The 69,613-nt window shown below is 43.3% G+C and overlaps 4 protein-coding genes and 1 long non-coding RNA gene across 7 annotated transcripts; all 5 read left to right on the forward strand.

Annotated features, from left to right (window-relative positions):
• Positions 1 to 4,794: 4,794 nt before the first annotated feature.
• LOC121534976 lies at positions 4,795 to 30,625 on the forward strand. 3 transcript variants are annotated; one of them, XM_045216092.1, is made up of 6 exons: positions 4,795 to 5,253; positions 26,638 to 26,768; positions 26,943 to 27,107; positions 28,718 to 28,882; positions 29,283 to 29,394; positions 29,609 to 30,625. In XM_045216092.1, exons 1-6 carry the CDS (start codon positions 5,001 to 5,003, stop codon positions 30,568 to 30,570), a joined length of 1,788 nt encoding a protein of 595 aa, XP_045072027.1. In that variant the 5' UTR covers positions 4,795 to 5,000; the 3' UTR covers positions 30,571 to 30,625. The 3 variants fall into 3 exon arrangements, with proteins under 3 accessions (XP_045072027.1, XP_041697555.2, XP_045072026.1); XM_041841621.2 differs by lacking the exon at positions 4,795 to 5,253 and adding an exon at positions 25,671 to 26,247; XM_045216091.1 differs by lacking the exon at positions 4,795 to 5,253 and adding an exon at positions 25,671 to 26,247 and having other exon boundaries at positions 28,721 to 28,882.
• Positions 6,308 to 8,221, forward strand: LOC121534992 (zinc finger protein 383-like). Its single transcript, XM_041841640.2, has 2 exons — positions 6,308 to 6,317; positions 6,503 to 8,221. The coding sequence occupies exon 2, from the start codon at positions 6,620 to 6,622 to the stop codon at positions 7,685 to 7,687; it is 1,068 nt and encodes a 355-aa protein (XP_041697574.1). The 5' UTR covers positions 6,308 to 6,317; positions 6,503 to 6,619; the 3' UTR covers positions 7,688 to 8,221.
• Positions 30,626 to 37,173: 6,548 nt separating the features above from the next.
• Positions 37,174 to 40,162, forward strand: LOC121534996. Its single transcript, XR_005994705.2, has 3 exons — positions 37,174 to 37,263; positions 37,461 to 37,637; positions 40,127 to 40,162. It is a non-coding gene; the product is annotated as an uncharacterized LOC121534996 (long non-coding RNA).
• A 93-nt stretch (positions 40,163 to 40,255) lies between these two features.
• Positions 40,256 to 42,494, forward strand: LOC121534985 (zinc finger and SCAN domain-containing protein 21-like). The gene is made up of 3 exons (XM_041841634.2): positions 40,256 to 40,291; positions 40,639 to 40,750; positions 41,097 to 42,494. Exons 2-3 carry the CDS (start codon positions 40,648 to 40,650, stop codon positions 42,050 to 42,052), a joined length of 1,059 nt encoding a protein of 352 aa, XP_041697568.1. The 5' UTR covers positions 40,256 to 40,291; positions 40,639 to 40,647; the 3' UTR covers positions 42,053 to 42,494.
• A 1,502-nt stretch (positions 42,495 to 43,996) lies between these two features.
• On the forward strand, positions 43,997 to 50,048 carry LOC121562461 (zinc finger protein with KRAB and SCAN domains 8-like). The gene is made up of 3 exons (XM_041841625.2): positions 43,997 to 44,124; positions 47,839 to 47,969; positions 48,608 to 50,048. Exons 1-3 carry the CDS (start codon positions 44,115 to 44,117, stop codon positions 49,790 to 49,792), a joined length of 1,326 nt encoding a protein of 441 aa, XP_041697559.2. The 5' UTR covers positions 43,997 to 44,114; the 3' UTR covers positions 49,793 to 50,048.
• Positions 50,049 to 69,613: the final 19,565 nt, after the last annotated feature.

Here is a 69,613-nt window from a genome sequence, read left to right on the forward strand (position 1 = left end):
ATGGGCAGAAAGCTTAAATTATTGTTAATCTAACTGCACTGTCCAATTTACAGTAGCTATTACAGTGAAAAAATACCATGCTATTGTTTGAGGAGAGTGCACAACAACAAAAAAACATATCACGGCAACTGGTTTGATACATTCACCTCTGACGGTAAATAATGTACTTACATTAAGTAATCTTGCTCTGATTTGTCATCCTAAGGGTCCCAGAGATAAAATGTAGCATAGTTTTGTTTGATTAAAATCAATTTCTATGTTCAAATGTAGGAACTGGGTTCTACAACTTGAACCCCTGCTGTCTCTGGCTCCACACCCACCCCGACCCGGCCATCTAGATGTGTTAAAGTTAGTGTATAAGCTAATGATCCATCATGTACGACATTCCTGGGAGTGTGTAAACTTAGATTTTCTATTACCATATCATTTTTGTATGTTCTCTAAAGTTATGTACTTGAAAATGTATCAATTGACCAATTTGGCACATTTGGGCAGACTTGATACAAAATAGTCCAGTATTGCAACGCTACACTGGATCAATCTGAAACTTTGCACACATCTAAATTGCGCCTAAACTGCAATATTATATTGTGGCCTTTCTCTTTCATTTCAAAGATGATGGAACAAAACAAAAAAATAGAAAACGCATGTTTTTTTGTTTGTATTATCTTTTACCAGATCTAATGTGTTATATTATCCTACATTAATTTCACATTTCTACAAACTTCAAAGTGTTTCCTTTAAAACGGTATCAAGAATATGCATGTCCTTGCTTCAGGTCCTGAGTTACAGGCAGTTCGATTTGGGTATGTCATTTTAGGCGAAAATTGAAAAAAGGGGTCCCATCCTTAAGAGGTTAATTACCATTTTTTGGAAGGAAAACTATTTCACTGATATTGTAATTATATGTCATATTTCATAAAAATCTGGAAACACTGGACAGTTAGGGACATATCAAAATGTACTGGGGGGGAGTGGCTGGTCCAACTCAAGGTGTCATTAAAAAAACTATGATCAGCTAGAGGAAAATCTGATTTTCAACATTTTGATGCCATATTTATAATTATATAAAATATATGCAACGCATTTTCCATCAACATGTTTCTGTGCCAATGCACCACACAACCAATAACAAAGCATACCGACTGCAGGCACTAAAATATCATGATTTGTGTTTTCAACACCACAATAAATACACTGTCAATCTCGACAAACAGAAAAGACATCCCTCCCTACCTTGTAGGCTTACCCAGTATTGAAGGCTTGGCTTGACAATCTCTGAATGTCATTCAACTTTTTGGTGTTTTGTAACCGATGTCTCTTTCCATTGATCAATTGGCCACTGCACAGTTTGGATTGATCGATTTTATTTGTCAGTTATAAACAAGGGTGGCTACTTTGAAGAATCTCAAATATAAAATGTATTTTGATTTGTTTAACACTTTTTTGGTTACTACATGATTCCATATGTGTTATTTCATAGTTTATATATTCACTATTATTCTACAATGTAGAAAATATTAAAAATAAAGAAAAACCCTTGAATGAGTAGGTGTGTCCAAACTTTTGACTGGTACTGTATATACACACTGAACAAAAATATAAATGCAACATGCGACAATTTCAACAATTTCCCTGAGTTACAGTTCATATAAGGAAATCAGTCAATTGAAATAAATTCATTAGGCCCTAATCTATGGATTTCACATGACTGGGCAGGAGCGCAGCCATGGGTGGGTCTGGGAGGGCATAGGCCCACCCTCTTGAGAGCCAGGCCCACCCACTGGGGAGCCAGGCCCAGCCAATCAGAATGTGTTTTTCCCTACAAAAAGGGCTTTATTACAGACAGAAATATTCCTCAGTTTCATCAGCTGTCCGGGTGGCTGATCTCAGATGATCCCGCAAGGTGAAGAAGCCGGATGTGGAGGTCCTGGGCTGGCGTGGTTACACGTGGTCTGTGGTTGTGAGGCCGTTTGGACCTACTGCCAAATGACTGTGGTAGAGAAATGAACATTCAATTCTCTGGCAACAGCTCTGGTGGACATTCCTGCAGTGAGCATGCCAATTGTATGCTCCCTCAAAACTTGAGACATCTGTGGCATTGTGTTGTGTGACAAAACTGCACATTTTAGAGTGGCCTTTTATTGTCCCCAGCACCATGTGCACCTGTGTAATGATCGTGCTGTTTAATCAGCTTCTTGATATACCACACCTGTCAGGTAGATGGATTACCTTGGCAAAGGAGAAATGCTCAGTAACAGGGATGTAAACAAATTTGTGCACAAAATTTGAGAGAAATACGCTTTTCTGAGATCTTTTATTTCAGCTCATGAAACATGGGACCAACACTTTACATGTTGCGTTTATATATTTGTTCAGTATATATACAGTGGGGAGAACAAGTATTTGATACACTGCCGATTTTGCAGGTTTTCCTACTTACAAAGCATGTAGAGGTCTGTAATTTTTATCATAGGTACACTTCAACTGTGAGAGACGTAATCTAAAACAAAAATCCAGAAAATCACATTGTATGATTTTTAAGTAATTAATTTGCATTTTATTGCTTGACATAAGTATTTGATACATCAGAAAAGCAGAACTTAATATTTAGTACAGAAACCTTTGTTTGCAATTACAGAGATCATACGTTTCCTGTAGGTCTTGACCAGGTTTGCACACACTGCAGCAGGGATTTTGGCCCACTCCTCCATACATACCTTCTCCAGATCCTTCAGGTTTCAGGGCTGTCGCTGGGCAATACGGACTTTCAGCTCCCTCCAAAGATTTTCTATTGGGTTCAGGTCTGGAGACTGGCTAGGCCACTCCAGGACCTTGAGATGCTTCTTACGGAGCCACTCCTTAGTTGCCCTGGCTGTGTGTTTCGGGTTGTTGTCATGCTGGAAGACCCAGCCACGACCCATCTTCAATGCTCTTACTGAGGGAAGGAGGTTGTTGGCCAAGATCTCGCAATACATGGCCCCATCCATCCTCCCCTCAATACGGTGCAGTCGTCCTGTCCCCTTTGCATAAAAGCATGCCCAAAGAATGATGTTTCCACCTCCATGCTTCACGGTTGGGATGGTGTTCTTGGGGTTGTACTCATCCTTCTTCTTCCTCCAAACACGGCGAGTGGAGTTTAGACCAAAAAGCTATATTTTTGTCTCATCAGACCACATGACCTTCTCCCATTCCTCCTCTGGATCATCCAGATGGTCATTGGCAAACTTCAGACGGGCCTGGACATGCGCTGGCTTGAGCAGGGTGACCTTGTGTGCGCTGCAGGATTTTAATCCATGACGGCGTAGTGTGTTACTAATGGTTTCCTTTGAGACTGTGGTCCCAGCTCTCTTCAGGTCATTGACCAGGTCCTGCCGTGTAGTTCTGGGCTGATCCCTCACCTTCCTCATGATCATTGATGCCCCACGAGGTGAGATCTTGCATGGAGCCCCAGACCGAGAGTGATTGACCGTCATCTTGAACTTCTTCAATTTTCTAATAATTGCGCCAACAGTTGTTGCCTTCTCACCAAGCTGCTTGCCTATTGTCCTGTAGCCCATCCCAGCCTTGTGCAGGTCTACAATTTTATCCCTGATGTTCTTACACAGCTCTCTGGTCTTGGCCATTGTGGAGAGGTTGGAGTCTGTTTGATTGAGTGTGTTATTAAATTAATTACTTAAAAATCATAATTAAAAAATTATACAATGTGACCTCTACATGCTTTGTAAGTAGGAAAACCTGCAAAATCGGCAGTGTATCAAATACTTGTTCTCCCCACTGTATATATATATATATATATATATATATATATATATATATATATATATATATATATATATATATATATATAAAGGAAGAGAAGCTAATGCCTAACCCAAGAGATATGCCGGTGGCATGCTATGACACCGACATGCATTTCTTTATGTCAGATGGCTACTGCGTCTGCTATACAGATATAGATGTACAGAAGGAGAGTAATTCGTTAATTTTCTATCCAAATATTTTGTATAAAGATAAGCGTAATATTGTTTGATTATAGGAGTAACTCTGGTAGGCCTGAAATAGTCTTCCTCACCTAAAGTTCAACTGTCTGAGTCAGTTGGAGCGCCGGGGTGCATTGCTTTATTTCATAGGCCTGCAGTAGCTAAAGTTGAATAACCATACCAAACCTTCACAAACATTTATAAAATTATTAGGGTAATATCAAAAGTAAGTCAAGACATTGTTTATAGGGAAAATATGAGCAGAAGAGCGAATGTAAACCAGGGGGGAAAAACACACTACCCTCCCCTGTGCCCAATAAAAAAACATACAACCCTCACCAATTTTGGACCACCCCTCCCCCCAGTAATTTTCGATCTGTCCCTTACTTTAAAAGTAAACTTTGGCCAAAAAACGCTAAAATAACTGCTTTAAACTGTATAACTGATCATACCAGGTCATTTAATGCTTAAAAACAAAAACAAAATGGATGAATAAGATATTTGGAAATCGACCGATTCTGAATATTGGGAGGGACATGTCCCCCCCCCCATCCCCCTTGGCAATTTCGCCTATGTTTCACAGAGTACTGGCTTGAGCAGTTCTATCGTTTCTAAATGTATTTTCAATGACTTAGGGTTACTTTTTTGTTTTATATTTCGTTTTTTTCTGGGATTTGAGAGGATTACAATTTGTAGTTTTTTCCGTTTTGGATTTCCCTCGGTTTTTCCCCCAATCCAGTAGTAGGCGGCAATACACATTTTCGGTCGGATGTGGTATGCCTTAAGACCCCACCAAAGAAGAAGTAAACGGACGTAAACAATGACCAATAAAAATGTAGACGTTTAGCGTTTTTATTGTTGTTATTTAGACGTTTATTAACACCCTGGAACTCAAAATATGACTAACTGCACGGCATCACATACTTTCCCCAGGTAGTGTTTAATTCGCTTTGGAGACAGGACTTGGTTGATAGATGTTTGTTATCTAGGTAACGCTTTGCCAACTAGCTGCTAAAAATGGCTAATTTTAACGGTATGGTTTTTCACACTCAAATAGCCTCCATCATGGAGGTGCTAGCGAATGCAGCCGTGGCAGAGATCTGTAAACTCGTAGACGACGACTATGCAGTGTTTCGTTTGGAAATTTCTCAAAGCCAGAAAGAAAACAGCGCATTGCGGAGGAAACTGCAGCTACTGGAACGGGAGCGCGTCCTCTCTAGTCGTCCCAATAGCGTCAAGATAATCGACGGATACAGAGGAATGGCAAGAGGTACATTTAGCAGAAGGCCTAGGCTGCAGAGTCTGTTACCCCGTTCCCCTCTGTGCATGTGAGACTTTAGATGCATTAACCCAGCCTGGTTTCATAGACTAGACGTAACATAGTAAACGTAAATCCGATACACTCAAATTAGTATGATATGTTACATTTGGTATAGTTACATAAGACAGATGGTTACTGAAGGCAAAAATGAAAGTAGGGTGGATGGTATAAAACAAACCGAAAGGTTGCGAGTTATAATTTCATAATGGACAACTTTAGCATTTTACCTAATTAGTAACTTTTCAACTACTTACTACTTTTTAGAAACTTTCCAACTACTTAGCATGTTAGCTAACCCTAACCTTACCCCATTAACCTAACTCCTAACCTTAACCCCTAGCCTAGTTAACGTTAGGCACCTAGCTAGAATTCAGAACATGTCATACATTTAGGAAATTTGTAACATATAATACGAATTGTAATTCGTAACATGTCATACGAAATGGGTGATGGACAGCCACAAATGAATACATACCATACGAAACGTAACATATCATACTAAATGGAGTGTCTCGGATTTACGGACAGAATATTACAAAATAATCTGATACCAGGTTGGTTAACCAGAATTGGGTCTTTGATCAGTTTTTGGATAGTATGCAGTAATTCCCCTGATTACGTAGCTATCTTGCACAAAGACACAATATCATATTCTAACCAGATTCTTGATTTAGTGCATTTCCTATTATTTACTTAAAAAATTTGATGCATGGAATATAATCAATTGATCTATACATAGTATATCAAGAAGTTATGAGAAGTGTTAACTTACATCCTTGCCAATTCTAGACAGTGTCAAAACTGTAAATAGTGTAAAATGTACCATTTGAGCATTGACAGTACCTAACCTATCCACCACTTTTCCCCCAACCACTCTCTCAGGTAAAGGACATCTCACTGGAGGCTACAGGAGCTTTGTGAAGCCAGCGGGACACAATACATGGAGAGATGACCAACCAATCACTGTTGATGAGGGGAGTGGAACCTCAACCCAGCACGTTATTGTGATAGAGGTTAGTGTAATAGTATTACAACAAAATTACAGTACATCAAATGTGGCCAGTTTATTTCAGAAAGGCTCCCCTCAGCTATTCATGTACATCCTTATTTATCTGCCATAGAGGAGCTTGTGAGACTACGATATTGTTATCCAATTCAACTCATATACCGGTAGTAACCTCCTCTCTTCTTGTGTCAGTCTGCAGACGCAGAGGCTGCAGGTCCTGGGGTCAAGCTGGAGAGGTCTGAAGGAGAGGAGGACCCACGGCACAGCAGAGACACCCAGACTGGAGAGGCAGTAGAGCCCCCTGTAGCCATGAAGGACCCCACCACTACCCCAGCGCCGCCCAGCACCCAACGCACCATCACGGAGGTCAGTGGAACGCTGAACGTCGTCCTCAAGTCGGAGACCGACACAGAGACTTTAACTGTAACACACAGGCTTTTACACACAGGATCCGACCACAGATCAGACTCAGAGAGACTGGGGCGGGGTCCACTTGGCTGTCCTGCTGCTCCTGTCTCAGAGTATTTACCAGGACAGAAGACTGTTCATTCCTGTGGATATGGTGATGGTGACACGTTAGACACTGACGTTAATGTTGCGTCATGTTCTTATGCCACAGAGAAGGACTCTGGCAACATATCCTTGGGTTTAGAGACACAGACTGATCTGTCTAGAGGGGACTGGAACCGGTACAGTAGTAGTGTATACTCTGAAGGGTGCCTAGATAAGAAAGGGGAGGTTATAGTGGTAGATGAGGTGAAAGTGGAGGGCGACGCTCCTCCAACATGGAATGCAGATAGTCACCTAGGAGATGGACACTCACAGGGCAGAGAATTCTTAGATTACAGGGGAAGGTTAGAGACAAATCTAAATGTCGCAACCCACTCCTCTTTACATGCGTTCAGGGATCGTGACCCAGTGTTCACGTCGATGGCACCTTCCGATTCACACGGCCACGTCCTTTTCGATCAGGTATTGAACTCAAACGACAGGGCTAGAGCCCAGGCTCAGGGAGCGGGAGCCACATCAGGCAATAGTAAAAGGAAACGGTTCCTGTGCATGTTCTGTAACAAAGGCTTCAGCTGTCCCCAGAAGGTGGAGATCCACAAACGGGTCCACACAGGGGAGAAACCCTTCAGCTGTACCAAGTGTCACATGCGCTTCACTGAGGCTGGCAACTTGAAGAGGCACCAGAGGGTTCACACAGGGGAAAAACCTTTCAGCTGTACCCAGTGTCACAAGCGCTTCGCCCAGGCTGGTGACCTGAAGAGGCACCAAAGGGTCCACACAGGGGAGAAGCCATACAGCTGCAACCAGTGTGAGAAGAGTTTCTCCCAACAAACGCAGCTGAAGATGCACCTGAAGGTCCACGCGTGAGAGAGGTCGTTTGCCTGTACGCACTACGAGAAGAGGTTCTCAGAGAGCAGCTACCTCAGGATACACCAGCAGAAAAACCATTCCACTCTATAACATAGAAAGTAACCATTCCACTCAATAGCTTTTGATGTTTAGATCAAACCCTACATCAGACTCAGTGAGATCATGTAGATGCACAAAGTAAACCGCAGGAGTCGGTCAATTTCTAAAACAACTAAGTTCGTTGAAGTGCGGGTTCCAGACATTGTGGAATATATAAGGCATATACTGTATAAGCCTAAAAGGTCTGTTACATATCGTGTTTGTACTGTGTAGGCTATAATGATGTTCACAAATGCCTGTTTCATACTACTTTAATGAGAAAATGAATGCAATTTATCAAGTTCATGCAGATGTGTATGTGTGGTTTTCATATGGTGTATTTAAAACGTGTTTATGTTCAATAGACACAAAATGGAACTTTTCATTCCAAGGCTTTCATTGAGACTCTCTTTAGTATATAGTACCAGTCAAAAGTTTGGACACACCTACTCATTCCAGGGTTTTTCTTTCTTTTTACTATTTTCTACATTGTAGAATAATAGTGAAGACATCAAAACTATGAAATAACACATATGGAATCATGTAGTAACCCAAAAAGTGTTAAACAAATCAAAATATATTTTATATTTGAGATTCTTCAAAGTAGCCACCATTTGCCTTGATGACAGTTTTGCACACTCTTGGTATTAACTCAACCAGCTTCATGAGGTAGTCACCTGGAATGCATTTCAATTAACAGATGTGCCTTGTTAAAAGTTAATTTGTGGAATTTCTTTCATTAATGCATTTGAGCCAATCAGTTGTGTTGTGACAAGGTAGGGCTGGTATACAGAAGATAGCCCTATTTGGTAAAAGACCAAGTCCATATTATGGCAAGAACAGCTCAAATAAGTAAAGAGAAACGACAGTCCGTCATTACTTTAAGACATGAAGGTCAGTCAATATGGAACATTTCAAGAAATTTGAAAGTTTCTTCAAGTGTAGTTGCAAAAACCATTAAGCGATATGATGAAACTGGCTCTCATGAGGACCGCCACAGGAATGGAAGACCCAGAGTTACCTCTGCTGCAGAGGATAAGTTCATTAGAGTTACAAGCCTCAGAAATTGCAGCCCAAATAAATGCTTCACAGAGTTCAAGTAACAGACACATCTCAACATCAACTGTTCAGAGTAGACTGTGTGAATCAGGCCTTCATGGTCGATTGCTGCAAAGAAACCACTACTAAAGGACACCAATAAGAAGAAGAGACCTGCTTGGGCCAAGAAACACAAGCAATGGACATTAGACCAGTGGAAATGTGTACTTTGGTCTGGAGTCCAAATTGGAGATTTTTGGTTCCATCCGCTGTGTCTTTGTGAGACGCGGTGTGGGTGAACAGATGATCTCCGCATGTGTATTTCCCACCGTAAAGCATGGAGGAGGTGTTATGGTGTGGGGGTGCTTTGCTGGTGACACTGTCTGTGATTTATTTAGAATTCAATGCACACTTAACCAGCACGGTATTCTACAGCGATACAACATCCCATCTGGTTTGGGCTTAGTGGGACTATCATTTGTTTTTCAACAGGACAATGACCCAACACACATCCAGGCTGTGTAAGAGCTATTTTACCAAGAAGGAGAGAGATGGAGTGCTGCATCAGATGACCTGGCCTCCACAATCCCCAGACCTCAACCCAATTGAGATGGTTGGGGATGAGTCGGACCGCAGAGTGAAGGAAAAGCAGCTCAGCATATGTAGGAACTCTTTCAAGACTGTTGGAAAAGCATTCCAGATGTGCAAAGCTGTCATCAAGGCAAAGGGTGTCTATTTGAAGAATCTCAAATATAAAATATATTTTGATTTGTTTACACATTTATGTTTACGACATGATTCCATATGTGTTATTTCATAGTTTTGATGTCTTCACTATTATTCTACAATGTAGAAAATAGTACAAATAAAGAAAAACCCTTGAATGAGTAGGTGCGTCCAAACTTTTGACTAGTAGTGTATATCACATCTGATCTCACCTTATTCTGCATACACCCGACAGCTCTTTATAACCGATATACACTTACTAAATATACCTACACATACCCACATATTATAGCTGGGCGTTATGGACAAAGATCCATATCGCGATAAATTGCCTGAATTGTTGTGATTCTTATAAATAGAACGATACATTTATAACAATGTGCACCACAGTTTAAAAAAAGTATCCTTTAAACTACTACTACTAGTTTGATGGTTTTAGCCATCAGTTGTCCCATTAACCATCACCCATTAGCAAACTTGTTTCATTTCAAACTTCACATTTCTCTAGTATAGGCTACATATTTTAATGAACGTTAGGCCTATCAGCAAAATGCCTGTGATAAGCGATAGGTGGTGTTGTTGGTGTCTGCATTTTCGGTTTAGCATCCCAGCTCTACCACACACTAACAAAAACCTACTGTATACGTCAAAATAGTTTAGCCAGGTTTGTCTGATGATTTACATTTAAGTCATTTAGCAGACGCTCTTATCCAGAGCGACTTACAGGAGCAATTAGGGTTAAGTGCCTTACTCAAGGGCACATCGACAGATTTTTCACCTAGTCGGCTCGGGGATTAGAACCAGCGACCTTTCGGTTACTGGCACTACGCTCTTAACCACTAAGCTACCTGCCGCCCCTATGATGACTTATCATAGCTGACTCATATTTACATTTTAGTCATTTAGCAGACGCTCTTATCCAGAGCGACTTACAGTAGTGAGTGCATACATTTTCGTCAGTTATCAGTTGCAGCCTTCATCCGCCTTTCCAGCTGTTTGGGAGATGGGACGGCTGTATATGCCTGGTCAGCCGTTGAGGACTTGTGGCTTTGAAATTGGAATTATTCATCTCCTAGACTGGCTGCTAGCCAGGGTTTGAGAGCCCAGTCTACCCAACATTTTCCTGTAACCATGATTTACCCACATCATCATATTTATGTCCACCATGATGGGATTAACAATGATGAAATCATTCTGTAACTACAGTATAGGTCTCAAACGTAGTTGGGATGGGTAAACACTCCATGTTGAAAGTGTGTTTATCTGTGTGTGCGTACCTGAGGGAGTGTAAGTCTGTAATCTGTATCACCTCACTCTTCCAGGAAGAGGAGGGTCCAGAGGTTCTGCTGGTGAAGGAGGAGGGGTGTGAGGAGGGTCTGGGGAACACTGAGGGGACCATGGTCATGGAGGACATCCAGACTACACCTCATCCTGAAGGTGTGGGACCATGCCTTTTGAATGATCAAACCATTAAAGAGTGTCAAGTAATCAAATCAACTAACATGTTTGCATAGTACTCATAGCAATTCCTCATTGCACAATCAGAAGATACTCCATAGCTGGGTGCTCATATCAGATTTCTTGATCCAACATCCTCTCACTCTGTATCTCTTACAGTCAGTAGACATGGAGGATGGGAAGCCTGATCTGCTGCTGGTCAAAGAGGAGACAATAGAAGATGGACCAGAGAGCATTGACCTGCTGAGTGGACTAAAGATGGGGGAGCAAGGTAAGGGAGAAATAGATATAGCCTACATACAGTAATAGATCTTCAATGGGAATAGTGATGCGCCTGGCTTCATTTTCTTCATTCATAAAATGAAATCAATACAACTTATGTTTACATACAAAAACACAATGTATGAACTTGACCAGGTAATTGACTCAAACTCCATATGTAGAGTTCTTGCTGCCATGTTTGTAAAGTTGATTTTGTAACCTCTTCCTGCAGGTGGTTGGCTGGAAGCTAACGGAGGAGACTGGGTGGCCATCTTGGATTCCCAGAACCTGACTGGTGCAGCCAATGTCCCAGGGGACGACATCACCGAGCAGGCCAGGACCAGAGGTGACATAAAATAAATAAATAACATAAAATAAATAAATAAATAAAAAACATAGTGGAGGTCACTGGATGGGATGGCGTCCTGAACTCTGGGCTGGGGAACAACACTGTTAACCACAACCAGAAACACAGTCGAACACAAAACAACAACTGAACTTACTCTTCATGACAACAGAGGTGTCGGTATGCAGCGGGAGAGAACCGACAGACTCGGCTAGCGATGCTCCGTCCTGCTCCTATAGTTGTGATTCAGAGAGACTGATGGCGCCTCAGGTTAACCCCCTAACAGGTGCTGCCTTCAGCCTGCCTTCTATAGGATCTATCAACTGGAACATGGACGCTGCGACAACACAGACACTCCCTGGCCTTCGTCCTCCTCACACTCTCCTTATGTTAAATCAGACCTCAGACAATGCCCACAGCCCATTAATAGTGTATTAATAGGTGTAGTTAATTCTGTCGGTTTTGGATGTAGTAGGGAACTGGATGAGGTGAACTGAGGAAAGAATGAGTATGATGAGGCAGAGTAGATGATATGGTGATGGTTGGTGTGATGGTGTCTGTAGAAATGCTTCACTGATGAAGTGGCAACTTTGTCCAGTTGTTTGATGCTGGTGTTTTATAATGCGTTAATGATAGTGTCTTAATTCATGTTTACTTGACATTAAGTAGTGAAGCTGTGTGTAATGTAATGTTGAACCTTTTCCAAAGTATTCTAACATTAATTTTATCAAAGGGAGACTACCAGATTTACAGGAAATGTAAAGTGTTAACATAGTAAGAGAAGTTATTCTACTTGTCAAATGTATCGTTTTGTGCAATAAAAGTAATGTACTTCACATTACGTGAATGTATGACCATTTTGGGTTAAATTAAATACAAAATTAACTGTGTTGACTGACTTGGCTATTTCCGTATCATTGCAGGGACTGGTTTCCCTGAGCTGAACCGATTTGTTAACAGCATTACGAGTTTTAATCCCTTAAAACCTCAAATGTAACTAAATATAATCGAAAATGTAATCTCCGTAGTCCCCAAAAGTAATTATTTACCATGAGAGGGCCATAAACAATAACTAGTAATGCTGCATACTCCAAGAAATACCTTTCTGATAAAAGTAGTTATAAATTGCTGAAGTGTAGTCACTTTTGAGGACACAAGCTCAAGTACACAGTACAAATGATGAAAATGAAATATTTTATATTATGTATTTTCTATTCAACATAATTGTATGAATAAGGCTTGAAATGACATTTTTTTCTAAATATAGTATCATCAATTTATAAAACGACTAACTATAAGATTTCACCTTCCTTATAACTGTAAAAAAAAAAATCGCTGTGAACGTCTCACAGAGCTCTAGCTTGGCTTCCTGAACTCGTTAGGAACTCGCCTTTCATCTCATATTAATCCGAACAACTTGTTTTTTGATTAAAATCTATGATTTATTTTAGATTACTAGCTATAAATCGATATCTGAATGTGCTACAGCGACGAAACCACTCTCTCCTGCTGCGTTACGATGTTAAGAATTCCAGGCATATGCGTTGTCAGCCAGGAGTTGATGGACAGTCGGAAGAGCGAATTAAATGGTAGGAGGGCCATCCCGGCTTCAAGCGGTATCAGATTTCACATCCTGCTTCACACAGGCAGAAGAGACATACTCTTGTGGCAATTGGATCTATGGTGTTCACATATCGATTTATAAGCAAAAATGTCGGTCGGAACCGGTACCAGAACCACGCAGGTAATAATTAATACACTGGCTTTTTCGAAAATGGCGCCAAGTGCAGACGGGATTTTGTCTTGCTCCGAGTAACCTGAACTTGTATCCCTCTCAAACTCACTTAAATGTTACAAAACCCGGTTTATAGTAAACACAACAGAGAACAACGCTCAGTAGACCGCTAATTTGATCTGAAACTTGGCAAATTGGAAGAAAAAAATGTGTGAAAGAGCAAAGGGAGGAGAAGGCAGTTGCTAGCTGACCACTCATACACCGGAGAGAAACCGCCACCTGACTCCTCAGGAGAAGTAATGGAGGAATCTGGACATTCGGTTGATTCGGAAACTCCAGCCAATAGTCATGCACCCAAAAAGACACATAAATAATTGTCTTTGCGCGAACTCCAGGTCAACATAATCGATGCTGTCACTGCAAAGATAAACGAAAGCGCCGATGGTCTGGAGAAAATGATACGCGAAAACACATCAAAAATCGTTGACCTCGAGACCTCTCTGAATCATGCATACGAGAGTATAGAAGAGCTTAAACGTGCAACCTCTGATAAATGCACTGCACAGGAGAAGACCATCGCCGACATGCAAGAGAGCTTGTCGGAAGCAGAGCGATACCGGAGAAGGTGGGGGCTACGGCTTTATGGTGTCCCGGAGGACCAGGGTGAGAATGTTAAGTGCATAGTAAGTGACATCTGTAACCGTGTGGCTCCGGACTTCCCCGAAGGATATATGGACATGGCTGTGGATGTCGCCCATCGTATTGGGAAGAAGCAAGATGCCATCCGCAGTCGCTCGATCATCAACCAGTTCGCTTTCCGCATAGCGAGAGATGCAGTTTGGAAGAAAGCAAAGGAAAGCGCCTTTCTGAAAGAGAGAACATTTAGATTCGGTGAGGACCTGACTGCAGCAGACAAGGCAGCAAAGGCAAAGTTGTGGCCTCTCGTCCAACAGACCCGAAATCAAAGGATGGGGCATACTACAGAGGAATCGGAGCCTTTTTCGCCAACAGAAAAGAAATTCGACCGGGGTGATTTGCTCCGCCGGTAGGCTTACAAGGTAGCCCCTTCCCCACAACAAACTGAGCGTTCTAGTTTTGAATTCTGGTGTTATGGTTTACAAGTTAAGACTTATGTTAATACATATATGAAACACTTTTTATAGAGAGGGTAGAGTTGAGATTGCATAGGATTTTCCTTTCTATTTTGTATATATGGATTTGAAGTTTGTCAATCAATGCCAGAGGGATATGAAACCTGTTGAAGAGGAAAGCTTTTTTGTTGTTGTAAGGACTAAAACGCAGATCTTGTATTCGTTCAAGAAACACATTAATGCAAAGAGGATTATAATTTTTGAAAAAAATCAGTGGGGCATTGACATTTTCTTGGCCCACGGGACTAATCATTCAGCTGAGGTTGCAATTTTAGCACACAATTTCAAAGATACATTTTTGTTTACTGAAATGACACCAATGGACATTGGCTAGTAGCGGTCATCAACCACCTGGACATATTATTTGTGTTGTGTAATGTATATGGATACTGTTCTAGTCCTCCAAATAACTTACTTCTAGAGGAAATTGAGGAAATTCTTAAGTCTTCTGAGAAAATATCCATCCAGTCAGATTATAGTTGGTGTGGATTTTAACATGGTTTATTATAATGAGACTGATAGATTGCCCCATAGGCCTAACATTGGTGTGAACAAATTGGTGAATTTCTGCCAAAGCCTGGACCTAATTGACATATGGAGAGTTATAAACCCTGGAGAGAAACAGTACACATGGAGTAATAGAGATCGTTCACTACAATCAAGATTTGACTTGTGGGTGATAACCTCTAGTCTTGAGCCCAACACTGTAGAGGTAAAAATACTACCTGCAGTCCTGACGGATCATAAAGTCATATGGCTGACTGTGAGTGTGCAGTAATGATGATAAGAAATACTCTGGTGGTTATTGGAAATGGAATAACTCATTGTTATTGCATGATGATTTAAAAAATGTGATTTAAGAATCTAATTTATGTTTACTGGAATGTAGCTACCTCTAATGCAGAATATGGGAAATATTGGGAACTGCTGAAATTTTAAATCCGCTCAGCCTGTATTACTTACGGGAAACGGCTTGCTTTAAGAAGGAGATGTGAGGTAGCTGAGCTCTCTAAGAAAATTGCTGATATCACAGAGATTGAGCATCTTGATCTTAATGAAAAAGCTAAATTGAATGATTTACAGAATCAACTAGATACATTTTATGAGGAAAAGGCTAGAGCCTTCATAAGATCCAGAAAACAATGGCTTGAAAAAGGCGAAAAGAACAGTAGATACTTTTTTAATTTGGAAAAGAGGAGAGGGGAACTCAACACACTTCAGAAACTTAAGATTAATGGGGTAACCTCTGAGGATAGAGAGTTGTTATCAGACTTTACCACTAAGTTTTATGAGAATCTTTACTCGTTAGATAACAGTTTGAGTGACTCTAAGGATCTCCTTGATTCTATAGAGAATGTTAACTCGGTTAGTGAAGAATTCAATCGGTTTTGTTGTGAAGATTTATCCATTATGGACATCCAATATGGGGTTGCTTAATATAAAATAACAAGTCTCCAGGTTGTGATGGATTAACCTCTGAATTTTACAAAACCTTCTCTGAAGAAATAGCACAATTCTTACTTGAAACCTTTAAAGAGGCTATAAAGAAGGGAGAACTACCTGCACCTCTGAAACAAGGGGTTATTAGTCTTATACCTAAACCACAAAAGGATCTCTTAATTATTGATAATTGGTGTCCAATCACACTCCTAAATAACAACTACAAAATTATAGCCTCAATCTTTGCGAAAAGGTTAAAGTCGTGCTTGATTGATGAATGTCAATCAGGGTTTATGAAAGGGCGCCATATATCTAATAATCTGAGGCTGGTGTTAGATTTGGTTGAGTATTGTGATCTATTGGATGACTCCCCTGTTATCTTATTTTAGGATTTTTAGAAAGCATTTGATACCGTAAGTCACCATTTTATCTTTGATTGTCTTAAGCATTTGAAGTTTGGTAATTTTTTTGTTGACGCTATTAGAACTGTATAATGGTAGCAATATCTGTATCAAACTCTGTCATGGAACATCCTCAAGGTTTAACATTTACAAAGGAATACGACAAGGTTGTCCAATCTCACCTTTTTTTTAAAAATTTCTGTTAGTTTCTCAAACCTTATGCTCATTAGTTTATCAAAGACAATTTCAAGGCATTACAGTCGTGGTCAAAAGTTTTGAGAATGACACAAATATTAATTTTCACAAAGTCTGCTGCCTCAGTTTTTATGATGGCAATTTGCATATACTCCAGAATGTTATGAAGAGTGATCAGATGAATTGCAATTAATTGCAAAGTCCCTCTTTGCCATGAAAATGAACTTAATCCCCCAAAAAACATTTCCACTGCATTTCAGCCCTGCCACAAAAGGACCAGCTGACATCATGTCAGTGATTCTCTCGTTAACACAGGTGAGAGTGTTGACAAGGCTGGAGATTACTCTGTCATGCTGATTGAGTTAGAATAACAGACTGGAAGCTTTAAAAGGAGGGTGGTGCTTGAAATCATTGTTCTTCCTCTGTTAACCATGGTTACCTGCAAGGAAACACGTGCCGTCATCATTGCTTTGCACAAAAAGGGCTTCACAGGCAAGGATATTGCTGCTAGTAAGATTGCACCTAAATCAACCATTTATCGGATCATCAAGAACTTCAAGGAGAGAGGTTCAATTGTTGTGAAGAAGGCTTCAGGGCGCCCAAGAAAGTCCAGCAAGCGCCAGGACCGTCTCCTAAAGTTGATTCAGCTGCGGGATCGGGCACCACCAGTGCAGAGCTTGCTCAGGAATGGCAGCAGGCAGGTGTGAGTGCATCTGCACGCACAGTGAGGCGAAGACTTTTGGAGGATAGCCTGGTGTCAAGAAGAGCAGCGAGGAAGCCATTCTCTCCAGGAAAAACATCAGGGACAGACTGATATTCTGCAAAAGGTACAGGGATTGGACTGCTGAGGACTGGGGTAAAGTCATTTTCTCTGATGAATCCCCTTTTTGATTGTTTGGGGCATCCGGAAAGAAGTTTGTCCGGAGAAGACAAGGTGAGCTCTACCATCAGTCCTGTGTCATGCCAACAGTAAAGCATCCTGAGACCATTCATGTGTGGGGTTGCTTCTCAGCCAAGGGAGTGGGCTCACTCACAATTTTGCCTAAGAACACAGCCATGAATAAAGAATGGTACCAACACATCCTCCGAGAGCAACTTCTCCCAACCATCCAAGAACAGTTTGGTGACGAACAATGCCCTTTTCAGCATGATGGAGCACCTTGCCATAAGGCAAAAGTGATAACTAAGTGGCTTGGGGAACAAAACATCAACATTTTGGGTCCATGGCCAGGAAACTCCCCAGACCTTAATCCCATTGAGGACTTGTGGTCGATCGTCAAGAGGCGGGTGGACAAACAAAAACCCACAAATTCTGACAAACTCCAAGCATTGATTATGCAAGAATGGGCTGCCATCAGTCAGGATGTGGCCCAGAAGTTAATTGACAGCATGCCAGGGCAGATTGCAGAGGTCTTGAAAAAGAAGGGTCAACACTGCAAATATTGACTCTTTGCATAAACTTAATGTAATTGTCAATAAAAGCCTTTGACACTTATGGAATGCTTGTAATTATACTTCAGTATATCATAGCAGCAAACTTTGTGAAGACCAATACTTGTGTCATTCTCAAAACTTTTGACCACGACTGTACATTCCAGGCCAGAGAGTTCAAGATATCCCAACTGGCGTATGACACCTCGTTAAAAAACTAAAAAATGTCACAAGCTAGATTAGCATTGGATATTGTGAAGCAGTCCTCCAAAATCTCAGGTTTGGTATTAAATCTTTCCAAATGTGAGATGTTTGTTCTGAAAGGAGCTGTCAATACAGCAGATTGTAACATCTCTGAAAAAGATACTGTAACCTACATCGGTGTAAAGATCACAAAAAATCTTAAGGCTGTGAATGATCTTTATTTGAATCCTGTAACTGAATCTAGCAAAAATAAATGTTCCTCATGGTTAGGGAGGGATTTAAGTCTTCAAGGTAGGGTGTTTTTATCCAAAGCTGAGGGGCTATCTCATGCATCCTATCTTTTTTCATCTATTGACATCCCCAAATCCACTTGCTGTACCTTAGATAGGCTATTGTACAACTTCATATGGAAAAACAAGCCACATAAGATAAAAATAGATGTTATCAGCAACAGGGTTTGTGATGGCGGTCTAAATGTCTTAGACTTCACTCTCTTTAATCACATATCAAAAGTCAACGGGGTTAAAAGGTACTTAAAAAATCCTCATAGTTTCTGGAATATTATACCTCATTTTGTTTTTCAGAAGCTCTGAGGGCTTACTTTTGTACTACAATGTCCCTATATTGTGGGTAAACTTCCTGTGAAATTGGCGGCTTTTCACAAGCAGGCTTTAATGTGCTGGGCTTTGCTGTATAGACACAACTTTTCACCTCAAATGTTTTATATGGAATAATGGGTCGAAATTACATAGAAACAAGATGTTATTTTACTGTAACTGGTTCTCGAAAAACATTGTCCTTGTCAGCCAATTAGTTAGTATTAGTGGGAATCTATTTACACGGAGAGAATTTATGGAAAGATACAACTTTGAGGTTTCAAGCAAGGAATATGACACTGTTATAAAAGCTATACCTAGTGGGATAAAATCTTTACTTCAGAATAATGCATATTTTGGAACATCTCCTATTGTAAGCGATATCCAAGTGGATGGCATACAGTGAGGGAAAAAAGTATTTGATCCCCTGCTGATTTTGTATGTTTGCCCACTGACAAAGAAATTATCAGTCTATAATTTTAATGGTAGGTTTATTTGAACAGTGAGAGACAGAATAACAACAAAAAAATCCAGAAAAACGCATGTCAAAAATGTTATAAATTGATTTGCATTTTAATGAGGGAAATAAGTATTTGACCCCCTCTCAATCAGAAAGATTTCTGGCTCCCAGGTGTCTTTTATACAGGTAACGAGCTGAGATTAGGAGCACACTCTTAAAGGGAGTGCTCCTAATCTCAGCTTGTTACCTGTATAAAAGACACCTGTCCACGCAATCAATCAATCAGATTCCAAACTCTCCACCATGGCCAAGACCAAAGAGCTCTCCAAGGATGTCAGGGACAAGATTGTAGACCTACACAAGGCTGGAATGGGCTACAAGACCATCGCCAAGCAGCTTGGTGAGAAGGTGACAACAGGTGCGATTATTCGCAAATGGAAGAAACACAAAATAACTGTCAATCTCCCTCGGCCTGGCGCTCCATGCAAGATCTCACCTCATGGAGTTGCAATGATCATGAGAACGGTGAGAAATCAGCCCAGAACTACAAGGGAGGATCTTGTCAATGATCTCAAGGCAGCTGGGACCATAGTCACCAATAAAACAATTGGTAACACACTACGCCGTGAAGGACTGAAATCCTGCAAGGTCCCCCTACTCAAGAAAGCACATATACAGGGCCGTCTGAAGTTTGCCAATGAACATCTGAATGATTCAGAGGAGAACTGGGTAAAAGTGTTGTGTCAGATGAGACCAAAATCAAGCTCTTTGGCATCAACTCAACTCGCCGTGTTTGGAGGAGGAGGAATGCTGCCTATGACCCCAAGAACACCATCCCCACCGTCAAACATGGAGGTGGAAATATTATGCTTTGGGGGTGTTTTTCTGCTAAGGAGACAGGACAACTTCACCGCATCAAAGGGACGATGGACGGGGCCATGTACCGTCAAATCTTGGGTGGATGGGTATTCCAGCATGACAATGACCCAAAACACACGGCCAAGGCAACAAAGGAGTGGCTCAAGAAGAAGCACATTAAGGTCCTGGAGTGGCCTTGCCAGTCTCCAGACCTTAATCCCATAGAAAATCTGTGGAGGGAGCTGAAGGTTCGAGTTGCCAAACGTCAGCCTCGAAACCTTAATGACTTGGAGAAGATCTGCAAAGAGGAGTGGAACAAAATCCCTCCTGAGATGTGTGCAAACCTGGTGGCCAACTACAAGAAACGTCTGACCTCTGTGATTGCCAACAAGGGTTTTGCCACCAAGTACTAAGTCATGTTTTGCAGAGGGGTCAAATACTTATTTCCCTCATTAAAATGCAAATCAATTTATAAAATGTTTGACATGCGTTTTTCTGGATTTTTTTGTTGTTATTCTGCCTCTCACTGTTCAAATAAACCTACCATTAAAATTATAGACTGATCATGTCTTTGTCAGTGGGCAAACGTACAAAATCAGCAGGGGATCAAATACTTTTTTCCCTCACTGTACATGCGAGCAGGGCCGTCTCCAGGCATTAGCTAGTGGGCCCTTTTTTTGGTGGGTGGGGGGACTCAGTCAGGTCTCAACTTACTGTTGAGAGTTAGAATAGTAGAATACACAAGGTGCAAGTTAAACATTTTGTTGTGCATCTGCTGTTTTTCTCTTGTTTTGTCAGTCACTCAATAAGCCATGTCAACTAACCATTTTTAGATTGGTAAATTAGTCTAGCCGGTTATCTAAACTTGTAGTAATCATGGCTGAATACCGACCCGGCACGCAGGGCATGTGCCCAGGGGCCCTGACCTCCAGGGGGCCCCCATTGATTTTGTTATTCACTCTCACTCAGATATCATTATCTGTCAGTCATGGCAAAATGTGTAGAATCGTAGGATATTTGCTTTCAAACTGCAAAAATGTCTCTAACCTAAGGCAAAATGAGTAGAATTGGATTAAATGTGTTATAAAATTGCTACATTTTCTCTCCACCCCATGGCAAAATGTGTAGAATAGCAGGAAATGTATTTTAAAACATAAATTTTTCTCTCTGCCGTCAAGAGGGGGGCCACTAAACAATTTAAGTGGCCGGCCCTGCATGCGAGCCAATAAAATGTTTCAAACAAGTACTCATTTTTTTTGTTACAGTATTTTTTTTTTAAAGTGTCATGTTTTCGCTGATAAATGTACTAAAATGGGAATAAAATGTCAACTTTCAAATGGTACCACAAAGATGGTTGGAGGTCCACACATCAGAAGATGTTGACTTGAATGGGAATATCTATTGTTTTGAATTATACGGTCAATCCTCCATAGGAAACCTATTGAAATCATAGAAATATAAATAATAGAATAGACATGACCATTTAAGTTGACATTTAACTGTGGGTTGACCGGTGGCCATCTTTGTGGTAGTAATTAGAAGTTAAAACCAGTTAAATGTCACTAAATGTAATCTCCGTAATCCCCCAAAGTAATAATTTATCATGAGAGGGCCATAAACAATAACTAGTCATGCTGCATCCTCCAAGAAAGGTTAAAATCGAACATTTCTGCAAAAAACTGCTGTAAATTGCTGAGGTGTAGTCACTTTTGGAGAACACAAGCTCAAGTACACAGTAAAAATATGACCCAAGTTTCGTTACACGGAGCGCCCGCTCCCTCTGGGCAGAAGAAACACAAACAAATATCAAGTCCACTACAGGTTACCTTCACTGATTCAACTGCACCTTACTCCTTTCCCACCCACCCTGAAACCACAAATGGATCCGCCAAAAGGCAAAGATCCACTTTCTCCAAAAATGTCACTCCTACTAGACCAGATACTAGTCCATCGATGCCAGGCTCGGACTCCGAGCTCTTCACCACGCCTTCCACCTCATTTACTCGCCCTCATTCACTTCTATTTCACCTCCATAACTCGGTCTGTCGGACATCTCACTCTGTTTGTATCGACCCCAGCCTTCTTCGACACCCCATCTCCATCATATTCAACATCTGGTTTCCTCATTCGCTTCAACCTCTTCTTCCTCCTTCATTCCTCCTCTGAAATCCACCTTTCCGTGTCCCAATATTTCTCTTCTCCCGGCTTTGCTAGTGGCCCGGTGGCATCCCGACGTAACTCCATCTCATAATCGTGCTGCTCACCTCGGAAACGTGTCTTCTCTGGGCCCAGACATTTTGAAAGCATGAGCAATGCACAAACACATTTAGAAATCTTCTTGCGTATTCTCTTGCTACTGCGTTTTATACCTTGAAAAAGCACCAAGACAGACACCTCTGGACACTAGCAAAGGTTAGCTAACTAACACTCACACATTCATGGAGTCAAACAGGCTGAGGACCAAAGATTGGCTTCCTGAACTTGTTAGGAACTCGCCTTACATCTAATATTAATATTGCCCTTTTATGACAAAGTGTTTTTTGTTTAAAATCTATGAATTATTTTAGATTACTTTGATAAAGTTGGCTATAAATCTATCTCTGAATGTGCTAGAGCAGTGGTTCCCAACCAGGGGTACTTGAGAAGACTCACAAGACCATAAGCTTACTGGTAAAATGCACATGAGGGGGTACTTCAGGGGTCCTCCGGGCAGTAGGTGGAACAGTAACCGGAAAAGGTTGGGAACCACTATGCTAGAGTGACGAAACCACTCTCGCCAGCTGCCAGTGGCTGTGACGTAGAGTTCAGCCAGGAGTTGATGGACAGTCGGAAGAGCATATGAAATGGTAGGAGGGACATCCCAGCTTCAAGTGGTGTCAGATTTCACATCCTACTTCACACAGGCGGAAGAGATACTGTATACTACTGTGTCAGTGAGAAGTAAGGCTACCGCTTTAAGAGGTTAACATTTCTATTCAATTACATTTTAATTGGTGTACCAACTCAATTGCTGTGGTCTGAAGGAATAGGTCCATTCTACAAATTCTATTTTTATGATTGAAATGACACCCACCCTGTATTCAAGAGCATGTTGTGGCTCAACTGATGGCGGGCACAACACAAAAACCTTAGATGTAAAATAGGGTCTAAGCTACAACATATGTGAATATGATTTTTATTTTTTAAGTTAAAGCGTTTTTAGATAATTGACGTTAAAGGTTAAAAAATAATTATTTTTCTTTAGCTGACATTATAGTTATCGTGTGAAGTGTCTTGGGGTAAGAGAGTAACTAACCATATACTCCTCATTAACCCTTTGCTAACTTTTAATATGAAACATGCTTGTGTAAATACCTGTTTTTAGAGAGACAGTAAACCTAGGAACAAGGAAGGTTGAATTTGTACCTTACTGAGGTGATGTAGATGGAATAAAGTAATTATATTCTACTCTATTGTTGCTACCACACTGTTCTTTCTAAACAAGTCTGCTCTCAGTTTGAAAGAAACTGATCATAGGAGATTTGATGTGTAATGTAATAAGCAGTACCGTATTTCAAAGAACAGAGCGCATACCCTTTTCATTTAACCACATCCTTTGAGCTATGATGACAACCAATAAGATCCTTTCTCTTCAGTTTAAACGGAAGTGGGGTGTTTTGATTTATCTAGTTCTCTCTGAGTCATGACGCAGACGTGGAAGAAAGGCGCCAGGCTCAAATTTACGAATATATACCTAGTAATGGTGTTAAAGAATGAGCCTGATCAGGATTAAGTACTTGTGGCGACAGGTGTGGTAGAGACGTCCAATGTTTGCCCTGAGAATTCTACCAGAGATGATTTTGGACCGGTATGAGTTAAATTTTTTTGGAAAAAGTGGATCCCTGCTATTTGGCCGGCCCATATGTTGTTTCAAGCTATGTAAAGGACAAACTGTGATCTATCAAAGTTTCGAGAGGTGGAATTGTTTAGATTTATTTTTGTATACTCCGCCCAGAGGCAGCGAGCGACCCGCGTCACGTGCCTCTGGGATCGACCTGTGTCGTGCTTTCCTTTCCAGGGCAGGGCGCCGCTCAAAGGAGCTTTCAATGGAGTAGCGTTAACTATAGAGTAAAGGTGGATCAAATTAAAAATAATATTCCAGGTGTTTGTGACGCCCGCCGTTTGCTGAGACGTACTGTAGACCCGGTGGCAATGGCAATACTGAGAATACACTCTCTGTCTAGTTGTGCTTTGACACAGAGTTTCTACCTGGTAAGGTTAGGTTAATAGTTGCTATTCTGTGAGGGCCTATGTTCCGAAAGCTATGGTGCTTTCGGTGCCAAGGATTCGGACATGTTGCAGCAGTGTGGAGAAAAGGAGATTCCACGATGTGAGAAATGTTCATTAGGGCATAGTCAGAGGGTGTGTAAAGTTGGGATAGAGAAAGCACTGCGTGTCAACGGTGGGGGCAACATGCAGCTGGGGATCAGAAGAGCCCTGTGAGAGAGAGACAGGTTGAGATTGCCAGAGTTCCAGTGGGGCACAAAGTTTTTATGCTGAGGCAGTGAAGATAGTAGAGGATAGCCTAAGGGTGAGGGATTCGACTGGGAGCCCCTCAGTGAGTAGGCCTGAATAGAGAGATCCAGAGTGGATGAGTATTAGTAAGGTAGGGTGCTATGGTTATTAATTGTACTGCACTGATGGAGCATAAATCACAGAAAATAGATATGGTAGTGGCAGCAGGTAAGAGATTAACATAATATCTACAGGGGTTTTTAAGAGAAGGCGATTGGGTTTCCATCCTCCCAGGCTGTTGGCGCCAGGACAGCGGAGTCACTCACCACCTTCCGGAGACACTTGAAACCCCACCTCTTTAAGGAATACCTGGGATAGGATAAAAGTAATCCTTCTACCCTCCCCCTACCCCCCCCAAAAAAAATAATAATTATATAGTAAAGTGGTTGTCCCACTGGCTATCATAAGGTGAATGCACCAATTTGTAAGTCGCTCTGGATAAGAGCGTCTGCTAAATGACGAAAATGAGTAGGATCTGGTAGGGTTAAAGTAGTGGGATAGGGGTGGTGGGTTTTTGGGGTATAGTGGTATATACACTGAGTGTAGAAAACACTAGGACGCTGCTCTTTTCATGACATAGACTGACCTGAAAGCTATTATCCCTTTATGATGTCACCTGTTAAATCCACATAATCAGTGTAGATGAAGGGGAGGAGACAGGTTAAAGAAGGATTTGTAAACCTTTAGACAGTTGTGTGTGCCATTCCGAGGGTGAATGGGCAACACAAAAGATGTGTCTTTGAACGGGGTATGGTAGTAGGTGCCATGCACACCGGTTTGAGTGTGTCAAGAACTGCAACACTGCTGGGTTTTTCACACTCAACAGTTAACCGTGGGAATCAAGAATGGTCAACCACCCAAAGGACATCCAGCAGCATTGGAATCAACATGGGCCAGCATCCCTGTGGGATGCTTTAGACACCTTGTAGTCCATGCCCGATGAAGGGGGTGCAACTCAATATTAGGAAGGTGTTCCTAATGTTTTGTACACTCAGTGTATGTGTAGGGTTAGATGGTGCAATTGGTTTGCCTTTCCCCCCTTTTCTGTGACATGTGCAATTTACACTCCGACCTGTAATGGCAGCAGCAATAGCCCACGCAACACAGCTTCTAGTCTGCCGGAAACGCATACGAAGAAGAGGTTAAAGGAAGTGAACAGTGCCCAATAAATAATCTCCACGTTAGCGTTTTTGTTGTTATTTAGACGTTTATTAACACCCTGGAACTCAAAATATGACTAATTGAACTGCACAGCGTCGAATACTTACCCCATGTAGTGTTTAATTCGCCTTAGAGACAGGACTTGGTTGATAGATGTTATTTAGGTAACGCTAGCTAGCTGCTAACAATGGCTAACTGTATGGTTTTTCACACTCAAATAGCCTCCATCATGGAGGTTCTAGCGAATGCAGCCGTGGCAGAGATCTGTAAACTCGTGGACGACGACTATGCAGTGTTTCGTTTGGAAATAACGCAAAGCCGGAAAGAAAACAGGGCATTGCGGAGGAAACTACTGGAACTGAAGGTGGCACGGGAGCGCGCAGAGAGGACAATGCGGGAGCGCGTCCTCACCAGTCGTCCCAGTAGTGTCAAGATCCTCGACCGATACAGAGGAATAGCAAGAGGTACATTTAGCTGCGTGGCCTGTCCCCGATCATATATAGCGCAGTGCCTGTCGCCCCGTTACCCTCTGTGTTAAGATGTGTTACCCAGAATTGGTTATTGGTCAGTTTTTGGATTATATGCAATAATTCACCTGATTACTTAGCGATCTTGCGCACAGAGACAATATCATTTTCTAAACAAATTATTGGTTTACTGCATTGACTATTTACTCAATGAAAACAATAGTGCATAACACATTGATCAGTACAATAAATGGTATATCAATAAGTTATAAGAAGTGTTACCTTACATCCTTGCCAATTGTAGACAGTGTCAGAAGTGTACAATATAACGTTGAGCATTGACAGTACCGAACCTAACCACCTCTTTTCCCCCAATCACTCTCTCAGGTGAAGGACATCTCACTGGAGGCCACAGGAGCTTTGTAAAGCCAGCGGGACACAATACATGGAGCGATGACCAACCAATCACTGTTGATGAGGGGAGTGGAACCTCAAACCAGCATGTTATCGTGATAGAGGTTAGTGTAATAGTGTTGCATTACAAATTACAGTTACTTTGGAAATCAAATGTGGCCCATTTATTTCAGAAAGGCTCCCCTCAGCTATTCACTTGCTCACATGTACATCCTCATTTATCTGTGATAGTGGAGCTTATGAGACTTCCCTACAACATTGTTATCTTCTTGTGTCAGTCTGCAGATACAGAGGCTGCAAGTCCTGGGGTCAAGCAGGAGCGGTCTGAAGGAGAGGAGAACCCACGGCACAGCAGAGACATCCAGACTGTAGCACCCTCTGTAGCCACGGAGGACCCCACCACCGCCCCAGCACAGGCCAGGAACCGATGCAGCATCACGGAGGTCAGTGGAACGCAGAACGCCGTCCTCAAGTCAGAGACAGACACCAAGACATTAACTGTAACACACAGGCTCTTACACACAGGATCAGACCCAGAGAGACTGGGGCTGGGGAGTCTGGGCTGTCCTCCTGCTACCAGCTCAGAGTACTTACCGGTATTTCACCAGAGCCAGAGGATGGTTCATTCCCATGGTGATGTTGACGTGTTAGACACTGGCTGTGATGATCCGTCTTATTCTTACGCTACAGAATTGGACCCTGGCAACATATCCTTGGGTTTAGAGACACAGACTGATCTGTCTAGAGGGGACTGGAACCAGTACAGTAGTAGTGTATACTCTGAAGGGTGCCTAGATAAGAAAGGGGAGGTTATAGTGGTAGATGAAGTGACTGTGAAAGTGGAGGGCGACACTCCTCCCACATGGAATGCAGATAGTCACCTAGGAGAAGGACACTCACAGGGCAGAGATTTCTTAGATTACAGGGAAAGCTTAGAGACCGATCTAAATGTCGCCACCCACTCCCCTTTACACTCATTCAGGGATCGCGAACCAGTGTCCACGTCGATGGGGCCTTCCGATTCACACAGCCGCGTCCTTTTCGATCAGGTATTGAACTCAAACGACAGGGCTAGAGCCCAGGCTCAGGGAGGGGGAGCCACATCAGGCAATAGTAAAGAGAAGCGGTTCCTCTGCATGTTCTGTAACAAAGGCTTCAGCTGCCTCCAGAAGGTGGAGAGGCACCAGAGGGTCCACACAGGGGAGAAACCCTACAGCTGTACCCAGTGTGAGAAGAGGTTCTCCCGCCAGGACCACCTGAAGATGCACCTAAAGGTCCACACGGGAGAGAGGCCGTTCGCCTGTACACACTGCGGGAAGAGGTTCTCAGAGAGGAGATACCTCAGGATACACCAGCAGAAAAACCATTCCACTCTATAACATAGAAAATAACCATTCCACACGATAGCTTCTGACGTTTAGATCAAACCCTGCATTAATGACAATTTTTATTTTAAATGTCAGTAGAAAAGATCCACAGATTGTGTGATATATATAAGCCTGAAATGTCTGTTTTATATTGTTTGTGCTGTGTAGGCTATATGATATTCACAAATTTTCAAAAGACACTTAATGAGAAAATTAATTCAGTTTATTATGTTCATGCTGATTTTTAGTTGAGACATGTATGTGTGGTTTTCATATGGTGTATTTAACACTTGTATATGTTTAATAAACACAAAATGGGACTTTTCATTCTTTAATTGAGACTCTCTTTAGTATACATCACATCTGATCTCACCCTATTCTGCATACACCTGACAGCGCTTTATAACCACTATACACTTACTAAATATACCTACACATACCCACACACTAACAAGTCACAATAGTCAGGTTTGTCTGATGATGACTTTTGACTTATCATAGATGACTTGTTTTTACCCACATCATCATATTTATGTCCACCATGATGGGTTTAACAACAATGAAGTCATTCTGTAACTACAGTATAGGACTCGAATGTAGTGGGGTTAGGTAAACACTCCATGTTGAACGTGTGTATGTACCTGTGGGAGTGTATGTCTGTAATCTGTATAAGCTGTCTCTTCCAGGAGGAGGAGGGTCCAGAGGTGCTGCTGGTGAAGGAGGAGGGGTGTGAGGAGGGTCTGGGGAACCCTGAGGGGACCATGGTCATGGAGGACAACCAGACTACACCTCCTCCTGAACCCACAGAGGAACCAGCTGAGCAGCACAGGACCACACACAGTCTCACTGAGGTGAGCCCACTGTAAACTACTGTCTGAATGGTATTAGGTCAGGGTCCGTATCCACAAAGCCTCTCAGAGTAGGAGTGCTGATCTAGGATCAGTTTAGCCTTTTAGATCATAATGAATAAGACTATATAGACAGGTGGGGACCTGATCCTCGATCAGCACTTCTACTCTGAGACTCTTTGTGGATACAGGCCCAGGTCTTGATTAATTTTGTCTTAAGTGTGACACCATGCCTTTGAATTATCAAACCATTAAAGAGTGTCAAGTAATCAAATCAACTAACACGTTTGCATAGTACTCATAGCAGTCCCTCATTGTCCAATCAGAAGATGCTCCATAGCTGGGTGCTCATATCAGATTTATTGATCTGATCCAACATCCTCTCACTCTGTTTCTCTTACAGTCAGTAGACATGGAGGATGGGAAGCCTGATCTGCTGCTGGTCAAAGAGGAGACGATGGAAGACGAACCAGAGAGCATTGATCTGCTGAGTGGAATAAATATGGGGGAGCAAGGTAAGGGAGAAATACATATAGCCTACATACAGTAATAGATCTTCAATGGGAATAGTGATGCACCTGGCTATTATTTTCTCTTCATTCATAAAATGAAATCAATACAACGTATGTTTACATACTAAAACACACATGAACTTGACCAGGTAATTGACAAAAAAACTCCATATGTATAGTTCTCTGCCATGTTTGTAAAGTATTTTGTTACCTTCAGGTGGTTGGCTGGAGGATAACAGAGGAGACTGGGCGGCCATCCTGGATTCCCAGACCAGTGCAGCCAAGGGTCCAGGGGACAACATCACTGGGCAGGCCAGGACCAGAGGCGACATAGTGGAGGTCAGTGGATGGGACAGCGTCCTCCATTCTGGGCAGGGGAACAACACTGTTAACCACAACAAGAAACAGACAGTCGAACACAAAGCAATGACCGAATTTAGTCTCCATGACAACAGATTGTCTGAGACCAGGGTGAGGCGTCAATTTGGTCTGCGGGGACGGGGAGGTGTTGGTATGTGGCTCCAGAGAACAGACACAGACTCGGCTAGCGATGCTCCGTCCTGCTCCTATAGTTGTGATTCAGAGAGACTGATGGCGCCTCAGGTTAACACCCTAACAGGTGCTGCCTTCAGCCTGCCTTCTATAGGATCTATCAACTGGAACATGGACCCTGCGACAACACAGACACTCCCTGGCCTTCGTCCTCCTCACACTCTCCTAATGTTAAACCAGTCCTCAGACAATGTCAGTGCCTCAACACTAAATAGATACACAAGCCAATGGACAAATGACAGTAGTAGAGATGGAATCTGTAAAGGTGGCAGCGCCACAGACAAGCGCTTCCCGTGTTCGTTCTGTGGGAAAGCCTTCAGTTTCCCTCAACAGTTGGAGATTCACCAGAGGATTCACACGGGGGAGAAACCATTCGGTTGCCACCTGTGCCGGGGCAGTTTCTCCCAATCTTCCAGCCTGAAGAGGCACCAGAGGGTCCACACAGGGGAGAAACCCTACAGCTGCCCCCAGTGTGAGAAGAGGTTCTCCCACCAGCACCAGCTGAAGATGCACCTGAAGGTCCACACAGGAGAGAGGCCGTTCGCCTGTATGCACTGCGGGAAGAGGTTCTCAGAGAGGAGCTACCTCAGGATACACCAGCAGAAAATGCACACGGCCCATGTATAGAGTATAGTGACATGTAATATAGTACTAGTTAGTTAGTTTGTAGTTAATTCTGTTGGTTTTGGATGTAGTAGGGAACTGGATGAGATGAACTGAGGAAAGAATGAGTATGATGAGGCAGAGTAGATTATATGGTGATGGTTGGTGTGATGGTATCTGTAAAAATGCTTCACTGATGAAAAGTGACAACCTTGTCCTGTTGTTTAATGCTGGTGTTTCATAATGAGGAAATGATAGTGCCTTAATTCATGTGTACTTGACATGAAGTGGGGAAGCTGTGTGTAATGTAATGTTTAACCTTTTCCAAAGTATTCTAAAATTCATTTTATCAAAGTGAGGGTACCAGATTTACAGAAAAAGTAAAGTGTTACCATAGTGAGAAAAGTTAAACTTGTCACGTATCGTGTTGTGCAATAAAAGTACTGTACTTTAAAGTTATGTGAGTGAAATTAAATACACAACTGTCTCTGTGCTGACTGACTTGGTTATTTATGTATCATTGCAGGGACTGAGTTTCCCTTATCTCAGTCAAACCAAAACATTATACTTCATTCTTGAATCAACACATATGGAAATGTGTTTATAATAAACACCAATGGCTCCATATTGTTAGGTACTTGAATCACAGTGTTAGAGCTGTGCTTGACTGTGGTTACCATTTTATAATGTCATGTTTCTGTGTGTACGGCAAAGAGTTTCTTATATAAACCTTCATGCTTTTCTGTTGAATTTGTGTTTACAGTCTCCAGTCCATGAGGACCAGTTGATATCCGGTGTTGCTGGCGGGAGAGACTGGACCTCTGAGGTGGCGGGTCACAAACCCTGGCCCTGGGTCAGAATCCTGGATCAGGAGCCATCACTCTTCCTTCCCGGGTCGAAACCAGGACCGAACCGCGACAGACAGCGACACCACCACCACACAGAACACAACCAGTGGACAGGTGGACTGAACAGCCTTAGTCCTGGTGGTCATCAGAGAGACAGAGGCTCCAGTCAGGGATCCAGTCTGCAGCCCAGACCCTTCTCTTCACAGTCTCAGTGCAGGGATGAAGCAGAGCCTGGGGCTGATAGAGATAGACCCTCCTGTTCCTATGATACAAACACCACAGTATCCATGATGAACAGAGCAGGTCAGCCTGGGCTTCAGCCTTCACAGAGAGTGGTGGGAGAGCCCCCTGGTGGGAGTCTAACAGGAAGTCTGTCTTCTCCTTCAGGGTCTCATCTAATGGCTGGTGACTGGGTTAATAGAAAGCCTGGACCTGGGTCTAGCCTTCCTCAGTTACCTCATGGTTACCCCACCAATACAGACAGGGTCAGAATGGGTGTTCACCACAAGAGGTACCTAGCCTATAACACAGCACACAATCCCAACAACACCCAAACAATGGCTAGAGGTCAAGGAGGGAGCTCAAAGACTAACCACCTGAGGGTGGTGGCTCCTGCTTCTACCTCCTCTGGTGTCATTGGGTCACAACGTGGGAGGCAGAGCATTAGGACGGATGCTGACAAGCCGTACACCTGCCCCACATGTGGGAAGCGCTTCGCTGATGCAAATTATGTGAAGAGGCACCAGACTGTTCACACCAAGGAGAAGCCCTTCAAGTGCAAACTATGTTACAAGAGCTTCTCCTTCCTGACTAGCCTTATCAGACATAAGAGTGTCCACAAAGGTGAAAAATCGTAGCAGTGTGGCTTGAGATGTACGCATGAGATGTCTGGGAACTATACTTTAGCTGAAATATACAGTGCATTCGGGAAAGTATTCAGACCCCTTCCCTTTTTCCACATTTTGTTTTGTTACAGCCTTATTCTAAAATGGATTAAATACAGAATGTTCCTCATAAACTACACACAATACCCCATAATGACAAAGCGAAAACAGGTTTTTAGAAATGTGTGCAAATGTATAAAATTTACCTTATTCAGACCCTTTGCTATGAGACTCGAAATTGAGCTCAGGTTTATCCTGTTTCCATTGATCATCCTTGATGTTTTTACATCTTAATTGGAGTCCACCTGTGGTAAATTACATGAATTGGACATGATTTGGAAAGGCACACACCTGTCTATATAAGGTCCCACAGTTTACACTGCATGTCAGACCAAAAACCAAGCCATGAGGTTGAAGGAATTTTCCGTAGAGCTCCGAGACAGGATTGTGTTGAGGCACAGATCAGGGGAAGGGTTGCAAAACATTTCTGCAGCATTGAAGGTCCCCAAGAACACAGTGGCCTCCATCATTCTTAAATGGAAGAAATTTGGAACCATCAAGACTCTTCCTAGAGCTGGCCGCCCGGCCGAACTGAGCAATCGGGGGAGAAGGGCCTTGGTCAGGGAGGTGACTAAGAACCCGATGGTCACTCTGACAGAGCTCCAGAGTTCCTCTGTGGAGATGGGAGAATCTTCCAGAAGGACAACCATCGCTGCAGCACTCCACCAATCAGGCCTTTATGGTAGAGTGGCCAGACGGAAGCCACTCCTCAGTAATAGGCACATGACAGCCCGCTTGGAGTTTGCCAAAAGGCACCTAAAGGACTCTCAGACCATGAGAAACAAGATTCTCTGGTCTGATGAAACCAAGATTGAACTCTGGCCTGAATGCCAAGCGTCACGTCTGGAGGAAACCTGGCACCATCCCTACGGTGAAGCATGGTGGTGGCAGCATCATGCTGTGGGGATGTTTTACAGCGGCAGAGACTGGGAGACTAGTCAGGATCGAGGGAAAGATGAACGGAGCAAAGTACAGAGTGAACCTTGATGAAAACCTCCAGAGTGCTCAGGACATCTGGGGCAAAGGTTCTGAATGTGCTTGAGTGGCCCAGCCAGAGCCTGGACTTGAACCCGATCGAACATCCCTGGAGAGACCTGAAAATAGCTGTGCAGCGACGCTCCCCATCCGACCTGGCAGATCTTGAGCGGATCTGCAGAGAAGAATGGGAGAAGCTCCCCAAATACAGGTGCCAAGCTTGTAGCGTCATACCTAAGAAGACTTTAGGCTGTAATCGCTGCAAAAGGTGCTTCAACAAAGTACTGAGTAAAGGGTCTGAATACTTATGTAAATGAAATATTTCCGTTTTTTATTCGTAATAAATTTGCAACATTTTCTAAAAAACTGTTTTGCTTCGTCATTATGGGGTATTGTGTGTGTAGATTGATGAGGGGGAAAAACAATTTAATCCATTTTAGAATAAGGCTGTAAGGTAACAAAATGTGGAAAAAGTCATGGGGTCTGAATACTTTCAGAATGCACTGTAGTTATCATGTGAAGTGTCTTGGGGTAAGAGGGTAATTAACCACATACCCCTCATTAACTAGTCATTTGATACAGGCTTGTGTAAATACCTGTTTTTAGAGAGAAGGTAAACCTAGGCTAGAACAAGGACAGTTGAATATTTACCTTACTGAGGTGATGTAGATGGAATAAAGTAATATTATTTTCAACTCTATTCTTGCTAATGCACTGTTCTTTCTAAACAAGTCTGCTCTGAGCTTGACTCTACTTCTCATAGGAGATTTGATGTGTAACATAATAAGCAATACCATACTTCCAAGAACAGCACGCATACATTTTTCATATAACTACACTTTTGATATATGATGCCAACCAATAACGTCCTTTCTCTTTAGTGTAAACGGAAGTAAACAGTGACCAAGAACAATGTTCACCTTAGCGTTTTTATTGTTGGTATTTAGACTTTGTTAAGACCATGGAACTCAATATGACTCATTTAACTGCACAGCATCACATACTTACCCCAGGTAGTCTTTAATTTGTTGGAATTATGAGCGCTACCCGTGGATGACTGGGTGTAAGCAAACCAATAAGCTGTACTACTGGGATTGTACTCTTCAGCACCAACAATAACCTGGGCCAGTACTGCTTTCAAAGACCTAGACAGTTTTACGAAGTCAGCTCTGCTCCACCAAAACTCAACTTCACACCTGCGAACTACGGTAATATACTGCATGTCTGACTTCGAGGGTAGGATCCCGGCCGATCTTCTCGATGTTCTCCGGCAGCGGAAGCTGAATGAGAGTATGTACTAACTGTATCTGCTTACCTGTCTGGTATTGACCATTCCAGTGTCCACATTCTCGGCCCTGAAATGGATCAAGACTTACTCTAGGAATACCACCGGACCGGCCCGACTGTCAGCCTTGGCTTTGATCTCAATCGAGAAAGTACTTCTCTAAGATCTACAATTAAAGGACAAACTACAGTGCCTTTAGAAAGTATTCACACCCCTTGACTTTTTCCACATTTTGTTGTGTTACAAATTGGGATTAAAACGGATTAAATTGTCTTTTTTTCCAACAATCTACACAAAAGTCTGTCAAAGTGGAAGAACATTTTTAACATTTTTAAAAGATTAATGAAAAGTAAAATACAAATATCTTGATTAGATAAGTATTCAGCCCCCTGAGTTAATACATGTTAGAATTTAAGTCAAAACTGTAACTAGGCCACTCAGGAACATTCAACGTCGTCTTGGTAAGCAATTCCAGTGTATATTTGGCATTGTGTTTTAGGTTATTGTCCTACTGAAAGGTTAATTTGTCTCCCAGTGTCTATTGAAAAGCAGACTGAACCAGGTTTTCCTCTAGGATTTTCCCTGGAAAAAAGAATGACATTTTAAAATGCATTTCCTGCAATTCTACACAGTTTTACTTATATTGCCTCTCTTGAGGGGGGTTTTGCTGTATGCTGTTTTATAGCTACTCTCATGCTATTGTTCACATTTTGCCATGACTATGAGAGATTTGTTTTTTCAGTTTAAAGCTAATTTCCTACTACCAAGACCAAAGTAGACACATTTGCTATTTAATGCAACAGTTTGTATTCAGGACATGAAAAATTAAGCAAAAAAAGTAATCCATTTGGTGGAAACACACTGCTGGTGGGAAAATTGGCATGTTTTCTTTATGCGGATTTTAGAATATTCGCATGAAAATCTGTCGCCAATTGGATGGAAATCGAGCTACAAAGTTTAATGAATTCACACTCCAGAACAGTAGGCGGACACAGCAGGTGGTGGCATGCGGACCGCCATAATACCATAGAAGAAGTGAACAGAAGCGAACGGTGACCAACCCAACCCATATGGGGGTGGAGGAGAACGAGGCAGTAGATGAACAGTGGGGATGTTGACGTTGAAGTTTCAATGAGCAAGGCAGAGGCAAAAAGACTGATATATACAGTGATGGTGCAGAGATGGCAGGAGCAGTGGAATAGAGATAATAAGGGAAGGCATTTATTTCAAGTACAGAGGAAAGTCAGGGAGGGGAGGACGGCAGGAAGGGACAGAAGAGAGGAGGCTATTTTTACAAGATTAAGGGTGGGACACAGCCAGTTGAATAAGACATTTAATCTGATAGGAAAGCATCCATCAGGAAAGTGTGATTATTGTCAGGAAACAGAGACTGTGGAGCATGTATTGCTACAGTGTGGGCAGTATCAGAGGGAAAGAGAGAGGGTGAGATCTAGTATGAGGGAGAAGGGGATACAGGAAATTAGTTTAAAGAGTATATTGAGTAGAACGTAATAAGATATAGTCTCAAATATGTTATCTTTCTTAAGAGAAACGGGGTTGGAGGGTAGGATTTAGTTTCTCCCCGTCTCTGGCCCACATTCCAGTACGGTAGGTGGCGGTAATGCACCATAACGCACCGCAGATAAACCCCACTGAAGAAGAAGAACGGTGACCAAGAACAATTTCCACGTTAGGGTTTGATATTTATACGTTTTTTAACACCCTTGAACTCAAAATATGACAACTTTCACTACAGAGCATCAAATACTTACCCCATGTAGTGTTTAGTTGCGTTGGAGACAATACTTGGTTGATAGATGTTATCTAGGTAACTCTAGCTAGCTAATTGCTAATAATGGCTAACTGTAACGTTAACGGTATGGTTTTTCACACTCAAATAGCCTCCATCATGGAGGTGCTAGCGAATGCAGCCGTGGCAGAGATCTGTAAACTTGTAGACGACGACTATGCAGTGTTTCGTTTGGAAATAACTCAAAGCCAGAAAGAAAACAGGACATTGAGGAGGAAACTACAGCTCCTGGAACTGAAGGTGGCACGGGAGCGCGTCTTCGCCAGTCGTCCCAGTACTTTTAACATCCTCGACCGATACAGAGGAATGGCAAGAGGTACATTTTGCAAAGGGGTGGGTGCGCGGCCTGTCGCTGTTCTATAGCTATAGCGCAGTGCCTGTCACCTAGTTCCCCTCTGCACGTGTGACTTGTGTTAACCAGAATTGGGTCTTGGTCAGTTTTTGGATAGTGTGCAATAATTCCCCTAATTACTTAGCTATCTTGCGCAAAGATACAATATCATATTCAAACCAGATTCTTGATTTACTGTCATTCCTATTATTTACTCATTGAAAACAATATGATGCATGGAACATAATTGATCTATAAATAGCATATCAAGAAGTTGAGAAGTGTTACCTTGCATCCTTGCCAATTGTAGACAGTGTCAATAGTGTACAATATAGCGTTAAGCATTGACAGTAGCTAACCTAACCATGTCTTTTCCCCCAATCACTCTCTCAGGTGAAGGACATCTCACTGGAGGCCACAGGAGCTTTGTGAAGCCAGCGGGACACAATACATGGAGAGAAGACCAACCAATCACTGTTGATGAGGGGAGTGGAACCTCAACCCAGCACATTATCGTGATAGAGGTCAGTGCAATATTGTTACATTAAAATTACAGTACATCAAATGTGGCCAGTTTGTTTCAGAAAGGCTCCCCTCAGCTATTCACTGTCTTACATGTACGTCCTCATTTATCTGCCATAGGGGAGCTTGTGAGACTTCCCTACGACATTGTTATCCAATACAACTCATATACCCGTAATAACCTCTCTTCTTGTGTCAGTCTGCAGATGTAGAGGCTGCAGGTTCTGGGCTTAAGCAGGAGATGACTGAAGGAGAGGAGGACCCACGGCACAGCAGAGACATCCAGACTGGAGAGGCAGTAGAGCCCCCTGTAGCCATGGAGGACCCCACCACCACCGCCCCAGCTCAGCCCAGGACCCAACGCAGCATCATGGAGGTCAGTGGAACACCGGACGCCGTCCTCAAGTCAGAGACAGGCAACAAGACTTTAACTGTAACACACAGGCTCTTACACAAAGGATCTGACCACAGATCAGACCCAGAGAGACTGGGGCTGGGGAGACTAGGCTGTCATCCAGAGCCAGAGGACAGTTCATTCCCGTGGTGATGGTGACGCGTTAGACACTGGCGGTGATGATCTGTGTTGTTCTGACGCTACAGAGATGGACCCTGGCAACATATCCTTCGGTTTAGAGCAGTTGTGGACTCAAGTCACATGACTTGGACTCGAGTCTGACTAGACACCCCACAAGCATCTTGGGACTCGTCTGAAGTCGGTACAGTCGATCTGCCAACTTCTGTCTGTAGCGGCCAAACATTTTGGGCTACACACTAATATGACCCCTCTGTGTAAAGGTGAGACTCTCACGTGTTTTGCTCTAGGACGCCCACAGGCCTCAGAAGACCCGTCTGAAGGTCCCCCAGTACCAGTTGAAAAGATGAATGGCAGTATGTATGGAGACTGTTTAGGGAAACAATAAGGGGTTAAATACATGTTTTAAAACATCCTTATCTTTCTTATACCTCTCAGAAATAGGACAGACACTTCAGAATGAACTTCCTTTCGATTTTTTGGGGGGACTATCTGTTGTTCCATGTTTGTTATTCAATGCGTTTGTGTGGGGGTAATCGCAGTAAGGCCGAACATTTTTTTCATCAAATAATGACAATTTTTTTCGGATACTTCAAGGAGTCTTTAAAATTCCAAATCAAATAGTTAAATGATCCTTGGGATGGCCTTCTTTAAACAATTCCATATAGCTTAGTAGAATCCCTCCCTCCCCGGCTTAGACAGGGCTTATACTGTTATGGGTTAAACTGACTGATCGGGAGGCTTTTCTTTAGAAGAATGAGGTGGAAACTATCACTTCTTAGAAGCGTGTTTCAAACTGTGGGCTTCCTGTATAGATCAGAGACGAGTGTGTAATTGTCTTTGGTGATCTGAATGTCAAGGAAGCCGACACTAGAGTAATCAAAGTCCATGGTGAAATGAAGATCATTCGACTTATTAAGAAACTCATGGAACATCTCAAGTTCAGTGGGAGTCCCATCAAATAATACCAATATATCATCTATATAACGTTGATATAGTTTGATCATGGATAGAAAGGGATTTTGCTCAGGTTTGGGAATGTGATCATGCTCTAAGTGTCCCATATAAAGATTGGCATAATTGGGCGCCATCGTACTCCCCATAGTGGTTCCTTTTGTTTGTTGGAAAAAGTCACTTCTAAACATAAAACAGTTATTTGTGAGTAACAGCTCTGCTAGATCTCTGGTACATGAGGAGCTAGGCCAAGACTCTGTAGGGCGTTGTTCCAAAAATATGCTTGGGGCCTCTAGTCCACTTTGGTGGGTTATTTATGTGTATAGGCTTTCAATGTCAAAACATGCCACCGATATTAGCGTTTCACGCATCATGTCCAAATCATCCAAAAGTATCTCAAATTGATTGTGAAGCTCAACAAAGTCACTTATAAATGATTTGAACATGATGCGTGAAAAATGCTAATATCTGTCCCATGACTTGAATGGGATTTGTACCACAAATGCTAAAACGTTAGCATGTGAGACTCAGACTTTGTGACTCGAATAATAGTGACTTGGTCCCACCTCTGGTTTAGAGACACAGACTGATCTGTTCAGAGGGGACTGGAACCGGTACAGTAATAGTGTATACTCTGAAGGGTGCCTAGATAAGAAAGGGGAGGGTCTGGTCGTAGATTTAGTGACTGTGAAAGTGGAGGGTGACATTCCTCCCACATGGAATGCAGATAGTCACCTAGGAGATGGACACTCACAGGGCAGAGATTTCTTAGATTACAGGGAAAGTTTAGAGACAAATCTAAATGTTGCGACCCACTCCCCGTTACACACGTTCAGGGATCGCGAACCAGTGTCCACATCGATGGGGCCTTCCGATGCACACGGCAGTGTCCTTTTCGATCAGGTATTGAACTCAAACCACAGGGCTAGAGCCCAGGCTCAGGGAGGGGGAGCCACGTCAGGCAATAGTAAAGAGAAATGGTTCCTCTGCATGTTCTGTAACAAAGGCTTCAGCTGCCTCCAGAAGGTGGAGATCCACCAGAGGGTCCACACAGGAGAAACCCTACAACTGCCCCCAATGTGAGAAGTTGTCCTCCCGCAAGCACCAGCTGAAGATGCACCTGAAGGTCTTCACAGGAGAAATGCAGTTTGCCTATACACACTGCGAGAAGAGGTTCTAATAGCTGACTCATATTTACCCACATCATATTTATGTCCACCATGATGGATTTAACAACAATTAAGTCATTCTGTAACTACAGTACAGGACTCATACGTAGTGGGGATGGGTAAACACTCCATGTTGAACACTCCATTTTCTGTATGTACGTACCTGTGGGAGTGTATGTCTGTGTAATCTGTATCATCTGTCTCTTCCAGGAGGAGGAGGGTCCAGAGGTGCTGCTGGTGAAGGAGGAGGGGTGTGAGGAGGGTCTGGAGAACCCTGAGGGGACCATGGTCATGGAGGACAACCAGACTACACCTCCTCCTGAACCCACAGAGGAACCAACTGAGCAGCACAGGACCACACACAGTCTCACTGAGGTGATCCCATTGTAAACTACTGTCTGTATGGTATTAGGTCAGGGCCCATATCCACAAAGCCTCTTAGAGCAGGAGTGCTGAACTAGGATCAGTTATGCCTTTTAGATCATAATGAATAAGATGACATGGAAAGATCCTAGATCAGCACTCCTACTCTGAGACTCTAAAGTGTGGGACCATGCCTTTAAATTATCAAAGCATTAAAGATTGTCAAGTAATCAAATGAACTAACACGTTTGCATAGTACTCAGCAATCCCTCATTCCCCAATCAGAAGATGCTCCATAGGTGGGTGCTCATATATTAGATTTCTTGATCCAACATCCTCTCACTCTGTATCTCTTACAGTCAGTAGACATGGAGGATGGGAAGCCTGATCTGCTGCTGGTCAAAGAGGAGACAATAGAAGACGGACCAGAGAGCAGTGACCTGCTGAGTGGACTAAAGATGGGGGAGCAAGGTAAGGGAGAAATACATAAAGCCCATTGTCTTTCGACAGCTGACGTTACTCCAACACGACGCTCATTCCTCCTCATAGCACCGGTTTCAATCCAAGTGCCAATGCCGTTTATCAAACTCCAGGCGGTGCTATGGTCAGATTACTTGAAAATAGAGCTCTTTGGCCACGTACACCAGTGGTGGGTTTTATCTCGAAAAACTGAAGCATATGCAAAAAAAGTAGCTCATACCTCGTTATGGGGCTATTTTGCTATTCCTGTTTTTGCTTTATCAAAGGTGCCAATAATTTTGGACCTGAGTTCTCTCTGTCATGTTTGTAAAGTCTATTTTGTAACCTCTTCCTTCAGGTGGTTGGCTGGAGGCTAACAGTGGAGACTGGGTGGCCATCTTGGATTCTCAGACCCAGACGGGTACAGCCAAGGGCCCAGGGGATGACATCAACAAGCCGGCCTGGACCAGAGGCGACATAGTGGCGGCCAGTGGATGGGACAGCATCCTTAACTCTGGGCTGGGGAACAACACTGTTAAACACAACCAGAAACCGACAGTTGAAGACAAAACAACATCTGAACTTAGTTTCCATGACAACATACTGGCTGAGACCAGGGCGAGGCGTAGATTTGGTCCGCGGGGACGGGGAGGTGTCCGTATGAGAACAGACACAGACATGGCTAGCGATTCTCCGTCCTGCTCCTATAGTTGTGATTCAGAGAGGCTGATGGCGCCTCAGGTTAACCCCCTAACAGGTGCTGCCTTCAGCCTGCCTTCTATAGGATCTATCAACTGGAACATGGAGCCTGCAACAACACAGACACTCCCTGGCCTTCGTCCTTCTCACACTCTCCTGTTAAACCAGACCTCAGACAATGCCAGTGCCTCAACACTTAATGGCTACACAAGCCCATTGACAAATGACAGTAGTAGTAGTAACCCTATCAGCAGATCCGGTTGTAAAGAGAAGCGATTCCCATGTTCGTTCTGTGGGAAAGCCTTCAGTTTCCCCAAACAGATGGAGATCCACCAGAGGATGCACACGGGAGAGAAACCATTTGGCTGCCACCTGTGCCGGGCCAGTTTCTCCCAATCGTCCAATCTGAAGAGGCACCAGAGGGTCCACACAGGGGAGAAACCCTACAGCTGCCCCCAGTGTGAGAAGAAGTTCTCCCGCCAGCACCAGCTGAAGATGCACCTGAAGGTCCACACGGGAGAGAGGCCGTTTGCCTGTACGCACTGCGGGAAGAGGTTCTCAGAGAGGAGCTACCTCAGGATACACCAGCAGAAAATGCACACGGCCCATGTATAGAGTGTAGTGATATGTCATGTAGTACTAGTTAGTTTGTAGTTCATTCTGTTGGTTTTGGATGTAGTAGGGAACTGGATGAGGTGAGCTGAGGAAAGAATGAGTATGATGAGGCAGAGTAAATGATATGGTGATGGTTGGTGTGATGGTGTCTGTCAAAATGCTTCATTGATGAAAAGTGACATACTTTGTCTCTTTAGGTTGATACTGGTGTTTTATAGTGAGATAATGACAGTGCCTTAATTCATGTTTGTAATTCAAAAAGTATTGAAGCTGTGTGTAATGTAATGTTGAACCATTTCCAAAGTATTCTATAATTACTTTTATCATAGCGAGGGTACCAGATTTACCAAAAAGGTGAAGTGTGAGAAAAGTCACGTATCGTTTTGTGCAATAAATGTGATTGTAATGCCATTTGTTTAAATTAAATACTAAATTGACTCTGTGCTGACTGACTTGGTTATTTTTATATCATTGCAGAGACTGAGTTTGCACTTTATTTTAAATAATAAACTCCAATGGCTCCATATTTTTAGGTACTTGAATCACAGTGTTAGACATGGGCTTGACTGATTAACATTTTATAATGTCATGTCTCTGTGTGTACAGCAAAGCGTTTCTTATATAAACCTTTATGCTTTTCTGTACAATCTTTGTTTGCAGTCTGCATTCCATGAAGATCTGCTGATATCCGGTGTTACTGATTGGAGAGACTCAACCTCTGAGGTGACCGTGGATCAGGAGCCGTCACTCTTCCTTCCCGAGTCAGAACCAGGAACCAACCACAGGGGACAGAGACTCCACCACAACATAGAACACAACCAGTGGACTGAACAACCTCAGTCCTGGTGGTCATCAGAGAGACAGAGGCTCCAATCAGAGATCCCGAGTGGCGCAGTGGTCTAAGGCACTGCATCGCTGTGCCACTAGAGATCCTGGTTCGAATCCAGGCTCTGTCGTGACCGTGAGACCCATGGGGCGGTGCACAATTGGCCCAGCATCGTCCAGGGTAGGGGAGGGAATGGCTGGCAGGGATGTAGCTCAGTTGGTAGAGCATGGCGTTTGCAACGCCAGGGTTGTGGGTTCGATTCTAACTAACTGTAAAGTCGCTCTGGATAAGAGCGTCTGCTAAATGACTAAAATGTAATGTAAATGTAGATCCAGTCTGCAGCCCAGACCCTTCTCTTCACTATATCAGTGCAGGGATGAAGCAGGGCCTGATAGAGATAGACCCTCCTGTTCCTATGATACAAACACCACAGTATCCATGATGAACAGGGCAGGTCACCCTGGGCTTCAGCCTTCACAGCGGGTAATTAACCACATACCCTGCATTATCCTTTTGTTAACTAGTCATTTGAAACAGGCTTGTGTAAATACCTGTTTTTAGAGAGACAGTAAACTTAGGCTAGAACAAGGACAGTTGAATATTTACCTTACTGAGGTGCTGTAGATGGAATAAAGTCATTATGTTCTACTCTATTCTTGCTAACACACTGTTCTTTCTAAACAAGTCTGCCCTCAGCTTGAAAGATAGTGATCATGAATAGATTGTAATAAGCAGTACCAGTTTTCATTTAACCACACCATTTGAGCCATGACGCCAGCCAATAAGATCCTTGCTCTTCAGTGTAGACGGAAGTAAACCGTGACTAAGAACTAGTTCCACGTTAGCGTTTTTATCGTTATTTAGACGTTTCTTAACACATTGGTACTCAATATGACTCATTTAACTGCACAGCATCATATACTTACCTTATTTAGTGTTTAATTCGCTTTGGAGACAGGACTTAATAGCTGTTCTAGGTAACGCTAGCTGCTAACAATGGCTAACTGTATGGTTTTTCACACTCAAATAGCCTCCATTATGGAGGTGCTAGCGAATGCAGCCGTGGCAGAGATCTGTAAACTCGTAGACGACGACTATGCAGTATTTCTTTTGGAAATTTCTCAAAGCCAGAAAGAAAACAGGGCATTGCGCAGGAAACTACAGCTACTGGAACTGAAGGTGGCACGGGAGCGCGTCTTCGCCAGTAGTGTCAAGATCGTCGACCGATACAGAGGAATGGCAAGAGGTACATTTTGCAGAAGGCGAAGGCTGCGCGGCTTTCATATACACTGAGTGTTGGTGACACCATAGAATTAGAATACTTTTTAATAGGATCTCTATGGTGACACTTTAATATCTTGATAATGTTCAGCTTTTAAGCATGTGTATATTAGGCCTGTTTTTTTTTTTTAACCAGCACGAATTAGATTGAGCAATTAAAGCCCTACTCGTGGACTTCTTAAATTAAACTAGTTTTTGACAGTATTAGTGGAGCACAATACCACGGAGGAGTTTACAAGGGAAAACTCCCTCAAACTTTTATTCCATAGGCTGGGATCCACATTATGCAGCTGTTGCAAAAGCGCATTTTTCACTGGCTGTCCTAGGGTCGCATAAACAATGATTGTTAGGCAGCTTAGCCTACGCTTCTTCAATTCAACCATTATTGGGGTAAAATACACCTATACATTTGAACAGCCATCCACAACTACCACACTAGCGGTGTGATTCACATAATTGCTGTGTAGATATCAATAAATGGCCTAAGTGATATCAGTATCGCCCGTAGGCTACGCTACACCACTGCTGTCAAATCTAATCAAATCCAATTTTATTCGTCACATGCTTCGTAAACAACAGGTGTGGACTAACAATGAAACGCTTACTTACAGGCCCTTCCCAACAATGCAAAGAAAGAAAATAGATAGATAATACAAAAGTCATAGTAGATACACAATGAGTAACGATAACTTGACTATATACACGGGTACCAGTACCGAGCCGATGTGCAGGGGTAGAGGTAATTGAGGTACATATATATGTACATATAACTAGGAATAACGTGACTAGGCAACAGGATAGATAATAAAAGAACGTGATGCCTCTAAAAAGTTAGTGCAATAAAGGTCAATGCAGATGGTTAAATAGTTAACCAAATAGCTACCGGGACCAACTATTTAGCAGTCTTATGGCTTGGGGGTAGAAGCTGTTCAGGGTCCTGTTGGTTCCAGACTAGGTGCATCTGTACCGCTTGCCATGCGGTAGCCGAGAGAACAGTCGATGACTTGGGCGGCTGGATTCTTTGACAATTTTTAGGGCCTTCCTCTCACACCGCCTGGTATAGATGTCCTGGATGGCAGGGAGCTCGGACCGAGTGATGTGCTGGTGTACAAAACCGAAAGTAAAACACGCAAAAACGAAACTTAAGAACGGGAAGCATAGAAATTGCGCACATAGACTTAGACTCGCTTTCAATGAGAATGACAGATCTATAACACATACAGTATGTCTATGTGAATTTGGTTGGGTCGCCCAAAAAGTTACATATTGCAGCTTTAAGATCAGCGCAAAAATAGCTGAATTGGTCGGTGGGGGGTTTGTTTTCAGAAGCTAGTGTAGCTAGATTTGCAGCAGGTAGGCGGGCGAGCCAATAGCAAAAGCCTCTGAGGTCAAGGGTGAGTTTGAGCTCGAGTAAAGGACGCCCAGGTAGCGAAGAAGGACCGAAGTTTATTGCTCATATTTTATCGAAAGCGCTATGAATAAGTGTAGAAAGGGAGAGTAGGAAGGTAAATGGAGTCCCTTGAGAAAGCAAGAAACAGATGTATGTCAGGAGAAGTGCAGTATTATCATAAGGAAACGTATACCTGGATGACAGAGGAGGAATGGAGGGAAAAAGAGAGGCAGAGGTCTAAGAGAGAGGGAGGGAGGAAGACTGAGCTTGAGTCTGTTAAAAATGGCAGAAAATAAGAATGGTAGGAAATGTAAGCAAAGTGAGCTGAAGACAGGAGGAGAAATGGAAGTGAATGAGGGTGAAGTATCGGAGGTGGAAGGTGTGGTGAAGTACTCGGAGCCCGAGGATTGCACAGAGGGTCAGGATGAAGATAGGTCTGTGACAGTAGGAGTGAAGTTTTTGGAAAAAGTGGACCCTTGCCTTTTGGCTGATCCATTTGTGGTTTCAAGATGGGTGAAAAGAGCATTGGGTAAAGTGGAATCGGTGAGGGTAAACATAAGTGGTCTAGTGATAATTGTTTGTCTTTCTGTTGGTCAGAGGAAGAAGGCGCTCAGATTTAGACAAATGGGGGAAAGAATGGTGAATTGTTTCACTCTCAAGGAAAGGGCGCCATTGAAAGGAGTGATTACTGGGGTAGCAGTAAATGTAAAAGTTGACCAACTGAAGGGGAAGATTCACGGTGTGTGTGATGCTCATCGTTTGGTGTGACGCAGACAGGGTGGCGTGAGTGGGGAAACAGAGAAGTCATTGTCTGTTCTTTTGAGTTTTGAAGCTGAGTCTTTGCCTGATAAAGTGAAATTAGGGTATATAAGTTATCCTGTACGAGCTTATGTGCCGAATACATTACGATGTTACAGGTGTCAAACTTATGGGCATGTGGCAGCAGTGTGTAGGAGGGAGGTTCCAAGGTGTGAGAAGTGTGCAGAAGGGCATGAGACAAAGGAATGTGTAGCATTGGGGAAAGTAGTGGTATGTGCTAATTGTAGGGGTGCCCATGGGGCTGGGGATCAGAAATGTCCTGTGCGAGAGAGGCAGGTTGAGGTTTCCAGGGTAAGAGTAGTGAGGAAGTTGTCATATGCTGAGGCAGTGAAGAAAGTAGAGGAAGATGGGTCAATGGGGAGGAGTGGTGAGAGTAGTAGATATGTACCAGTACAGAGGGATAGGACAACAAGTGATATGTTTCAATAAGATTGGATTTTTAGCATTTATAGCAATGGTTATTAATTGTACTGCAGGGATGGAACGTAGGTCTAAGAAAATTGAGGTTGTGGTGGCAGCTGCAGAGAGGTATTTGGGTGTGCGAGACTTGACATCAGAAGAGTTGCAGGGAGTGTTAAGTGGTTGTGTTCCATCATCTCAGGTTGAGGGCATGGGGTAGGAATGAATATATTTAAAGAGTGGGGTGGTGTTAATTATTAATAATAATTTTGAATTTGTGAGTGTAGTGTTAGATGGTAGGGTATTTATTTATTTTATTTTTCAAGCAAAATATAAGGGAGTTGTACTCCAGTCTAGTAGGTGGCGGTAATGCAACAAATTGGATGCCAACCGCCGTTAAACCTCATCGAAGAAGAAGAAGAAGCTGAATTGGTCATGAGCCCGCAGCTATCCATTGCAGCGCCATTTTCCTTGTCGTCCTTACCTCCAAGCATTTATCCAATTTGGTCGTATAATCTTTGATGTTGACAGAAGTTGCACCATTGGAAGACATACAGTAGCTTGCATAAACCTATTCCTGCTCTTTTCCTGCAATCCATCAAACGGATTTGGTGTGCCATCATAGTGGTCTCTGACTTGTGGTCAGACTCGCTCAGTATTTTGTAAATATCCTTTCTGAATTAAAAAGTAATCCTAGAAGTAACCATCTAGTTTTTCAAAAGTATCTGTAATCTGATGACAATAGCTGGTAATGTAACGGATTACAGTTTCTTTTTATCAGTTACATGTAATCTCTTACTCCCCAACCCTGTCCCTGGATTACTTAGCTATCTTGCACAGACACAATATCATATTCTAACCAGATTTTGATTTACTGCATTTCCTATTATTGACTTAATGAAAACAACGTGATGCATGGAACATAATACATCGATTTAATAAATAGTATATCAAGAAGTTGAGAAGTGTTACCTTACATCCTTGCCAATTCTAGACGGTATCAATAAATATACTGTTGAGCATTGACAGTAGCTAACCTTATCACCTCTTTTCCCCCAATCACTCTCTTAGGTGAAAGACATGTCACTGGAGGCCACAGGAGCTTTGTGAAGCCAGCAGGACACAACGTGCAGAGAGATGATCAACCCATAGCTGTTGATGAGGGGAGTGGAACCTCAACCCAGCATGTTATCGTGATAGAGGTTAGTGTAATAGTGTTGCATAAGAAATGAGTTACTTTGTAAATCAAATGTGGCCAGTTTATTTCAGAAAGGCTCCCCTCAGCTATTCACTTGCTTACATGAAACCCAGCACAAAAAAGTTTTGGGAATTATTCATATTTTTGCATCACATAAGTGTTTAGGGTGAAAAAATGTCACTTATTTTTTTGAAAAACCATTTGTATAGATTTTTCATTGTATGTGCACTGTAGTGGCCATTATGACTCAATTGATAGTAAATATGAACAGAGAACATTTATTAACAAGCTCTTATTTAATTTGAAAATATTATTAATTTACCTATTAGAAACAATTTGAATATCAAACTCACAAAAATGATAATTACACACTTACCATAACATTTTCTAATTGTGATGGGAATTGTGATGGTAGCCATTTTGAAGAACCATAAAGAAAATATTATGGTGACACCCCCACGTGATATGAAAAGCCCAGAATGTCCTCTCAAGGGTACAACAGTGGCCTAAGATCAAAAACGAATTACCATTAGAAAGTACAAAAATGTATTGCTGGGTCTTGGGGTTTTGTGAGCTTCCCTACGACATTGTTATCCAATTCAGCTCATGTACCGGTAATAACCTCCTCTCTTCTTGTGTCAGTCTACAGATGCAGAGGCTGCAGGTCCTGGGGTCAAGCAGGAGAGGTCTGAAGGAGAGGATCCACAACACAGAAGAGACATCCAGACTGGAGCAGCAGCTGGAGCGCCCCCTGTAGCCACGGATGACCCCACCATAGCCCCAGCGCAGCCCTGGACCCGAAGCAGCATCACGGAGGTCAGTGGAACGCCGAACGCCATCCTCAAGTCAGAGACAGACATCAAGACTTTAACTGTAACACAAAGGCTCTTACACACAGGATCTGACCACAGATCAGACCCAGAGAGACTGGGGCTGGGGCCACTGGGCTGTCCTCCTGCTCCAGGCTCAGAGTATTTACCGGTATTTCATCATAGCCAGAGGACGGTTCATTCCCGTGGAGATGGTGACACGTTAGCCACTGGCGGTGATGATCTGTCTTGTTCTTACGCTACAGAGATGGAACCTGGCAACATGCCCTTGGGTTTAGAGACACAGACTGATCTGTCTCGAGGGGACTGGAACCGGTACAGTAGTAGTGTATACGCTGAAGGGTGCCTAGATGAGAAAGGGGAGGTTATAGTGGTAGATGAAGTGACTGTGAAATTGGAGGGCGACGTTCCTCCCACATGGAATGCAGATAGTCACCTAGGAGATGGACACTCACAGGGCAGAGATTTCTTAAATTACAGGGAAAGGTTAGAGACAAATCCAAATGTCTCGACCCACTCCCCTTTACATGCATTCAGGGATCGCGACCCAGTGTCCACGTCAATGGGGCCTTCCGATTCACACGGTCGCGTCCTTTTCGACAGGGCTGGAGCCCAGGCTCGGGGAGGGGGAGAAACATCAGGCGGTAGTAAGGGGAAACGGTTCCTCTGCATGTTCTGTAACAAAGGCTTCAGCTGCCCCCAGAAGGTGGAGATCCACCAGAGGTTCCACACGGGGGAGAAACCCTTCAGCTGTACCCAATGCCACATGCACTTCGCCCAGGCTGGTGACCTGAAGAGGCACCAGAGGGTCCACACAGGGGAGAAACCCTACAGCTGCCCTCAGTGTGAGAAGAGGTTCTCCCGCCAGGACCACCTGAAGATGCACCTGAAGGTCCACACGGGAGAGAGGCTGTTCACCTGTACGCACTGTGGGAAGAGGTTCTCAGAGAGGAGCTACCTTAGGATACACCAGCAGAAAAACCACTCCTCTCTATAACATAGAAAGCAACCATTCCACTCGATAGCTTCTGACATTTAGATCAAACCCTGCATTAAAGACAAAGATGAATTTTCATTGTTGTCTGCAGAAAAGATCCACAGATGCATTTGGAATAACGAGAGTAACACATTTCAGTGTTGAATATTCCTGGGTAGAATCTTGCATCCAGACATCGTGTGATATATACGGCATATATACAGTGCTATGAAAAAGTATTTGCCCCCTTTCTAATTTTCTCTACTTTTGCATATTTGTGATACTGAATGTTATCAGATCTTCAACCAAAACCTAATATTAGATAAAGGTGGACAAATAACCTTTTTACATTTACGTCATTTAGCAGACGCTCTTATCCAGAGCGACTAACAAATTGGTGCATTCACCTTATAGCCAGTGGGATAACCACTTTACAATATTTATTTAATTTTTCTTTATTTTTATTTTTGGTGGGGTAAGGGGGGGGCTGAAGGATTACTTTATCCTATCCCAGGTATTCTTTAAAGAGGTGGAGTTTCAAGTGTCTCCGGAAGGTAGTGAGTGACTCCGCTGTCCTAGCGTCGTGAGGGAGCTTGTTCCACCATTGGGGTGCCAGAGCAGCGAACAGTTTTGACTGGGCTGAACGGGAACTGTGCTTCCGCAGAGGTAGGGGGGCCAGCAGGCCAGATGTGGATGAACGCAATGCCCTCGTTTGGGTGTAGGGACTGATCAGAGCCTGAAGGTACGGAGGTGCCGTTCCCCTCACAGCTCCGTAGGCAAGCACCATGGTCTTGTAACAGATGTGAGCTTTAACTGGAAGCCAGTGGAGTGTGTGGAGGAGCGGGGTGACGTGAGAGAACTTGGGAAGGTTGAACTCCAGACGGGCTGCAGCATTCTGGATGAGTTGTAGGGGTTTAATGGCACAGGCAGGGAGCCCAGCCAACAGCGAGTTGCGGTAATCCAGACGGCAGATGACAAGTGCCTGGATTAGGACCTGTGCCGCTTCCTGTGTAAGGCAGGATCATACTCTCCGAATGTTGTAGAGCATGAACCTACAGGATCGGGTCACCGCTTTGATAAATAGTAGGAACTGATAAATGCTCTTCCAACAATGTAAGCTCTTCGCACTCTGGGAGGAGGACACAACGGAGTTGTCAACCGTGATGGCGAGATCATGGAACGGGCAGTCCTTCCCCGGGAGGAAGAGCAGCTCCGTCTTGCCGAGGTTCAGCTTGAGGTGGTGATCCGTCATCCACACTGATATGTCTGCCAGACATGCAGAGATGCGATTCGCCACCTGGTTATCAGAAGGGGGAAAGGAGAAGATTAGTTGTGTGTCGTCTGCGTAGCAATGATAGGAGAGGCCATGTGAGGATATGACAGAGCCAAGTGACTTTTTGTATAGCGAGAATAGGAGAGGGCCTAGAACTGAGCCCTGGGGGACATCAGTGGTGAGAGCACGTGGTGCGGAGAGATTCTCGCCACGCGACTTGGTAGGAGCGACCGGTCAGGTAGGACGCAATCCAAGAGTGAGCCGCGTCAGAGATGCCCAACTCAGAGAGGGTGGAGAGGAGGATCTGATGGTTCACAGTATCAAAGGCAGCTGACAGGTCTAGAAGGACAAGAGTTAGCTTTAGCAGTGCGGAGAGCCTCCGTGACACAGAGAAGAGCCGTCTCAGTTGAATGACCAGTCTTGAAACCTGACTGGTTTGGATCAAGAAGGTCATTCTGAGAGAGATAGCAAGAGAGTTGGCTAGAGACGGCACGCTCAAGAGTTTTGGAGAGAAAAGAAAGAAGGGATACTGGTCTGTAGTTGTTGACATCAGAGGGATCGAGTGTTGGTTTTTTGAGAAGGGGTGCAACTCTCGCTCTCTTGAAGACGGAAGGGACATAGCCAGCGGTCAAGGATGAGTTGATGAGCGAGGTGAGGTAAGGGAGAAGGTCACCGGAGATGGTCTGGAGAAGAGAGGAGGGGATAGGGTCAAGCGGGCAGGTTGTTGGGTGGCCGGCCGTCACAAGTCGCAAGATTTCATCTGGAGAGAGAGGGGAGAAAGAAGTCAAAGCATAGGGTAGGGCAGTGTGAGCAGGACCAGCAGTGTCATTTGACTTAACAAACGAGGATCGGATGTCGTCAACCTTCTTTTCAAAATGGTTGATGAAGTCATCCACAGAGAGGGGGGGGGGGGGGATTCAGCAGGGAGGAGAAGGTGGCAAAGAGCTTCCTAGGGTTAGAGGCAGATGCTTGGAATTTAGAGTAGTAGAAAGTGGCTTTAGCAGCAGAAACAGATGAAAAAAATTTAGAGAGGAGTGAGTGAAAAGATGCCAGGTCCGCAGGGAGTCTAGTTTTCCTCCATTTCCGCTCGGCTGCCCGGAGCCCTGTTATGTGAGCTCGCAATGAGTCGTCAAGCCACGGAGCAGGAGGGGAGGACCGAGCCGGCCGGGAGGATAGGGGACATAGAGAGTCAAAGGATGCAGAAAGGGAGGAGAGGAGGGTTGAGGAGGCAGAATCAGGAGATTGGAGGGAGAAGGATTGAGCAGAGGGAAGAGATGATAGGTAGCGGGAGAGAGAGAGCGAAGGTTGCGACGGCGCATTACTATCTGTGTAGGGGCAGAGTTAGTAGTGTTGGAGGAGAGCGAGAGAGAAAAGGATACAAAGTAGTGGTCGGAGACATGGAGGGGAGTTTAGTAGAAGATTAGTAGAAGAACAGCATCTAGTAAAGATGAGGTCAAGCGTATTGCCTGCCTTGTGAGTAGGGGGGGACGGTGAGAGGGTGAGGTCAAAAGAGGAGAGGAGTGGAAAGAAGGAGGCAGAGAGAAATGAGTCAAAGGTAGACGTAGGGAGGTTGAAGTCACCCAGAACTGTGAGGGGTGAGCCATCCTCAGGAAAGGAACTTATCAAGGCGTCAAGCTCATTGATGAACTCTCCAAGGGAACCTGGAGGGCGATAAATGACAAGGATGTTAAGCTTGAATGGGCTAGTGACTGTGACAGCATGGAATTCAAATGAGGAGATAGACAGATGGGTCAGGAGAAAAAGAGAGAATGTCCACTTGGGAGAGATGAGGATTCCTGTGCCACCACCCCGCTGACCAAATGCTCTCGGGGTATGCGAGAACACATGGTCAGACGAGGAGAGAGCATTAGGAGTAGCAGTGTTTTCAGTGGTAATGCATGTTTCCGTCAGCGCCAAGAAGTCGAGGGACTGGAGGGTAGCATAGGCTGAGATGAACTCTGCCTTGTTGGCCGCAGAACGGCAGTTCCAAAGGCTGCCGGAGACCTGGACCTCCACGTGGGTCGTGCGTGCAGGGACCACCAGGTTAGAGTGGCAGCAGCCACGCGGTGTGAGGCGTTTGTATAGCCTGTGCGGAGAGGAGAGAACAGGGATAGACAGATGCATAGTTGACAGGCTACAGAAAATGGCTACAATAATGCAAAGGAGATCGGAATGAAATGAACTAAACATCTGGGAAAGCGAGAGAGCGGGCCTCCCTCACTTACGTTTCACCAAAACACCCAAATATAACTGTCCCAACTTACACCTCAGAAACTATCATTGTTGTAAACTACAGCGGTTCAATGTTTTCTAGGAATAGACTAACTTAGTTTATTCAGCTAGCTAACTTGGTACAGTATTCTTCCGTGAAAACCGTCCAGGGCACCTAGTCATATGACGCCACAGCCAACTAGCATGCCGGACTCCAACAACACATTTTAGCACCAATACTCGGCCACAACAAACCACCGTCAACACGCCAAGCAGATCATTTGTGTCCGTGTCTAACGTTGTGGGTTATTCCCGACAGCTTGAGCGAGTCCGTCATCAATTTATTCAGCCAGTTAGTTAGCTAGAATAGTTAGCAGACTAGCTAGCCATTGCTTTCTGCCTACGAAGAAACCCGTCCTCCCACGGCACGAACACACAGAGAGAGCCAAGCTAACGTTAACTAGTCACCCATGTCCCGAATTCCCTTGAACGACTCTGGTTACCAGTATGTAAAAACAAAACACAAATGTAGGTTATAACTTAACCCTAGCAGCTACTGTTAGCTAGCCAAGTGCAAAGCTATCCACTGAATTGACTCAGCCAGTTTGCGTCTGTTCGGTAGGTCGTTCCAGCTATTGTTTAGTAGCTATCCAGGTAGCAACAAGCTAGCTACATTTGGAGCACAGTAGCTACTTACTACCTAACGTTAACGCTTCAGACAATGAGGTTAGAAAAACAGCTGAATGGTAGGCATTATTGTATGTAATTATTGTAGTCAGCTAGCTGGCGTAATTACAGGTACTCTCAGGCGTGAAACAACTATCCACAGTTGCTAATAGTTACCAGTAGCTACCCGCTAGTTACCAGTAGCTACCCGCTAACACAACAATTACATATTTATTTCATAAACAAAGTTATGCAACACCCAATTCCCCTGTGTGAAAAAGTAATTGCCCCCTTACACTCAATAACTGGTTGTGCCACCTTTAGCTGCAATGACTCCAACCAAATGCTTCCTGTAGTTGTTGATCAGTCTCTCACGTCGCTGTGGAGGAATTTTGGCCCACTCTTCCAACTGCTTTAACTCAGTGATGTGTGGGTTTTCAAGCATGAACTGCTCGTTTCAAGTCCTGCCACAACATCTCGATTGGGATTAGGTTTGGACTTTGACTAGGCCATTCCAAAACTTCAAATTTGTTGCTTTTTAGCAATTTTCATGTTGACTTGATTGTGTGTTTTGGATCATTGTCTTGCTGCATGACCCAGCTGCGCTTCAGCTTCAGCTCACAGACGGATGGTCTGACATTCTCCTGTAGAATTCTCTGATACAGAGCAGAATTCATGGTTCCTTCTATTAAGGCAAGTCGTCCAGGTCCTGAGGCAGCAAAGCATCCCCAAACCATCACACCACCACCACCATGCTTGACCTTTAGTATGATGTTCTTACTGTGGAATGCAGAGTTTGGTTTTCGCCAGGCATTACTGGAACCATGTCGTCCAAAAAGTTATACTTTTGAATCATCTGTCCATAGAACGTTTTTCCAAGAGTCTTGATGATCATCCAGGTGCTTTTTGGCAAACATGAGTCAACTTTTTGGACGAGATGGGTCCCATTATGCCTGGCGAAAACCAAACACTGCATTTAAGTAGGCCCACATTTTTATTGAGTGTACTTTAACAGAGCTGAGATTGACTTCAAAGTGCATTCACCCTATTGCTTACAGCCTTACACCTATCAAGTTGTTTCAGCTCGTCATACTCTACGTACCAGTGGTTGTCCGCAAGGTGAGTTTTCCTTCTCCACCTCCTGTTGCAATTCAGAGTTCCAACCATTTTAAACATGTAGCAGCCGCTTTCACGTTTTCTGGTCTGATATGTTAATTCGTAACCCATCCTTTTATACACTCTGCTCGAAAGGGCTGGTTCCGTCAGGCTGACACACTTTCTGACCTCACTTTGGGCGGTGACTACTAACTGTGCCAAGTTATGAAAAACAATGATCTCATATAAGTTCTCAAATCACATCTCTCTCTTAACAAAAACACTTTCATCATTTTTCATATGAACACTTCGTACATGTAGTTGGTATACTTTCCAAGTTACGCACAAATATCGAGGCGGGGGGACCCGACCACATACAAAATGTCGCAGCAATATTATTATAACCCCCCCCCAAAAAAATGCTAACCTCCCCTGTTATTGTAATGGTGAGAGGTTAGCATGTCTTGGGGGTATGATATTTGTGCATATATAACTTTCTCACTCATCATTATTCAAGATTCATTCAGGACTCTCCGTAATCATGGTAGCATCCACATTAATGTAGAAGTGTTTAGAAACATTCTATTGTTATTTACAATAAAAGTGACTCCAAAATGATGCAATACATTATTTACCATTAATTTCTACTGGTCACAATATAATCTGAAACCCAACCAAAACAAACAGCAAATGCATCCAACAAATTATGTGGTGTAGATTTCAAAAAGACGATAGTTCTCGTTGAGATGCTCAGCTATATAGAAATAATAAATACTGATATTATGAAGTAGTGAAAATGTGGTCATAATTTGTGCTCAAGGGGAAATCCTACAGATTCCCATCTTTCAATGAGAAACTCATTTTAATTAGATCAGATAGGTGTGTTGTAACTGTTGCCAAAAAATGACAATATATTTTGCTAAAAATGTGAGCGTAGGGTGATTCCCCTAGCGAGTCTTGAACCCAGGCCACAAGCACCAATGACAAACGCCCTAATCCCTGTCCCAATAAGGGATATCTCTAGGACATGTGCGTATTGGACCAGTATAGTTAGGCCCTGTCCTGTCCAGAAGAAACCCTACCCCCTCCTCTCTAGGCACTTATGAAGAGCTGAAACAACTTGATAGGTGTAAGGCTGTAAGCAATAGGGTGAATGCACTTTGAAGTAAATCTCAGCTCTGTTAAAGTACACTCAATAAAAAATGTAATTGATCATAGTGATACAGGAGTATTATTACATCAGGTTAACATGCCCCACCAGCATTAGACAACTATACTGAAAGCCCTTATATTGCTGAAATAAATACATCTAATCAATGATGAGAATAGTCTGATTAACCGATACATGACACAGACATTGTGGCGTAGCAGGAAGATCTGCGTACCGTGAACCAAGAGGTTGTGAGTTCAAATTCCAGGTGAGGACTGTTTAATTATTATTCATGTATAAATGAACATGCATAATATAATCATGTCAAATTGTGTCTCAAATATGTACGTTGAAAACACTATGTTAAAAGCACTGTGTGTAAGTATCCCTAACAGACAACGAGCTATGAATGGATAAAAAGGTTCTCAGAAGATTTTTGCTAACATAAGTAGAATGTTCCCCTAACGGAAAACTGGACACTCAAACATTAGGGGAACATTACGGGTAACATTACAAAAATGTTCTCTCCCTAGAATTGTTAGCTGGGTATGTCCTTGTAATCTGTATCACCTCTCTCTTCCAGGAGGAGGAGGAGGGTGAGGAGGTGCTGCTGGTGAAGGAGGAGGGTGAGGAGGGTCTGGGGAACCCTGAGGGGACCATGGTCATGGAGGACAACCAGACTACACCTCCTCCTGAACCCACAGATGAACCAGCTGAGCAGCACAGGACCACACACAGTCTCACTGAGGTGAGCCCACTGTGAACTACTGTCTGAATGGTATTAGGTCAGGGCCCGTATCCACAAAGCCTCAGAGTAGGAGTGCTGATCTAGGATCAGTTTTGTATTTTAGATTATAAGACCGATGGGGACCCGATCCTAGATCAGCACTCTTTACTCTTGAGACGCTTTGTGGATACAGGCCCAATTAATGTTGCCTTAAAAGGGCCCCACCAGAGGGCACTGCCGCCCCTGTTTCGATGTAATTCCTGTCTTAGAGTGGAAATGCGTGTTTAGGTTCCACCTCTGAAGAATGACGTAGTGGTGATTTCCAGGCTGAGTGGAGAAACAACAACAAATAGGGCACTGACAGCTGTCAGTGTAGCTAGCTAACATGCTAACCTTATCATGCTAACCCTATCTTACTAGCGAATGTTATCTTAACTACACTGTATTCAAAAGGTTAGCCAGCTGGCTAGGCTATGGCTGGTTCTGGAGCTGGATTTGTCATAAGCATTTAGGGAAAACTTAGCCACCGATGGATAGGGGTAACCAGTATATTTGACTTCGCCATCTATAGATATGGCCAAAGTTTCGGCATTTTCCATACATTGGAGAGGTGTTTTTTTACCATGTAATGGACGCAGAGCAACCTTTGGTAGGCTGCGGTATAGTCCCATGCTCATGGTTTTCACAGGGGAATTGAAATTATAGGCTACAATGACTTTGCTCATGATGCACGCCGCAAATAATATATGGAACAACACCACGCATCGGACACGAAACACCGAATACAAATGAAACAACAGCACAACAAAATAGATAAAGAAGTTCCTTGAATTTTCTTTCTCAGGTGCCTTTTCATTATACGATAGACACTTGTGGCTTCTAGCTGCACCAATCAAAGCAGTGGTGCGTGTAGTGAAGCCAAACTTTAGTGGTCAAAACCAGTCATCTTGGGGCGACAGGGGTAGCGGTGTTGCAAAATGCTAATCATATCACGCAATTATACCGGTTTTTTTTTAATATACAGACTAGCTCAAAAATAAGTGGAATTTGACAAATTATGCAATTGATTATGATAATGTTCTGGTTTTAAAAAATGGTTTGTCTCAGCTCAGTCGCAACTGGCGAAGAGGAAGAACTTTGCAGGTGTTTCTGATTAATAAACAATGCCATGCTGGTGGGTGGTAACATTAAAATAAAACCCAGCCCTGAAAAGAAACGAAGCCTGAAAATAAATTGCACTTAATCTCATAGGAAAGACACGGCATTGACACGGATTTCCACGAATGTCCCACTTCAAGGCCAAATATATCATACTTTGACTAAAATGATGACCTATTGATGTAAATCATTGTACAACATCATGGGTAAGCCATGGCCATTGTATTTCAGCTAAAAATTGGATTTATGCTGTTGTGGGTCTGTAAGTATGGGCCCATGCCTTTGAATTGTCAAACCATTAAGATAATATAGTATTATAGGTAGGCCGTGACCATCCTCACACCCCAGTACAGTAGGTGGGTGGCGGTGTATGCACCTTTCAGTTGGTTGCGATTAGGAATGGGAAGTTCCGCTCTTTTTACTGACTCAGATCTTTAATTTGTTCTGTGAAAATAACATCTTTCGACTCATTAAGTTAATTTGAGTCTGTAATGCCCAGAGCACACACGAAACCCCACCGGCGAACGATTAACTGAAAATTCATTAGTCATGATTCTATGAGCCTCTCGTTCTTCATAGGGGGCTTATTGGAGCTGTCATTTGTGACAGACTTGTAAACAATGTACATTTTTGATTGCTAGACATACAATTAAGATTATTTATTGATTCATTTGAAACGAGGTCTAGTTGTGGACTAGATTTTGAACGACTCTTGGCGGAACGCATTGCTTGACTGCGGTGATAAGCACATTCGTTTGCAAACTGCAGCACCCCAAACGATTCATTCTCAAATTCAAGTTTGTTGCGCAGAGGCTGTGTATGTTTTGGTTCTACAACGCTGTGTCCATCATAACATTCCATAATCAATTTAATTGCAGTCATTCTTGCACCATGCGATGAATTATCAGTTCTAAACATGTGTTTTTCTTCATTATGCTCATCATGTATTTTCCTGCGCGCATATGACATACAGTTGGTGGTCGGAGCACATCTCTGGAGCCGGAAGAGCGTGTATTAATTATACTGTAGAACTCATTGCGACCAGCACTAGCAGGTCAAACGAACGACTAAAATGAACGAGTCAATCAGAAAAACAAATTGGGTGAGGCCAGAGAAAGGCAGACTAGTAAATTGGGCTAAGGAACAGAAGTTGGGTATTGGAGAAAGGCCATCAGTGCGTGCTCTGCAAAAAATACAGCGGATGAAGGCGCGGCATGAGCGTGGTGAACAGATAGACGTGGTTATGGACAGCTAGGAAGAAGAAGAGACGAGTGTAGTGGGAAGATGTGTGTTGAGGAAGAATGGCGCCAAGTCCAAACAGTACTCTGCGGTCTCAGAAATGGAACCTGACGAGAGTGAGGATGAATTACCTGTGGTGGCAGGTGTTGTGAAGACCTCCGAGTCCGAGCCTCTCCCGATGGCCATGCAAAGGATGATTCTGGCCCAGTGGAATACATTTTTGAAGAAAGTGGATCTTTCTGCCTTTTGGTGGACCCATATGTAGTCTCAGGCTGGGCAAAAAATAATTTGCGTACTGTTAAATCGGTGAAGGTAACTCGAAGTGGACTTAATGATTTTCGGTGTTTCTTCCTTCTGTGGGCGCTTTGCGGCACGCACCTCCGGACAAGACTTCAGAGAAGTACTTGGGTGTACGAAAGAGTCGGCCTGGCGTAGGATCAGTTAGGGCCAATGTAGGGGACTGGGGTGGTGGTTTATTTTATTTATTTTTGATGAAATAGTGGTATATAGGTGTAGAGTTAGTTGGTGGTGCAATTTTTTTTCCTTGTTTCAACGTTTTACGTGATCGACCACACACTCCCGCACAGTAGGTGGCGGCATGCACAAACAATGTGCGAACACCATGATACCGAAGAAGAAGTAGTGAACCGTGACCAAGAAGAATTTCCACGTTAGCGTTTTTATTGTTGTTATTTAGACGTTTATTAACATCTTGGAACTCACAATATGAGCATCACATACTTACCTCAGGTACTCTTTAATTCGCGTTGGAGACGGAACTTGGTTGATTCTAGGTAACGCTAGCTAGCTGCTAACCTAACGATGGCTAACTGTATGGTTGTTCACACTCAAATAGCCTCCATTATGGAGGTGCTAGCGAATGCAGCCGTGGCAGAGATCTGTAAACTCGTAGACGACGACTATGCAGTGTTTCGTTTGGAAATTTCTCAAAGCCAGAAAGAAAACAGGGGATTGCGGAGGAAACTACAGCTACTAGAACTGAAGGGGGCACGGGAGCGCGTCCTTGCAGGTCGTCCCAGTAGTGTAAAGATTCACAACGGAATGCCAAGAGGTACATTTTTCAGAAGGCTGAGGGGCTGTCGCACCGTTCCCCTCTGCACATGTGTTCAGATGTGTTACCCTGAATTATGTATTGGTCAGCTTTTGAATAGTACGCAATACTTACCTATGTGAAGCTAGCCACAATAAGGATTAGCCACACTAGTGGAATTTTCAGTTCGCCTTCAAAGTAGAAGTTCCCCATTTGAAAGTGACGGAAACAAATAGTGGAATCATGGCATATTTGGAATAGATCATGCTAAACAAGGTCAGAATGTTGTTTATATAAATTCAACAAAATACAATAATTAGTTAATTTGACACAGTCACCTCACTATACAGCCTGTTGTACATATTGACATTTATATTGCTATGTGGCTCATTTCACTGTGGTTTCCGAGTCTCTCAATAAGAGCTACGACGCTAATATTTGTGTAAACTCTTCAAAATTGTAATCTGTGGGTGTCACTGAGTAGGCTGATACCCCATTTCATGGACCCAAGATCCATAGGTAAGGTTGTACAGTGCATATAAGTATGCCCCCATTGCAATTCTGAAGTCTAATACATCCACAGTGCGATTTCAAATTATTATTATTTTTGTCAAATTAACAAATTATTGTATTTTGTTTTAATTATATAACAACATTCCGATCTTGTGGCATGATTCCGCTATATGTATCCATTTGCATCACTTTCACACACTTAATATGTTGTGAAATCTGTTATGAATGTATTGTAATGTTTTTAAAATGTATAATTGCCTTAATTTTGCTGGACCCCAGGAAGAGTAGCTGCTCAAGGTAGCAGCTAATGAGGATCCATTATAAATACAAATGAGGGACTTTTATTTTGAAGGCAAAACGCAAATTCAACTGTGGCTAATCCTTATTATGGCTAGCTTCACATAGGTTCAATACTTCCCCTCATTACGTTGCTATCTTGAACAATTTTTTTTCCCCCACCATTATTTTATCAGGCAGGTCAATTAAAAACAAATTCCTCCACGAAGACAGATGGCCATGTCCGAATAGGCATTTTAGGTATGAGAAAATCAGGGGAGAAGAGAGAATCTGTATACATGCTGAGATAAAAGCACATACTCTACCAGAATTCAGCCAGCCTTCACAAGAGTACAACATATGCAAATATGTCCCTTTTTGTGCTTTACACCTCCAGCAGAATAATACAATTTCTGAATGCATGATATTCAGTTTCACTGGCATATAGTACGTTCTATGGATGGTCTTAAACTGCAGTAATTTATCAAATCAAAATCAAATTAAATTGTATTTGTCACATGCGCCGTGAAATGCTTACTTACAAGCCCTTAACCAACAATGCAGTTAAGAAAAATATTTACTAAATAAAATAAAGTAAAAAATAAAAGAGCAACAATAAAATAACTATAACGAGGCTATATACAGGGGGTACCGAGTCAATGTGCCGGGGAACAGATTAGTCGAGGTAATTGAGGTAATATGTACATGTAGGTAGGGGTAAAGTGACTATGCATAGATAATAAATAGCGAGTAGCAGCAGCGTACTGGGCCGTATGTACTACCCTCTGTAGCGCCTTGCGGTCGGAGGCCGAGCGGTTGCCATACCAGGCAGTGATGAAACCAGTCAAGATGCTCTCGATGGTGCAGCTGTATAACTTTTTGAGGATCTGAAGACCCATGCCAAATCTTTTTAGTCTCTTGAGGGGGAATAGGCTTTGTCGTGCCATCTTCATGACTGTCTTGGTGTGTTTGGACCATGATAGTTTGTTGGTGATGTGGACACCAAGGAACTTGAAGCTCTCAATCTGCTCCATTACAGCCCCGTCGATGAGAATGGGGGTGTGCTCGGTCCTCCTTTTCCTGTAGTCCACGATCATCTACTTTGTCTTGATCACGTTGAGGGAGAGGTTGTTGTCCTGGCACCACACTGCCAGGTCTCTGACCTCCTCCCTATAGGCTGTCTCATCGTTGTCGGTGATCAGGCCTACCAATGTTGTGTCATCGGAAAACTTAATTATGGTGTTGGGGTCGTGTTTGGCCACGCAGTCATGGGTGAACAGGGAGTACAGGAGGGGACTAATCACGCACCCCTGAGGGGCCCCCGTGTTGAGGATCAGCATTGCAGATGTGTTGTTCCCTACCCTTACCACCTGGGGGCAGCCCGTCAGGAAGTCCAGGATCCAGTTGCATAGGGAGATGTTTAGTTCCAGGGTCCTTAGCGTAGTGATGAGCTTTGAGGGCACTATGGTGTTGAACGCTGAACTTTAGTCAATGAACAGCATTCTCATGTAGATGTTCCTTTTGTCCAGGTGGGAAAGGGCAGTGTTGAGTGCAGTAGAGATTGCGTCATCTGTGGATCTGTTGCGGCGGTATGCAAATTGGGTGGGTCTAGGGTTTCTGGGATGATGGTGTTGATGTGAGCCATGACCAGCCTTTCAAAGCACTTCATGGCTACAGATGTGAGTGCTATGGGTCAGTAGTCATTTAGGCAGGTTACCTTGGTGTTCTTGGCCACAGGGTCTATGGTGGTCTGCTTGAAACATGTAGGTATTACAGACTCGGCCAGGGACAGGTTGAAAATGTAAGTTAAGACACTTGCCAGTTGGTCAGCGCATGCTCGGAGTACACGTCCTGGTAATCCGGCCTTGTGAATGTTGACCTGTTTAAAGGTCTTAGTCACATCGGCTACGGAGAGCGTGACCACACAGTCGTCCGGAACAGCTGGTGCTCTCATGCATGCTTCAATGTTGCTTGCCTCGAAACGCGCATAGAAGTCGTTTAGCTCGTCTAGTAGGCTTGTGTCAATGGGAAGCTCGCAGCTGGGCTTCCCTTTGTAGTCCGTAATAGTTTGCAAGCCATGCCACATCTGACGAGTGTCGGAGCCTGTGTCGTAAGATTCAACCTTAGTCCTGTATTTAGGCTTTGCCTGTTTGATGGTTTGTCTGAGGGCATAGCGGGATTTCTTATAAGCGTCCGGGGTAGAGTCCCGCTCCTTGAAAGCGGCAGCTCTACCCTTTAGCTCAGTGTGGATGTTGCCTGTAATCCATGGCTTCTGGTTGGGGTATGTACGAACGGTCACTGTGAAGACAACGTCATCGATGCACTTATTGATGAAGCCGGTGATTGATGTGGTATACTCCTCAATGCCATCGGATGAGTCCCGAAACATATTCCAGTCTGTGCTAGCAAAACAGTCCTGTAGCTTAGCATCTGCGTCATCTGACCACTTCCGTATTGAGCGAGTCACTGGTACTTCTTGCTTTAGTTTTTGCTTGTAAGCAGGAATCAGGAGGATATAATTATGGTCAGATTTGCCAAATGGAGGGCGAGAGAGAGCTTTGTACGCGTCTCTATGTGTGGAGTAAAGGTGGTCTAGAGTTATTTTTCCTCTGGTTGCACATGTAACATGCTGGTAGAAATTAGGTAAAACGGATTTGTTTCACTGCGTTAAAGTCCCCGGCCACTAGGAGCGCCGCCTCTGGATGAGCATTTTCTTGTTTGCTTATGGCTTTACATAGTTCATTGAGTGTGGTCTTAGTGCCAGCATCGGTTTGTGGTGGTAAATAGACAGCTACGAAAAATATAGATGAAAACTCTCTTGGTCAATAGTGTGGTCTACAGCTTATCGTGAGATACTCTAGATACTTAGTATTTGATTTCACGCACCAGCTGTTATTGACAAATTGACACAGACCACCACCCCTTGTCTTACCGGAGGCAGCTGTTCTATCTTGCCGATGCACGGAAAAACCAGCCAACTGTATATTATCCATGTCATTGTTCAGCCACGACTCGGTGAAACATAATATATTACAGTTTTTAATGTCCCGTTGGTAGGATTGTCTTGAACGGAGTTCATCCAGTTTATTCTCCAATGATTGCACGTTGGCCAATAGGACGGATGGTAGAGGTGGGTTACCCACTCGCCAACAAATTCTAACAAGGCACCCGGGCCTGTGTCCCCTGTATCGGCGTCTTCTCTTCATGCGAATGACAGGGATTTGGGCCTGGTCTGGTATCTGGAGTAAATCCTTTGCTTCTGACTCGTTAAATAAATAATCTTCGCCCAGTTCGAGGTGAGTAATCGCTGTTCTGATATCTAGAAGATCTTTTCTGTCATAAAAGTGTGGCAGAAACATTATGTACAAAATAAGTTACAGACAACGAGAGAAAACACACAAAATTGCACAATTTGTTAGGAGCCCGTAAAACGGCAGCCATCTCCTCCAGCGCCATTGCTGTATGAGATTATATGAACATGACTGTGCATTCTAACATATCTGTATCTATTCATCATCATCAATAGCGTCTCCCTGGTCTTCCTCACATTTTTTGTTTTACATGTTTTGTGTCATCGGGACAAGCCTCTATCAACCCTTGATACAGTTTGGAAATCAACTTTGGAGGTTTGTCAGAATGCTTTAAAATAGCATCTGGCTTGTCCAGTGTTTGCTGGACAGAGAGAATAAAGTGTTGTATCTGCAAAAATTCACCTCACCTCTGTCAGACTGGTCTTCCCAGGCTGTCTGACCCTGCTGAGACCCCTGTCACCATCTGATCCTCCTAAAATGAGGCATGACAAAGAATTACCTTGGTGTACATTTAAACATTATATTATCCAAGAATAGAATCAATGGTTCAATTATTGAAATGACCATTATTCCCATATCCCAGACTAGCTTTAAGCTTAAGTTGCTGTCCTGTAGCTACTGTAGGTCTACCCATCAATTCAAGATGGAACTTTGTATCATTCACTGAATATACTGCAAAATTCACCTGAGCTCCGTAGACTGGTCTTCCCTGGCTGTCTGACCCTGCTGGGACCCCTGTCACCATCTGATCCTGCTAAGACATAATGAGCATAGTGTTGTGTACTGACTGCACTAGAGGGCTGCAGACCTCTTGGTCCCGACAGAGATCATTGCGGCGGGGTCGACGTTTTTCATGCTGCGGGCGGTCAGACGACTTTGGGATGAAGATATTTTGGTTGTCCCACAGATTATTTTGAAACGGTCCTCTTTCAGCTTTGTATGCGTTAGCCGACCTATTGTATTGAAAGCACATATTTTTCGCATTATTCACACACTTGCTGCTTCAACTTCAGTAGCCTACCTCTCCTAGTTGTGTGTGAGAGTTCAAGTGTGCCTAGTATGTGTGGGCTCATTGAAATAGAGTAGGCTGGGCCGCCCGAGTGGCGCAGCGGTCTAAGGCACTGCATCGCAGTGCTAGAGGCGTCACTACAGATCCGAGTTCGATCCGGGGCTGTGTCGCAGCCGGCCATGACCGGGAGACCCATGAGGCGGCGAACAATTAGCCCAGCGTCGTCCGGGTTAGGGGAGGGTTTGGCCGGCTGGGATGTCCTTGTCCCATCTCGCTCTAGCGACTCCTTGTGGCGGCCGGGCGCCTGCACACTGATTTCGGTCGCCAGCTGTACAGTGTTTCCTCCGACACATTGGTGCGGCTGGTTTCCGGGTTAAGCAAACAAGCAGTGCGGATGTATGGTTCTCGACCTTCGCCTCTCCTGAGTCCGTACAGGAGTTGCAGCGATGGGACAAGACTGTAACTACCAATTGGATATCACGAAATTGGGGAGGAAAAAAAAGGCGTAATAAATAAATAGAGTAGGCTGCCTACATGGGCGGAGAATCACGTGGCAGTTAACTTGAATATGAAATTAATTTAAATATGATTAGATTGTAGTTTACTACAGTGTCTGTAAATAAATATTGATAATGAAAAGAAGTGGAGAGCGCTCAACCAACGTGGGTTTGGGACCAGTTCTTGCGGTAGCAGGTGGGAGTCGGACAAAAATGCAATTTCAGAATGCGGGGGGGACATGTCCCCAGTGAAAGTTGCGCCTCTGGAGAAAATAGAATGTTTTATAGTATGTGAATTTTCGGAAATCGACTTTGGTTTAAATTTAAATGTAATGTTTTTGTCAATTAGCAGATGCTCTTATCCATAGTGACTTACTGTAGTGAGTGCATACATTTTCATACTTTTTTCATACTGGTCCCCCGTGGGAATCGAACCCACAACGTTGGCATTGCAAGCACCATGCTCTACCAACTGAGCTACATGGGACAGCAAATGCCAGGATGTTATACTCATGTTGGCTGTTCATCTGGTAGAATTCGCTGCAGACTTTTGAAGACTGCCATGTGCTTGACATCAACTGATAATTAAATGTGCAATATGCAGAAATCCCTTCGCCATTTCCTGGTTGCTAAAATTCTAATAGTTCGCCTAATTTCAGTTTGTGACAAAACAAGCAGTCATTGTGTAGAGAATCATTGTACCATCTAAACCAATGTGAAATATCTTTTCCATTACCAAAAATATTGTATTTTCAGCTGTTTGAAGCCAAAAGTAGAAATGGCACACATAAAACAGATCTACCGCTGCTTAGACTTGTTTAAATGAGAATGACAGATCTATAACACACACTTCTATGTGAATTTTGTTGGTCCACAAAAAAGTTAAATATTGCAACTTTAAATATGGGGATGCGCACCCAAAATGAATGTATTGGCGGGAAATAACGCAATTACACATTAGATGACGCATTCTCATTATAGATAAACCTTGTATGATGGTAGACTACATGACCAAAAGTATGTGGACACCTGCTCGTCGAACATCTCATTCCAAAATCATGGGCATTAATATGGAGTTGGTCCCCCCTTTGCTGCTATAACAGCCTCCACTCTTCTGGGAAGGCTTTCTACTAGATGTTGGAACATTGCTGCGGGGACTTGCTTCCATTCAGCCACGAGCATTAGTGAGGACGGGCACTGATGTTGGGCGATTAGGCCTGGCTCGCAGTCGGCGTTCCAATTCATCCCAAAGGTGTTTGATGGGGTTGAGGTCAGGGCTCTGGCAGGCCAGTCAAGTTCTTCCACACTGTATGGACCTCGCTTTGTGCACGGGGGCATTGTCACAGTGCCATCCGTTTTGTCACCAAAGCCCCATATACTACCCACCATTGTGACCTGTACGCTCTCGTTGGCTGGCCTCCGCTACATATTCGTCGCCAAACCCACTGGCTCCAGGTCATCTATAAATCTCTTCTAGGCAAATCCCTGCCTTATCTTAGCTCATTGGTCACCATAGCAACACCCACCGGTAGTATGCGTTCCAGCAGGTATATCTCACTGGTCATCCCCAAAGCCAACACCTCCTTTGGCCGCCTTTCCTTCCAGTTCTCTGCTGCAAATGACTGGAACGAACTGCAAAAATCTCTGAAGCTGGAGACACTTATCTACCTCACTATATTTAAGCATCAGTTGTCAGAGCAGCTTACCGATCACTGCACCTGTACACAGCCCATCTGTAATTAGCCCACCCAACTACCTCATCCCCATATTGTTATTTACATTGTTATTTATTTTGCTCATTTGCACCCCAGTATCTCTATTTGCACATCATATTCTGCACATCTATCACTCCAGTGTTAATACTAAATTGTAATTATTTTGCACTATGGCCTATTTATTGCCTTACCTCCATAACTTACTACATTTGCACACACTGTATATAGATTTTCTATTGTGTTATTGACTGTATGTTTAGTTTATTCCATATGTAAGTCTGTGTTTGTTGTTTTTATCGCACTGCTTTGCTTTATCTTGGCCAGGTCGCAGTTGTAAATGAGAACTTGTTCTCAACTGGCTTACCTGGTTAAATAAAGGTGAAATAAAATAAATAAATAAAAATGCTGAAACAGGAAATGGCCTTCCCCAAACTGTTGCCACAAAGTTGGAAGCACAGAATTGTCTAGAATGTAATTGTATGCTGTAGCCTTAAGACTTCCCTTCACTGGAACTAAGGGGCCTAGCCCGAACTGAGCTCTTCAGTAAGGCCATTCTACTGCCAATGTTTATCTATAGAGATTGCATGGTGGTGTGCTCAATTCTATACACCGGGTGTCCACATACTTTTGTATATATGTTGTATTTGTTGCTTACTGCATTCGTTTTTACTAACCAGTAAGTTCTAAATAGTATATAGTACGAATAGCACACAGTATGCAGTTTAAGTAAGTAGTAGGCAAGCCAGATTTCGTACACAGCCAGTATCATATTCTAACCAGATTCTTGATTACTGAATTTCCTGTTGTCATACTCAATTAAAATAATGTGATGTATGGAATATAATCAATGAATCAATGAATAGTATCAAGAAGTTATGAGAAATGTAACCTTACATCCTTGCCAATTGTAGACTCTGGGCGTGTCCGAATACCCATACTAGCATATTACATACTTAAACTTCATAGTATGTACTCATCGTCACATACTATTTAGCACGTACTGTTTAGTAAAAAATATGCAGTCTGCCATGGCTGCAACGTACTACTTTTGGTGCGTTCAAGACAACTGGGAACTCGGAAACAAAACAAGCTCAGACTGGGAAAAAAATACGAGTTGAGTGGGAGTGTTGTAGGTGAAGATGATAGGGTGGTGGGTTTTAATGAGTGTAGGGTAGTCGGAAGGGTGGTTTTCTTTCCCCTTTTCCCCTGTAAATTCCTTTGCTCTGTAAGTACACTCAAGATATTGTATAATATTGTGTGTTTGATAGTATGTGTAATGGATTTGCATGCCTAAAAACCACAGAAGAAGAAGATATTTCACTATAGTGGCGTGCCAGAGTGTTGTTGTTTTGGGCTAACGTTAGCTAGATAAGTAGCTAGCATTTGGAATTACATATTTCGAGTAAACTTGAGTTAACCGCAGGCCTAAACGTGTATCAATTGAAGAGTCACCTGAAGCTTGAGAGGAATGGGAGATGCAGTAGAGGAATGCAGTGCTGAGGCAGAGGTCACTTAATGAGGACGACTGGCTAGCTACTACTCTGAACTGTGTGTGGTGAGCTTTCTGGTGCCCAGAGCGGTCCAGTGGCTACACAACTCAGGCTGGTTCCCAGAGTAGCTAGCCCTCTACAAGATCGTCACCCGACTCCATCTTCATCAACCATCTCCCTGACCACCTTCCTCTGATCGAGCCATGAACGGTCCCTCTCCATCTTTGGAGGATGCATGCACTCAAAGACTTGGCCTCCATTGGTTGACCTAGCCAACTATAGCTAGGCTACTTATGACTATGTATTTAGTTTTTTTGCTTTTGATGAACTTTGAGATTGTAATGAAAAGAGCTATAGAAATTAAATAAATTATTATAATACCAAAGATGGTTTATTTAGTTTAGTAGCACAAAAAGCTCTGACGAAGCCAAGAGGCCGACATGTACCCTTCAATAAAAAAG

This window comes from Coregonus clupeaformis, unplaced genomic scaffold, assembly GCF_020615455.1.
Source record: "Coregonus clupeaformis isolate EN_2021a unplaced genomic scaffold, ASM2061545v1 scaf0604, whole genome shotgun sequence".
Taxonomy (NCBI): Eukaryota; Metazoa; Chordata; class Actinopteri; order Salmoniformes; family Salmonidae; genus Coregonus; species Coregonus clupeaformis.

Coding starts and splice junctions, on each gene's coding strand:
- LOC121534992 (XM_041841640.2), top strand. CDS start 6,620: ATGAAGGACCCCACCACTACCCCAGCGCCGCCCAGCACCCAACGCACC.
- LOC121534976 (XM_041841621.2), top strand. CDS start 25,971: ATGGCTAACTGTATGGTTTTTCACACTCAAATAGCCTCCATCATGGAG. Junction 27,108..28,717: donor ACCGATGCAGCATCACGGAG/GTCAGTGGAACG, acceptor TGTCTCTTCCAG/GAGGAGGAGGGTCCAGAGGT. Junction 29,395..29,608: donor AATAAATATGGGGGAGCAAG/GTAAGGGAGAAA, acceptor TGTTACCTTCAG/GTGGTTGGCTGGAGGATAAC.
- LOC121534985 (XM_041841634.2), top strand. CDS start 40,648: ATGGAGGATGGGAAGCCTGATCTGCTGCTGGTCAAAGAGGAGACAATA. Junction 40,751..41,096: donor ACTAAAGATGGGGGAGCAAG/GTAAGGGAGAAA, acceptor CTCTTCCTTCAG/GTGGTTGGCTGGAGGCTAAC.
- LOC121562461 (XM_041841625.2), top strand. Junction 47,970..48,607: donor AGCATGTTATCGTGATAGAG/GTTAGTGTAATA, acceptor TTCTTGTGTCAG/TCTACAGATGCAGAGGCTGC.